Source organism: Pan troglodytes, chromosome 1 (genome assembly GCF_028858775.2).
Source record: "Pan troglodytes isolate AG18354 chromosome 1, NHGRI_mPanTro3-v2.0_pri, whole genome shotgun sequence".
Classification (NCBI taxonomy): Eukaryota; Metazoa; Chordata; class Mammalia; order Primates; family Hominidae; genus Pan; species Pan troglodytes.
In genome coordinates, this window is record NC_072398.2 from 125,716,791 (window position 1) to 125,788,879 (window position 72,089).

The 72,089-nt window shown below is 34.2% G+C and overlaps 1 long non-coding RNA gene across 5 annotated transcripts; it reads left to right on the plus strand.

Annotated features, from left to right (window-relative positions):
- The first annotated feature begins 27,217 nt into the window (after positions 1-27,217).
- LOC104001777 (uncharacterized) lies at positions 27,218-55,669 on the plus strand. Of its 5 annotated transcripts, XR_008548330.1 has the most exons (8): positions 27,218-27,324; positions 38,755-38,821; positions 39,986-40,140; positions 41,797-41,899; positions 42,506-42,788; positions 44,678-44,793; positions 44,884-44,953; positions 55,577-55,669. It is a non-coding gene; the product is annotated as an uncharacterized LOC104001777 (long non-coding RNA). The 5 variants fall into 5 exon arrangements; XR_010152920.1 differs by having other exon boundaries at positions 42,502-42,788; positions 44,678-44,953; XR_008548329.1 differs by having other exon boundaries at positions 44,678-44,953.
- Positions 55,670-72,089: the final 16,420 nt, after the last annotated feature.

A 72,089-nucleotide genomic window follows, 5' to 3' on the forward strand; every position in this document is an offset into this window, starting at 1 on the left:
CACTGTATATTCTTGTTAGCTTTGTCAAAACCAATATTACTGTAGGTGTGTAGATTTGTTTCTGGGTACTCTATTCTGTTCCATTAGTCTGTGGGTCTGTTTTCATGCCAGTATCATGATGTTTGGATTACTATAGCTCTGTAGTATAATTTGCAGTCAGGTAAAATGATTCCTCCAGTTTTGTTCATTTTGTTTAGGATAGTTTTGGGTATTCTGAGTCTTTTGTGGTTCCATATAAATTTTAGGATTTCAAAAATATTTTTGTGAGGAACATCATGAGCATTTTGATAGGGATGGCATTAAATCTGTAAAGTGTTTGGGGTAGTATGGGCATTTTAAGAATATTGATTCTTCCAATCCATGAACGTGAAATAATTTTTCATTTTTAGGTGATTTCTTTCATTGATGTCTTATAGTTTTTATTATAGAAATCTTTGACTTATTTGGGTTATTTCCTAGGAAGTTGATTTTATGTGTGGCTATTGTAAATGGGACCAATTTTGAAATTTCTTTTTCAAATTGCTCACTGTTGGCATATAGAAATGCTGCTGATTTTTGTATGCTGATTTTGTCTCCTGCAACTTTACTGAATTTGTTTATCAATTCTAACAGTTTTCTTGTGATGGACTCTTTACATTTTTCCAAATACAGAATCATATTATCTGCAAACAAAAATAATTTGACTTCTTCGTTTCCAATTCAGATGCCCATTATATCTTTCTTTTTTTTGATTGCTCTATCTACAACTTGCAGTACTGTGTTGAGTAACAGTGGTGACGGTGGGCATCCTTGTCATGTTCCAGATCTCAGAGGAAAGGCTTTCAGTTTTTCCCCATACAGTATGATAGTAACAGTAGCTCTGCCATCTATGGGTTTTAATATATTGAGATATATTCTTTCTGCATGAATTTTGGAATTTTTTTAATCATGAAAGAATGTTGAATTTTATCAAATGCTTCTTCAGCATCAATTGAAATGATTATATGGTTATTTTACATGTTGTTAATATGATGTATCAAATTAATTGATTAACAAATGTTGAACCATTCTTGCACCTCGGGGATAAATCCTACTTAGTCATAATGAATAATCTTTCTAATGTATTGTAGAATTTGGTTTGCTAGTATTTTATTGAGAATTTTTGCATAAGTGTATATCAGAGATATTTATCTATAGTTTTCTTGTTTTGATGCATGTTTGTCTAGTTGGGTATCAGGGTAATGCCGGCCATGTAGAATTCGTCTGGAAGCATTCCTTCTTCCTCTATTTTTTTGGAATAGTTTGAATAGAAGTAGTATCAATTCTTTAAACATTTGGTAGAATTCAGCAGGGAAGCTATCAAGTATTGAGCTTTTCTTTACTGGGAGACTTTTTATTATGGCTTCAATGTCATCACTTGTTATTGGTCTGTTGAGTTGTTGGATTTCTTCCTGGTTCAATCTGTGTAGGTTTTATGTGTCTAGGTATTTGTCCATTTGTTTTCTAGATTTTCCAATTTATCAGCATATAGTTGCATGTAGTGGCCACTAATGATCCTTTGAATTTCTGCAATATCAGTTGTAATGTCCCCCTTTCCATTTTTGATTTCGTTTATTTGGATCTTATGTTTTTTTCTTAGTATGATTAAAGGTTTGTGAATTTTATCACTTTTCCAGAAACCAACTTTTTGTTTAATTGATCATTATATTTTTTCATTTCAAATGGACTTATTTCTATTCTGATCTTCTTTTTGATGTCTTCTGATCTTAGTTTTTTCTTCTATTTAACATTAATGATGGGTTTGGTTTGCTCTTGGTTTTCCAGTTCTTTATAATACATCTTTAGATCGTTCATTTAAAGGTTTTCCTCTTTTTTGATGCAGCAAGTATAGCTATACAATTGCCTTCTTAGTACTGCTTTTTCTGTACCCCATAAGTTTTGGTATGTTATGCTTCCATTATCATTTGTTTCAAGATATTTTTCAATTTTCTTTTTAATTTCTTTATTGATCCACTGGTCATTGAGGTATATACTGTTTAATTTCCATGTATCTGTATAGTTTTCAAAATTCCTCTTGTTATTAATTTCTAGTTTTATTGCGTTGTTGTCAGAGAAGATGCTTGATATTATTTCCATTTTTCTTAATGGTTTAAGACTTGTTTTGTGACCTAGCATGTGTTCTATCTTTAAAGAACAATCAACGTACTGAGGAAAATGATTGCATTCTGCTGCCATTGGATGAAATGTTCTATAAATATCTATTAGATTCATTTGGTCTAGAGTGCAGATTAAATCCACTATTTCTTTGGTGATTTTGTTGTCTGGAATATCTGCCCAATGCTGAAAGTGGGGTGCAGTCTCCAGCTATTTTTGTATTACGGCCTATCTCTCTCTTTAGCTGTAATAATATTTCCGTTATAAATCTGGGTGCTCCAGTGTTAGATGCATATATATTCAAAATGTTATATCCTCTTGGTGAGTTGACCCTTTATCATTATATAGTGACCTTCTTTGCCATTTTTGGTGATTTTTGTCTTGAAAACTGTTTTGACTAATATTAGTATGGCAACTTCTGATCATTTTTGGTTTCTATGTACATGAAATATCTTTTTTCATCCCTTTATTTTCAGCCTACGTGTGTCTTTACAAGTGAAGTGTGTTACTTGTAGAAAACAGGTCAATAGGTCTGTTGTTTTTATCCATTTAGCCAATGTATGTCTTTTGATTGGAGAGTTTAGTCCATTTGTGTTCACTGTTGTTATTGATGAGCAATAACTTACTGCTGTCATTTTGTTACTTGTTTTCAGATTGTTTTGTGATTTTCTCTTCCTTCTTTGTTCCCTTCCTATCTTCCTCTAGTGCAGACTTTTTTTTTCCTTTTTTTTCTGGTAATATGATTTAGTTTCTTGCTTTTTATTTTCTGTGTGTCCATTGTATGTTTTATGTTTGAGGTTACCATGAGGATTGTAAATACTATCTTATAAACCATTATTTTTACCTGATAGCAATATAACTTTATTTACATAAACAAATAGACAAACAAGCAAAAAGAAAACTAATAAAAACCCTATGCCTTAAATTTGTCTGCCTGCTTTTAATTTTTGTTGCTTCTTTTTATATCTTATTGTACTGACTATGTCTTGAAATTTTGTTGTATTTATTATTTTGATTGGTTCATTGTTTAGTCTTTCTACTTAGGATAAAAGTAGTTTACACTCCAGAGTTACAGTTTTATATAATATTTTGTGTTTTACTGTGTACTTAGTATTACCAGTGAGTTTTGTATCTTCAGATAATTATTTATTACACATCAATGTCCTTTTCTTTCTATTTGAAGTGCAACTTTTAGCGTTTTTTGTAGGACAGGTCTGGTGTTGATAAAATTTCTCAGTTTTTGTTTGTCTGGAAAAAACTTTACTTCTTTCTCATTTTTAAAGGATACTTTCCCTGGATATCCGAGGGTATTTTTTTTTCCTTCTGCACTTTAAATATGTAATTCCATTCTCTCCTGGCCTACACAGTTTCCACTGAAGAGTGTCTTGCCAAATGTACTGGCGTTCCATTATATGTTATTTTTTTCTTTTTTGTTGCTGCTTTTAGGATCCTTTCTTTATCTTTGACCTTTGGGAGTTTGACTATTAAATGTCATGAGGTAGTCTTCTTTGAGTTAAATCTTCTTGGTGTTCTATAACCTTTTCATACATGGATATTGATATCTTTCTACAGGTTTGAGATGTTCTCATGTATTATCTCTTTGTATAAATTTTGTACTTCTAACTCTTTGTGTCCTCTTTAAGGCCAATAACTCTTAGATTTTCCCTTTTGAGGCTATTTTCTAGATTCTGTAGGTTTGCTTTACTGTTTTTTCTTTTGTTTCCTCTGACTGTGTATTTTAAAACAGCCTGCCTTCCAGCTCACTACATCTTTCTTCTGCTTGATACATTCTGCTATTAAAGGACTCCAATGCATTCGTGTTTTTCAGCTCCAGAATTTATGCTTGATACTTTTTAATTATTTCAATCTCTTTGTTAAATTTATCTGATAGAATTCTGAATTTCTTCTCTGTGTTATTTTGAATTTCTTTGAGTTTCTTCAACAAAGACATTTTGAATTGTCTGTCTGCAAGGTCATATACCTCTGTTTCTCTAGGATTAATCCTCAGTGGCTTATTTAGTTCATTTGGTGAGGTCGTATTTTCCAGGAGGATGTTGATGCTAGTATATGTTTTTCAGGTTTGAGGCATTGAAGCGTTAGGTGTCTGTTGTAGACTTTGCTGTCTGGTATTATTTGTAGCTGCTCTTCTTGTGAAGACTGCATATGTATGAACAGACTCGAGTATTGTGATCTAAGCTATATCTACTTTAGGGGGCACCCCACGCCTAGTAATACTGTGGTTCTTGTGGACTTGTGTTCGTACCAGTTTGATGGCCATGGACAAGATTCAGAAGAATTATCTGGATTACCAGGCAGATACTCTTGTTCTCTTCCCTTTCTTTCTCCCAAACATACAGAGTCTCCCTTGTTCTGTTCCGAGCCACCTAAAGCTGGGGGTGGAATTACACAAAAGCCCCCGTAGCCACCTCCACTGTGACCGCTCTGGGGTCACACCTGAAGCAAGCACAGTGTTGGGTCTTGCCCAAGGCTTGCTGTAACCACTACCCGGCTAATGCCTATGTTTTCTCAAGGTCGTGGGGCTCTACAGTCAGCAGGTGTCAAAGTCAGCTAGGCCTGGGGACATTCCTTCAGGGCAATGAGTTCCCCCAAGCCCCAGGTGACTACAGAATTGCTGTCTGGGAGTCAGGTCTAGAGTCAAAAACCTTAGAAGTCTATCTGGTGTTCTATTGTATTGTGACTGAGCTGACATTCAAGCCACAAGATGTAGTCCTTTTCTTCCCATTTTCAAAGGCAGAGGAGCCTCATCCTTTAGCCACTGCCACCCCAGGCCATGAAGAGTACTGCCAGACTACGCACCAATGTTGTCTTAAGGCCCAAGGGCTCTTAAGTCAGCTGTGATGAATGCTGCCTGGCCTGAGACTCATCCTTCAGGGCAGTGGGCTCCCCTCTGGCCCAGGGCAGGTCTAGGAATGCTGTCCAAGAGTCAAGTTCTAGAATCTAGAACCAGAAGAGCTCACTTGATTCTTTTCCCCACTCCCCAACTATCTCCCATGGCTGTGCAGGTACCTGATTTTTAGTTCTTATGAAAGTGTTTTATCTGTATAGATATTTGTTAACTTGGTGTCCTTGCAGGGGATGGGGGACAATCAGTGGAGTTTCTATTCTGCCACCTTGCTCTACCTCTCAGCATTTACATATGTTGTTTATGTTTCCTAAAGTATGTATTTTTTGCTTATTTTTCTTCTATGCCCAATTATATATTTTGATGCATGATAAGGTGGCTCCTTCTAAGATTTCTGAACTGGCTTTTAAAAGTGTCACAAGCTCAAGTGCCAATTTACTGGTTGAAAGCATGGACTCAACTATAAAAATTTCTAAACATATAGAAAAATACTATTTACTTCTAGAGCTACAGGAATGAAGTAGCTGACAGTAAAACTCAAAGTTTTTCATTCTGATCGCTGAATTAAAGTATCATAAATTCATATTTTCTACAGACCTTATATGTAAATGTTTGGGAATTATATAGGAGAGATTCAAAGACCCGTAATAAATTAATAAATATAAAAAACTAATTCCATGCAAAACAGCAAGTCTCACTGAGCATTTCTTGAACTTAGAAACAGCATGCTGCCTTATCTCAGGATGCTATAACTCCTTCATCTAAGAAAATTACTTTGCAATTGACTTAGAAAACCAATTCTCCTTGCTCTCTATATTCACAACCCATAATTTCCTACATCTCTATTACTAAAAGTAGATGTCAATGTGGTCATTTGGGAAAAAAATCTTAGATGATTATTTTCTTTCCATGTCTCCCCTTACTGGGACTATTAGGCTCAAGTATTTTGATTTTGGTCAGCAATAGCAAAATGCTCACTGTCATCTAATATCCACATACATTTTTCTCGGCTACTACTAATAAAAAAAGTCCACGGGGCTATACATCTGGTTTAAGAGAGGGCTTGTAATGCAGCAGCAGGAGATATACTAGGAAGGAGGATGGCATGCTAATGCGACTTATGTAGGCTTTCAGGACATGCGTAAATCTAGCCTGAGAAATATCACTTATTTTAGATGGTGAAATTTTGATGAGCATGCCCAAGTATATGGACAGAGATAAGTTAATAAAGGGTAACATAGGTTTTATTGTGTCTAACAGCCAGGCAGTTAGTTTTTATCAGTACAAAGAGCATAATTGTAGTTTCTTCTCAAAAGAAAATTTTACTTCCTGAGGAAGGAATTGCAATGTTCACAATATCCTAGGAGCCACTACTATGACTCTCACTAAGAAATGGGACAAGATTAAGACATTATACAAATATGCTATTGATATTCCAAGAATATTGGGTACAAAGAAACTGTAGGCCTTAGTGATGGAGATGTGTATGTGTGTTTCTTTTTACATATATGCATATAAACAGCATCTGGTAGAATAATATGTGCACAACAGGGGCTAGGGTCTGTATTTATTTATTCTAACAAGAAGATTACATTTGGTGCAGTGCATAGTAATCCTTTGCTGTTCTACTGGACCCACCTATCCATGGCATTGTCCAACAAGAGAATGACAGTGGTTTCACTCATGCATCTTTCAAGGCTTTTGTGATGAGGTTACTATTGGAAGTATCCTGAGGAATATAGCATTCATTTCATTTATTATTTTGTTAGCCAAGCTCTAATGACTACCGTTTGATGGTTCTTATAATATTTTCAAGGGCAAAATGTGGAATTTCTTTCAATGCAAAGGATATATATTTCCACTATCCACTGAAAAACAGGAAAAATCGTAGACAGATGTTAGAATCCATATACAAGCATGTCTGGATTAAAAACTGTACCACCTGATCCTTAAAACTGATACTCTGTAAGGTAATCAATGTTAAATACTGTCTTCATGAAAAAGTTGTAGCTCAGGGCTATTGTTGAGTAATTCCTGCAAGGTATGGATAGCTTTCTTTTTTTAGTCCACAATTACTCTGGTGATTAGTAACTAGTCTGTATGGGGAATGCTAAATGGACAAATGCATAGTAAGTATTGAATTACATTTATTTACGATCCTCCAGGCTTCACTTCATTCAAAGGACTCGGGATAGAAAATAAGCCAAGTACGGGTATTAAATTATTTATTCTACAGGGATCAAATCAAGCCCTATTCTTTAGAGATCAAGTCAACATATCGGAATTGAGGTGTTCATACTATGAAAATTAAGCATGACATTATAGAGTTTTTGTTTATTTTTGTCCCAAGGATCCCATGATTAATTAAATACTGCCAAAGATCCTGGGAATCAGACAGTTTTGTCTATCATGTAGTCAACTATTTTGTCTCTCAGTTATGTGGCTTTTGTTGACTTCTATTCTTACGAGATACTTCCATACTCAACGAACATTTCCATGTCATGGTACCCCACCAGGAAAGTTTGTTTTAAAATGAGATTATGTTATTTTATGTCTTAAATATGTTGAGCAGTTGTATTCATTTTTAAAATTGTTTGTATCAGTTTTGTGCTTGAAATCTAATTACCGAAAACCTAATAGCTTAAAACACCACAAATTTATTATCTTACAGTTCTGTATTTTAGCATCAAAGATGGGTCTCACTAGGCTAAAATCAAGGTATCTGCAGTGCTGTGTTTCTTTCGGGATGTTCTTGGGGGAGAATCTATTCCACTGTCTTTTACAAAGTCTATAAGCTGAGGCTCATGGCCCTCATGTTCATCTTCAAACCCAGAAATTGTTTTCCTTCTGACCTTGTTTCCCATCATCGTATCTCCTTGTCTTACTCTGACTTTTTTTGTCTCACACTTTCTCACTAAGGGCCTTAGTGTTTACACTGGTCCTACCTGAATAATTCAGGATAATCTCCTTGATTTAAGGTTATTTTAGTAGCTGCCTTATTTTCATTTGCTACATTAATTCTCCTTCGTCATGTAACTTAATGTAGTCACAGTTTCCAGGGATTAAGACATGGCCATCTTTCTTGAGATTATTATTCTGCCTCCCACAATAGTGTTAATCAAACACTTACCCACTATTAAATAATTACATAACAATATGTATTTTTAGCCAGATGAATATATTTGTGAACAGTATCAAAGCATTAAACAATACGTGTTGAAGAAATACAAAGAAAAAATTATTGAAAAAAATGTAATGGGTAGCAGAGAATTTCTAAGGTGGGTACATGGTCTGGGCTAGTAGCAGACAAATCTTAGACTGACACCCCGTTTTTATGTCAAAACCATAACTCACTTGGGGCTGTTACGTTTTATTACATATGGAATACCTCCATGAATATTTCATGTGGCTGAATTGCTATTTGTTTTAAAGAAATATTACCCCAAATGTGGGGTAATTTAATTTATGCTCTCCAAAGCTGAGTCAAGGGCCTTCCTTAACCTCTTGCATTTGCTATTAAACTATGAGGATTATAGAGTCTGACTCCTTTACCTCTCCACCTTAGTCTTTCTTTAGTCATTATTAGGCAAAGATCAATAATTCTTATAAGACATACCCAAATTAAATTGGCCATTCTTCTATTATGGCATTAATCCACTGAATCCTATTTTGTCCCCTATATTTCTCCTATTAATTAGTTCTTTGATCTCTAGAATGATGATTCATCCTTCTTGTCATGTAGCCTAATATCACAGTATGAAGTTAGCAATGGCATAGCTTCTGCAAAGGAATCAGTTTCTATATATAATTACTTAATAGTCAACACAAAAGTAGTACCTCAAATTGAGATATATGAAAAATAGAATATTAAATATTGGTTAAATTGATGTGTATGTGCTTACTGTGTTTACCGGGGTTCTTTGAAAATAGGTAAAATATTTTAAAGTAATTGAGAATATGAAAGAGAGCTCTCAGCATGAGTTGTTCTCTGATTTCTATATACCTTCCTAAGGAAATTCTCTGTGACACCTGCCTGCTATTTTCACCTGACATAGGTTAATATCATTTGAGTTGTAGGGTTAATGAATTTGAACCTTTTTTGAGTAAATGTCATTATCCTGCAATATATTTGAAATCTTTTGAGTCAATTTGTATTATCCTGTAATTTGTATAGCGAAGGTTTCACTTACTAATGACAGAGTTGTACTCATTAAAAGGAAGGGAATCACAAAATTGAAATATTATTATTGATTAAATTTACATTGCTATTTCTAACCAATTAACATTGATTACATCCTGGATCAAATTTAAATTTCTCAAATTATTTCACAGTGGCCTCAGAATGTGGTATAATCTATTTAATTGTTGATGGAAAACCACTGATATTTTCTAAATTGTTATCAGTAAGTGATTTGCATTAGCTTTGCATTTCAGACACTTTCTGAGTCCTTAATTATTTAACTTGTCAAATCAATAATTGGTCCTACAAATGGCACTAAGAATTGCTTTTTCCCAAAGGAAAATAAACAATGTTAACCATTTTATGAAAGATTTTAGAAAATGCCTCTAATAACTGAATTCAATTTCCGTCTGCATTATATGTAATATGCAATCCTACACATTCACAGAAACACGATAACTTTTATTGACCTAAAATTAACTATTGCACATCTAGGTTCCTCTCCAGAATGTAGAAAGCTAGAAGGAATTCCTGCTTTTACAACAGCAATAAAAAAGCTGAATTAACTTCATGACTTTGTAAGCTCATTAAAAAGCTATGGTCACCAAGTGAACTGATCCAAATTCTAAAGAAAGACACTGCCTGCAGGAAAGAGGAGGTGCTCACACAGTCAACAGTGTTAGATGCAATCACACACCAGTAAGAAATTGTAGAGACTTTGTGGAACTTTTTTGGGCTGCAGAAATGTGGCAAAGTTTGTACCCTCTTATCTGTCATTTCTCCACAAACCCTACCACACCTCACAGAACAGAACCAAAAAGCCCTGAGCTGTGTCGATTGTGGTGCAGACCTGGAGGAGAGGAACAGTGGCCACATAGAAGGGACAAACAACTCCTCTAAGAACCTACCTTTCTAACTCTACACAAAAAACAATGCGTAGAAGGAAGACTAATGCTGCTAGCAGCTAGACCAAATGCATTGGTGAACCCTCATTTTAGCTGAGGGACAGCAAGGAGGAGGGAGAGATAAAGCTTACATCTGGAAGAGGGTAAGGATTAAGCACTGAGCTCAGAACTTAAAGCAGTAGAAGAAAGGAGAACTGAGAAAGCTATACACATGCACAAGGCCAGAGACATTGTGCATGCCTGAGGCTGAGTCTTAAAGAGAAGAACAGATACTCCATTACCCTCACACTACAACCAAACCAGATTACTTGAGTTACAATGACAGCAGCACACTGTTAGGAGATGGCCAAAAGGGAAAGAACATAAAACAATACTGTCTCTGAGTTACAGCAGAAAGTAAAACCTAAAATTCTGAATCTTATGTTAATAAATTGTGCCCCTCTAAAGTACCAACCACCCTAGATACAAGGTTAAAAATTCCTGAACTAAAGGCTTAAGCAAAAGAAAAGTTGTGATGATTTCGCAGCATGTAATTATTACCTCAGTTTTACTATTATTTATTGCTCTACACAACATGTCAGTTTTTAACAAAAATTTACAAGGGAGCTTAAAAAGGCAAAGAAAAAAGCCACAGCAAAATAAAAACAAACAAACAAAAAACATCTTCAAGAGAAAGAACAATTATTATAACCAGATTCAGATGTGACACAAATGTTGAAACTATGTGACTACCAAGCAGGAAATTTAAAATAATAACACATGTAAAATTCTAAAACCTTCAGAAATAGAAGGATAGTGTTCATGATCCAACTGGTTATTTTAGCAAGCCATTGGAAATCATAAGAATAATTAAATGAAATTTATAGAAATTAAAATACATAATGGGAAAGAACCCCTTCTCTAAGCTCCTCAATATAATCAACACAGCAAAAGAAAGTATCAGTGAACTTAATGCTTATTCAATGGGAAATACCCAAGCTGAAACATAAAGAAAAAAAATCTAGTTAGGGAACAAAAGGAGGATATCCAACAGCTGTGAAACAATAGCAAATGTTCTAACATGTGTAATTGTAATTGGAGGAGCAGAAAGAGAGAAAGAGGGAAAATACATATTTGAAAAAATAATGGCTGAGAATTTGTGAAAATTAACGTTGAGAACTTCAATTTTAGTCCAAACTCTATGATTAGTTTTTCAGGTCTGACCACAGGCAATTAAAGGCTTTCCTGGCAGGTGGGAGGGTAGAGGTTGTCTACCCTACATCAGACTTAGTGCATGGCCAGTGCATTTCAGTCTCTGAAGCGAGTTGCCATCAAAAACTAGTGTTCTCCTACCTGGCCATGCTCCTATGACTACGTGCCCAGACACTTCTCTTTGGAGATCTGCTTATCAGTGAAAGCTTAAGATACTTTTCACAATTTTAAACTATATATGTGTATATATATGTATATATATACATATTTTTTGAGACGGAGTCTTGCTCCATCACGCAGCCTGGAGTGCGGTGGCGCAATCTCGGCTCACTGCAAGCTCCACCTACTGGGTTCACACCATTCTCCTGCCTCAGCCTCCCGAGTAACTGGGACTACAGGTGCCCACCACCACGCCTGGCTAATTTTTTGTATTTTTAGAGAGACAGGGTTTCACAGTGTTAGCCAGGATGGTCTCTATCTCCCTACCTCGTGATCAATCCCCCTCGGCCTCCCAAAGTGCTGGGATTATAGGAGTGAGCCACCACTCATGGCCAACAATATGTATTTTTAATAATATAGTATATATATCCTTCTCTGACATTTTTTTCACTCAGTGTTATATTTGTCAGAATAATACTTGCTTATTCATAAAATTATGTCATTGATTTTTACTTCTGCCAGTTATTGCATGAATGAGTGTACAAAAATTGTCCATTATCCTGTTGATGGTTATTTGAGTTGTTTACATTATTAAACTTACATACATTGTTTTTATGGATATAATTTTACATGTCTCCTTGAGCAAATATGCAAGAATGCATTTAGGGTTTAGGCCTAAAAGGGAGATCCCAGGATCACGAAGTAAGCACAAATTCAATTGTTCTGATAATGCCAAACTGCCTTCTAATGAAGTGTGTCATTACACATCTGATGACGTATACTCACATCATCAAAGTCTGAGCATTCCCACTGATGCATTCTTTTCCTTGACAGTAAGGTTTAACATTTACAATGAAATGTTCTTCATTATTCATAAAATTGGGTGTCTTTTGATATGTGTACAGTCATTTGTGTCTTTTCTTCAGTCTTCTGTTGGTCTTTTAATATTTTCTCTATCTTTAGTATACTGAAGGATCTGCAATCTACTGTGTGCTTGACACTTTTTTATTCACTGCTATTTGAAGATACAGTCATGTGTATAATTTAAAGTTTCCCTGCTCTCATAGAGCATACAATTTGTAACAAGTAAATTAGCAAGCATATAAATAAGACAACTGCAGGTATTTATAAACACTCTCCAGGATTTTTTGTTGTGTGAGAAATTCTGTATCAAGTTTTGTAATAATGTAAGTAGATAAAATATCACATTGTTTTCTATGTAAGTATTATACACAGGAAGTTTCAATACCTAGCATGCATCTCTACCTGGACTCTTCCTTTTTGTCTTTTCGTTTCTTTAGTGTCACAGTGGGCTGTATATGCCACAGGTTGTGTTTTTCACAAGTAGACACTGAGATGGAATTTAGCATGCATAATGTTTATAAGTGATAAGTATTTGTGAAAAAGATGGGGATGAAGGTATGTGGTTGGGCAGACAAAGAAGTTAAACTATGATGCAAGCTCAACAAAGCCTTGGTCAACCTTATATTGTGAGAACTGGAACACAAAAATCCAGTTAGAATAATCCCACATTGGCCAAAATATAAGGATCTTTGTGCCTCCACCTCAATTAGTCATTGAATATGGGCTGCCTTGGTTATCATATGCCATTTTAAGTGGCTCTTTGCAACTAAAGTATGGAACTAAAAACGGGGCTCTTTGCTTGTAGCCCAGCCACTTGACTTCAAAATGCATTTTTTTTTCCTTCTCTTGCATTTAAAGATACAACCTTGAGGCAAAATGCAGAGCCTTTTTTTTAATGAACCTTAAAATAGACTCCATATCCCTCCCCTTGTCATCATGTATACTCCCTTTACATTTATCTAACTGTGTGCTAGTATCTAATTACATGTCTTCTTAAATGTTCCAGGGACTAATCTGGAGACAGGTAGACCAATTCTGCAGACCCAGCTGCAAAGTTCCAGAGATTGCTTCAAGCTGGCTAATTAACAACCCAGCCATTGTTGACATGCTGTCAGCCTGAGGTCCAGGTGCACTGCAACTCAAGATAAGCAGCTGAAGAAGACACACAGCCATTATACTCATCCCCATTCTTACACGCCTTCCTTATCAAGTTTTCCTTTTTAAACCCCTGCCTTTCCCCCCACGCCCCTAAAAAGTCAAAGTAGTTACTTTGGATGGCAATCCAACTGCTTCCCCTTTGCTAGGTTTGGTTAATAAGTTACTTTCTCCCAGACCTCACTCTTGTTAATTGGACTCTGCAGGCAATGAGCATCCGGAACTGATTTGTTCAGTTGGTGACATGCCCTGTGTGCTCCGGGGGCTGAGCCGGAGGGTCTGGTTTCCATCAAACAAACCATGGGGCTGCCTGCTGCCTGTGAAATACAGCTGCTTGTGGCTAGCTGACCCCTTAGCTGGAACGGTGGGGAGTTTCCTTGAGGCTGTCTTAGGGGGATCCTGTCTTTCTTTTCCTGTTGCAGTGTCTGTTGCCTTCAGTGCTTCGTTGGTTCAAACAAAGTGATCTTTAGAGAAGTGGACAAACTTTGAAACTAGAATTTTGGAACTTTGAACTTCAGAACTGAGTGACTCAGTTGGAGTGCACCCGAACACCCTCTGCCCCCTTTGAACTGTTGCTGGGGCTCTACTCTATTTAGACTTGGCCGCTAGTGAAACCATTTGAGCATTTTATGCGTTTGTATTTGTGGCACCTGTGGGGCTTTTCTCGGTTTGGACTTAGTCGCCCGTGGGTAAGGTGGGGAGGGAAGGCGTTTGAATCTGAGGTGAGGGATTTGACACTCTACCCAGCCTCTTAAACGGGAGTTTCTATGGAGGTGCGTCATTTATTTGTACATGTGAGTGTGAATATGTGCCTTTTGTATGTGGACTTTAATTCATTCTGTCTCTCTCTGTATCTCTCTCTTTCCCCCTTTTCCAACTTAGCCAAAAGCTCCCTCTGCCTGAAAACAGTTCACCTTGACAGGTGACTTGCAGAGGTGGGAGAGATTTGTCCCACACAAGGTGTAGCAGGTCTGGAGTGCTGAGGCTCTCCCTGGCAGGAGAAAAATGAGAGTGGTGGGGGAATTAACCCTACAAGGTGCAATGGCTGGAAGGCTCCCATGTCTCCCGTCCTGTCCTTCATTTTCCTCTTCTTTTCTGTAAAGCCTGACTTCTTTTCTCCCTTCCATTCCTTTCTTTTCTTCTGGCCCTTTCTTTACTTCTTTGTATTACAAATAGTTATAATGGCAATTCGATATTTTCATATTTTGGCAAACTTAGCTAATGCGTGCTTTTCATGGTTTCTGTTTTGTTGTTTTGTAATGAGAGGTGACAGCGTGCTGGCAGTCCTCACAGCCCTCGCTCGCTCTCCGCGCCTCCTCTGCCTGGGCTCCCACTTTGGCGGCACTTGAGGAGCCCTTCAGCCCACCGCTGCACTATGGGAGCCCCTTTCTGGGCTGGCCAAGGCCGGAGCCCACTCCCTCAGCTTGCAGGGAGGTGTGGAGGGAGAAGCGCTAGCGGGAACCGGGGCTGCGTGCGGCGCTTGCGGGCCAGCTGGGGTTCCGGGTGGGCGTGGGCTTGGCGGGCCCCGCACTCGGAGCAGCCCGCCAGCCCTGCTGGCCCCGGGCAATGAGGGACTTAGCACCCGGGCCAGCGGCTGCGGAGGGTGTACTGGGTCCCCCAGTAGTGCCAGCCCACCGGCGCTGCGCTCGATCTCTCACCCAGCCTTAGCTGCCTTCCCGCGGGGCAGGGCTCCGGACCTGCAGCCCGCCATGCCTGAGCCTCCCACCCACTCCATGGGCTCCTGTGCGGCCCTAGCCTCCGCGACGAGCACCACCCCCTGCTCCACGGCGCCCAGTGCCATTGACCACCCAATGGCTGAGGAGTGCGAGCTTACGGCGCGGGACTGGCAGGCAGCTCCACCTGCAGCCTCAGTGCGGGATCCACTAGGTGAAGCTAGCTGGGCTCCTGAGTCTGGCGGGGACCTGGAGAGGCTTTATGTCTAGCTCAGGGATTGTAAATACACCAATCAGCACCCTGTGTCTAGCTCAGGGTTTGTGAGTGCACCAGTCGACACTCTGTATCTAGCTGCTCTGGTGGGGCCTTGGAGAACCTTTATGTCCAGCTCAGGGATTGTAAATACACCAATCAGCACTCTGTATCTAGCTCAAGGTTTGTAAACACACCAATCAACACCCTGTGTCTAGCTCAGGGTTTGTGAATGCTCCAATCCACACTCTGTATCTAGCTGCTCTGGTGGGGCCTTGGAGAACCTTTGTATCTAGCTCAGGGATTGTAAACGCACCAATCAGCACCCTATCAAAACAGACCACTCGGCTCTACCAATCAGCAGGATGTGGGTGGGGCCAGATAAGAGAATAAAAGCAGGCTGCCTGAGCCAGCAGTGGCAACCTGCTGGGGTCCCCTTCTACACTGTGGGAGCTTTGCTCTTTTGCTGTTTGCAATAAGTTTTGCTGCTGCTCACTCTTTGGGTCCACGCTGCTTTTATGAGCTGTAACATTCACAGCAAAAGTTATCAGCTTCACTTCTGAAGCCAGCGAGACCACGAGCCCACCGGGAGGCACAAACTCCAGACTTGGCCGCCTTAAGAGCTGTAACACTCACCACCAAGGTCTGCAGCTTCACTCCTGAGCCAGCGAGACCACGGACCCACCAGAAGGAAGAAACTCTGAACACATCCGAACATCAGAAGGAACAAACTCCAGATGCGCCACCTTAAGAGCTGTAACACTCATCGCGAGGGTCTGTGGCTTCCTTCTTGAAGTCAGTGAGACCAAGAACCCACCAATTCCGGACACAATGATAACACGAATAATGTTTTTATAGATATTTAAACATAAATTATTCTGGCTCTTAAAGAGGCATTTTGATGTGTAGACTCCAGTTTATCCTCTATCAAGTAAGTTTTTCTTAATTTCGGAATTATTATTTTTCGTTGTTTACTTGGTTTAGTAAATTGTCTTTATTTTATAGATTTTGCGTCTTCTTAAATTCTCTTTAGTGCAATGAATGAGGCATGATAGTTGGGTGCTTCCATCATAGAAACTATAGGAGGCTTAAAAATTTTGTTTCTAAACTGTTACTTTCATTCTCAAAATACTGGCTTATAATAGAAGAGAATTTACCTCAGTTATTATTATCACTATAAATGAAATTTAATTGGTTGGTTGGAATGGTTAAGAAACAATACTTGTTCTAAAACTGTTGCAATATTTTTTTTTAAAATCTCAATCACATTTGTGGGAACAAAAGTATATACATATGTATATATATATATATATATATGAGAGTGGTTTCATTTATAATTTGATCACTGATTGCCTTCTCAGGTACAGAATTTGCTGATTCAGTTTGGGAACTGGCTTGAACCGTTCCCACCCCAAAAATCCAGAATTTTATACCCAACTAAAAATAACCTTCAAAATAAAAGTCTTAATAAAGATGTTCTTAGACAAACAACAGTTAATAGTATTAGTCTCCTGTAGAGCAACGCTACCAAAATACTATAGGAAATTCTTCTGGATGAATAAAAATTATCTCAGGTAGTCTAAAGAAGGTATAAGAAGAATTAAGATCTTCAAAAAGGTAAATAAATGAGTAAATGTAAAAGACACCTGTTTAAACCAGTGCATCTCAAATTTTGACATGCATCAGAAACATCTTGTTAAAATAGGGCTTGTTAAAATGCAAATTTCTGAGCTCAATTCCAGAATTTCATAATTTCATGTATGTGTATATATGCCCGTGTGTGTGTGTATATATATGTGTGTGTTAATATTGTCTATCTAATGTATTGTAAGAAACCGTCTACATTTATTGCTGCAAATGATAACTGTAGTATAAAGACAGTATTATCTTTACCAAATCCATTTCAGTTGTGAAATTTATATATCTAGAAAAAGAGTGATTCTAATTGTTACTAGAATTATTAGTCAAAGTCAATAGCCTCACAGGCTAAATATTTTTAGTTCAGTTTAAGTAGGTTTACGGAGAGTGGTGTCTAATGTGTGTTCCCTGATCTCTTTGGAGACAACATAATTCTGTTTATAGTTCATAAGTTCTTTTCATACAAGGTATAGGACATAAACATAGTAAAAACATATCCAGGAAACATCATTTTTTGATATTATGCTCATCAGTATGGCATGAAATATCTACTTTCAGGACTTAAATCGCTGCCATTTAGAGCCAATATTTAGCTTTACAGGTTATATTTGATCATACATATATTTCCTCTCAGTTTCTACTTTCTTTAATTTTCATAAAAACAACATGCTTTATGGTTTTTCTGCGAAAGAGGGCTTTAAACAATATTTACAAAATCAAATGTTTGCAATACATTTATATTAAATTGTACTAATTACTTTTTTAATAGGTGCCAATAAACACATAAGACTTGAACAGTTCCTTAAAAAAATTTCTTTATTGCAGTAAAAATAATTCTAATATAGGCACACATATAATCATTGAGACTCATAATCAAAAGAAACTAATGTTGCGATTGGTAGCACTTATTTAATTTTCAAGTTTTGGAGGAATTTTAAATATATTACCAAATTTAATCATTCTATTAATATTATGATGTTAGTATTATTCTAATTCTGTTGATGAAAATTGAACCTTAAAATATTAAGTAAATTCTGTTTGAGCTAGAATTTGGGTGTGTGCTTACATTCATTCTCAAGTAAAAGAAATTATTTACAGTAAATTTCAGGGCCCTCTGAAATGCCGTGTTATCTTTGTGTAATAATTCTTAGAAGTATAATCAGGTATTACTACTTAAAAATACAAAATGAAACAAAATTAAGGAATAGAGATGTGCTAATTTTTGTATAATGGTATTACATTTTGTTTTATCGTTTTCAGAGCCAAGGAACTTACAGAAAATTAAATATATTTTACTTGAATATATCATATTTCTTTCAAGAAAATGCATATATAACTTATTGTAGTGTCTTCTGGGATTGGTGGTTCAAAGCCAAACTGCAGTATAGGATAATGAGGCAGTGAGTATGAAGTCATACCATCTTTTCCTATAAGGAAAGTTCATAACTTTCAATACCTTTTGGGATTGTAAGTAAAGATATCACATAAAATTTCACTAGCAATATTTGAGATTAAAATGAAAGAGAAGTAGTTTTTAAATTAACTTTAAAAATAGTTACTGGTATGAATATTTTATGGAAAGCAGTTCCACCAATTAGCTCCTAGGTGTGCAGAGACCTGATAGCTGGATGCTGCCTAAGGCACATATGACATTAGAAAAATAAATCCGTTTTGAAGAATTCAGAGGACAGGCTGGAACGTGAACATAGATTAAGTCACATGAAAATGAAAGGACTAAAGTTTGAAGTTCTTTAAAAATTTGCAATAAGATTGTAAACTCAATTCTCAGTTGCTCAGTCTGTGTAATTGCTTGGATACATGCATACTAGAAGACTTGAAGCCAGATGTTGATCTTTTATTCTCACCCTATGGATTCTGTCCTCTCTTTGAATTTATTATTGATTCCTTCAAAGTAAATGTTCACTGGGGTTTAGATTAGAGATGAAAACCTGGCACATAATTATGCTTGTGAATCTCACTATCAGAGGATTTGGCAAATGACTGTTTTCTATTTGAGTCTTCTCAAAAATCAGTAGCAGCTTTCATTGGCTTTTGTACCAATTAGCTAGAGAATTGATTTTAAATTAACCCACAGAAGCATTTTATGACTATGGAAATATTTCAGAAGTTTTATGTAACTTGCATTACATTTTAGAAATCATTAGCCCAAGGAAGAGTTGGTTTATGAGATCTGTTTTTGTTTTTTTTCTTCACCATCGCTTTGGAAATTAGAGTTAGCCAGTAAATATTTCTGTTTTATACGTAATTTGTTTTGGTCTGTTAGAATCCTTATGTTTTAAAAATACAGAATTATTCCAGCTTTCCTTACATCTCAAATTACTACTTTTTTATGTCAATACAAATTATAATTTAACATTCTTGGTAGTTTACGTACTGTTCACTCAGTTGCATCATGCTGCCCAACTCTCAAGAGCAACATTAGTCTATGATCTAATGTCAATAGCATCATAAAGTGTAACTACAATAAAGGAGCCTGGCGTGGTTCCTCACACCTGTAATCCCAGCACTTTGGGAGGCTGAGGCGGCGGATCACCTGACATCAGGAGTTCCTGACCAACCTGGCCAACCTGGTGAAACCCTGGCTCTACTAAAAGTACCAAAATTAGCTGGGCATGGTGGTCATGCGCCTGTAATCCCAGCTACTTCAGAGGCTGAGGCTGGAGAATCGCTTGAACACAGAAGGTGGAGGTTGGCAGTGAGCCAAGATTGCTCCACTGCACTCCAGCCTGGGTGACAGAGACAGACAGACCGTCTCTACATAAATAAAAAATAAATAAATAAATAAAAATGCAGTGTAACTACCATAATAGTGTCTTTGTTTTTGTGAATATTGTTGGAAAAGGGCATTATAATACAATTGGAAAAACTATGTAAAATGAAATCTAATTCAATTTATATCATAAATATTTTTGAGAACCATTTATCTATTCAGCAATTATTTACAAAACTCTACCACATAACATTTGTGGTATGTGCTAGAAATTAATTTTGAGAAAATCATACATGATTCTTTCATGGACCTTTATGGAATTAAGTTATAGAATTAAAGAGTTAAATAATCTTAAACATATATAACTTTCTGCTCTAATAATTTCTAAAGAGAAGAATTACAGAAAATGTATGTATAATGGACATTTTAAAAATGATAAATAAATGAAAGCTTCTTTTTATAAAGTGGCAGTTGAGCTGAAAGTTGAATAAATCAGTTAATGGAAACATGCATATGGGGTCGCTTTTGACAAACATTCCATAAATTGTTTATACTGAAATGAGCTTGGAACAATAAGAAATGAAAGTTCACATGAATGTAGCATAGGGAACTAATAAAATTGTAATAACATCATATCACTCTAGAGGTAGAGTAGAACTGAAGTAGGACATACAATCGAATTCAAGATTTAGATAATTACCTGAAGAGTAACGGTAACCAATTGAATTTTTTAACAGAGGGTTGAATAAAGTTTAAAAAGACCAATCTTTCTGGACACTTCATCAGTTTCCTAATATGCCACTTTTTCTTATTTCTCGTGTGACATTTTAGTTTATGTATATTCACTCATCCTGAGCAAGGTCCATATCTGCTAAGATAATTTCTTATTCTGTATCAATTAAAGTTTTTATATTTTCAGAATGAGAGTCACAGCTAACTAGAAGGAGAGCTAATCTTTTAACTGTATTTACAACAAAACATGATTAAATGATAATCTAAAATTTATGTTATTTCAAATTCCACATGTTAAAACATTAAATATTAAAATCAACATTTCATGCTTATAAATGAGTTTATAGTATCAAAATTTTGATGGTGGTAATTATGGTAGGAAAGAATTTCACAGTCAGTTGTTTTTCACAAAAGTAAAAGTGGAGGTCAATCCAGTATGGGCATATCTTCTCTTGCATGATGAATTTAAAAAATGATGACATTGTGGTTAAAATTTTAGTTTTTAGCTTGAAAATCTGTATCAATAACTGACTTTGCCTGTTTTTTTTTTGTTTGTTTGTTTTTGTTTTTGTTTTTGTTTTTGCAATGGAGTCTCGCTCTGTCACCCAGGCTGGAGTGCAGTGGTGCGATCTTGGCTCACTGCAACCTTTGCCTCCTGGGTTCAAACGATTCTCCTGCCTCAGCCTCCCGAATAGCTGAGACCATTTTTAGACATGGTATAATTTATATTTTCCACCAACCCTAGAATATGCTTATTACCCACATTTTTTAGATGAGAAAACCAGATTTGGAGAATTTAAGGTGTTTCCCCAAAGCACAGTGTTAAATAATCTCCGACTGTGTATACCTAAGAATAGATGATCTTGCCATATATTTCCTCCATGTAGGTATAGACTCTGTTAATATTTGTGTAAAAATGGGCAATTTATCTCCTTTTCTGTGCCTCTGTTCTGTGTAGTGATAACGAGTAGTTACAGTATTTATGTAGTGTAAAGCATGAGTGTGAGGTAAGAAATAAAACGGATGTGTAAGATGTTAATACCTAATTATCACAGTTTATTTTCCCTTTTGCAGATATATATTCTGCAAATATGTATCTGCAGAATATATATCTGCAAATATATATCTGAAGAATATATATCTGCAATATATTGTGCAGATGGAGATAGACTATATTCCAAGTATCCCTTGGGGCTAGGTGACCATAATAATAATGTTATAGTCAATGGGATGTGGGCAGAAGTAATATTTGTCTCTCTCTGGCCCAATTCATAAATATATCCAACAAAGTGATACTTTGTATTTTCTCCTCTTTCAGTAACTGGATACCAGTGACAAAGGTGATTTTGGAATTTGTAAATGTTAGACTCTCGTCTCTTTGAACAGAGATAAACTATATTTGAGCTAAAACAATTTTGGAGTCTAAATTTTTCTGTTTTTTTCTTTCATAACATCATGATTCTTTTTTTATGTAAAGTAATTTTCAGCATATCAATGTATATGAAAACCTACAATGATACCAAGAGATTCTTCTGTCATGGCTAGAAAAAACCCTCATTCAGTTAGAACTATGAACACAATGAATATTTATTCAAAGAACATATATTAACATTCACTGGAAAAAGTTAAAAAAAACCAAACTGAATTAAAAATGCATAGTTTTTTTAAAAAAACATTTTTATCATAGGTGGGAATTGAACAATGAGAACACATGGACACAGGAAGGGGAACATCACACTCTGGGGACTGTTGTGGGGTGGGGGGAGAGGGGAGGGATAGCATTGGGAGATATACCTAATGCTAGATGACGAGTTAGTGGGTGCAGCGCACCAGCATGGCACATGTATACATATGTAACTAACCTGCACATTGTGCACATGTACCCTAAAACTTAAAGTATAATAAAAAAATAAAAATTAAAAAATTAAAAAAATAATAAAAAATAAAAAAAATTAAAAAATTAAAAATATTTTTATAAAAAGTGAGTTTTACATTATATATTTTCAAAACAGCATAAAAGTATAGGAGGATTTATTATGATAACTGCCAATTCTATCAATGTAGAAGCATTTGATTTAATAAAGGCTCTTTAGTAAAAGTCTTAAACTCTCTCATTGTCTAACTCATTTTTTTACAACCCCCAACTATATTAATAAAATTTTTTAAAGTACCTGTTTTACATTCATTGGAAACATAAATTACTAAAGTTAAGTCTGATTTTTATCAATTATTAATAGTGCTGTTAATTCTTAGTTATAAAGATATGTAAATATGAAAAATAGAATTTAATATCTGAAAAAATGATATCCAGAAAGATACAAATCATGTTAGCCTAGGTCAGCAAGATGTCAGAACAGAAATTTCCCAGTTCACATTCCCCAATGGAAAGAAAGATTTAGCAGCCATTCACAGTCGAAAGTGCCTTTGCAGGAGCATTGGAGTCCAGATAGGAGATTGTGAATCCTCAGTGGAGTTTAAAACCAAAACATCCACTATAAGAGGGCAGGCTTGTGCCTCAGTGGCAGGCTTACCAACCATAGACCTAGCTTTAGACTAGAGGCAGCCATATACTTCTGGAAGATCAGCTCTTGTCCTGCTTTGCCATGGTTTTCACACCAGCATCATTAGCTCAGGAACCTGGGAGGACTCATGCCCATATCTGCCCCGGGTAAAACGCCCTCTGACATTGAACCTGACTACAGATCCTGCAGCAGCCCTGTAATTTGGCTCCAGCCCCACACTATCACAGTCCAGGGACAGTCTTGCCTGCTCTGGTACCTAATGAGAGATATGCCTCTTTATGCCCATGTTAACAGGCCCACTGACATTGGACTGGACAGTATCCCCTTGAAGAAGCTCAATGGCCCACTCTAGCCCCATGCTATCATGGTCTAGAGGCAGTGTTACCCACTCAAAAACCTGGCAGGAGCCATGCAAATTGTCATTCCCAGTAGAAGCCTGCTGACCTCAGACTTGCCTGTAGACCCTGAAATAGCCTAATGCTCTGGATACAGTCTTGCTCTACTGGGTTCCTGAAGGCAGTCCTGCCCACCCAGGGGTCCACGGGGGACCTTATCAATGAGAGTCTTTTTGGCAGGAGCTGTACCTATATAAGACACTGATTAAAAGGACTGTCATATTCAGACTCAACTGTAGACCCAAAAGTTACCCCACAACCCAACTCTATTCCTGCTCACCTACAGTCACAGATTTAGTCCCACCAGTCTGGGTATCCAGCAGAAGAAGGTCTATATCTGCCAAAATCAGTCTGTAAACACTGATAAAATTATTTGCTCCTTCAAATGTACGGACACTAATGCAAGTCTACAACGATCACCAAGAATCAGAAAAACATGACACCATCAAAAGAAACTAATAAAGGCCTGGTAATTGACTCTAAAAAAATGGAGTTTCATAAACTGCTTGACAGAGAATTCAAAATAATCATCTTAAGGAAACTCAATGAGCTACAAAAAAAAACATGTAGATAATGGAAGAAAAATCAGAAAATCAATACACAAGTAATATTAAATGTGTAACAAACCATACAAAAGAAAGAAATCCTGGAACTAAATAATACAATGACTGGACTTAAAATTTTAACAGGTAGCTTCAACAACAGACTCAATAATTCAGAAGTAAGAATCAGCTAACTATAAAATAGATCATTTGAAATTATCCAATTAGAGAGGGAAAAAAAAGAAAAAAGAAAAAGCAGCAAAAAAAGTATAAAGGATTTATGGGACACCATCAAGAATAACAATGTATTCATTACAAGAATCTGTGAAGGAAAAAAGGGAGAGAAACAGCAGAAAGTATATTTAAAGAAATGGCAGGTGAAAACTTTCCAAATCTAGAAGGAGAAATGAACATCTTGATTCATAAAGCCCAAATTTCCAAATAGATATAATTAAACTGACAAAAGTCAAAGACAATGAGATAATTTTATAAGCAGCAAGAGTAAAAAGACATGCCACATACAATAGAGCCCTCTTAAGATTATCAGTGTGTTTGTCAGCAGAAATTTTGCAGGCCAGGAATGAAATGATACATCCAAAGTACTAGAAAACAAAAGGAAAAACACTTGCCAACAAAGAATACTTTACAGGGTGAGACTGTACATTAAGAATAAAGGAAAGATAAGACTTTCCAAGACAAACAAAAAATAAGAAAGTTTTTTAACCACTAAACCTGTCTTACAAGAAGTGCTAAAGGAAGATTTTCAAGTTTTAAAGTACAGATGCTAAACAACAACATAAAAGTATATAAAAGTAAAAATATAATTTAAAAGATAAACAATGAAACAGAATATTTTAATCCTGTAATAGTAGAACATAAATCATTATTAAAAGCAGTATATAAACTAGAAGACAAAAGTAGTCAGAATAACCATAACCACGGGATTTTTAAAAATATCAATACGTTGTAGAAAGAAAATGTAACATCATTTACATAAACTGCCTATACAAGAAAAAACATAAAGTGTAGAGTATCTGTATGCAATTGAAGTTATGTTATCAGCTTAAAGCAGACTTCTTTATCTAGAAAATGTTCAATGTGTATACAGTAGATACACAAAAGGTAAAAGGGAAAGAACCAAAGCACATCATACAAAAAAATTACCAAACTACAAAAAGAAACACAAGAGAAGATTAAAAAATTACAAAGAGACAGGAAACAATTAATGAAATGGCAAAAGTAATTCCTTACCTATCAATAATTATTTTAAATGTATATGTATTAAATGGGTTACACTTAATGTGATCCATTTAATCTATTATAAATCAAATCAATTTAATAAATTTTAAATGTAAATGAATTAAACTTACCAACCAAATGAAACAGAGTGGCTGAATAAATTTATATATATAAATATTACATATATATATATGTTATCTACAATATATTTTCTAGATTCATGGGACACACATAGGCTGAAAGAGAAAGGATAAATATATTTCATAAAAAATAATCACAAAAAGAGAAGAGGGATAGTTATTCTTATATCATACAAAATAGACTTTAAGTGATAACTTGTCTCAAGAAACAAAGCAGGTCATTATATGATGATAAATTGTCACTTGAATAGGCAGATATAGCAATGATAAATACATGTATACTCAATGTCAAATATATCACAAATTGAATATATTCAGCTTTTCATTTGTCAATCATACTTCAATAAATCTGGGAAAAAATAATTATATAAGAAAGAAATAATTTAGTCTCTGTGAGGTCTTTTCTATGGTGATGTGTCATATTCACTTAATGTTTCCTTTACTGAGGTAGTATTCAACTAGGTATTAATAGGAATACTTAACTAGTGTAACTATGTCCTAAGATTACTAATGATAGAGATTTTTAATTATTCTACTCTTTTATCTTTGATCTTTGCTCACACAAACCTAGAAAATAAATATGTATGGCTATATTTTTTCTGATTGATGCTGTAGAATTTCTCCAGTTATGCTCTATGAATAAGTTCTGGAGGTCTAATATACAGAATGTTGACTATAGGTAATCATTCTGTGTTGTATATTTGAAATTGGTTAAGTGTAGATCTTATGTCTTCTCACCAAAAGTTTAACATGTGAGGTGACAAACAGGTTGACTAGGATGATTGTGGTGACTCACAATATATAGTGTATCAAAAAATCAAATTCTACACTTTAACTGTATAAAATTTATATTTATCAGTATAACCCCAATAAAGCTGAGAATAAAGGAATCAGCTTTTGGGAAACAAAAATGAATGATGTTAGTCCAAGCATTTATATATGCTCATAAACTTATTTTAAATTACTTTATTTGGGACTTAGTCCTCTATGTAGAACATTTGAAAGCTGGTACTGGTATATTTCTTTCTTTATGTTCAATCCTTTTTGACTTCCTCTATTACTCCAGTCTATATATCTAGCAGTCTCCCTTCAAACATCTCTACTCTATACAAATATATTCGCTTAATCCATTCCCAAAATTCCAAAATTGACTTTTCTCTTATAAATTTATGTACATGTTTATTCATATTACATTGTTTCTGGCAGTTACTGGCTCAACAAATGATTTTCATTCAGCTCAATGTTCTAAATATGTCACTCACAACAATAAAGAAGGTTTTAAAATATTCATAATCCTTTTCCAGACTATACATAATTAATTTAGTCCACTCTAGACACAATTCTACACAATAATGAAGAAATGCCCCTTTTCCCATTTTCAGTATCTCTCAAGGGCAATAAGAGATAGTATTGACTAGACTATACTCTTTATGTGAACTGAATGAAGTCAGAAAAAGTAAAGAGCATATCTTTAAAACAAAACAATGCACTTGGCAAACAGTGTAGTAAAAATGGAAAATGTTTTAGCATTTTTCAAGTTATACTCTAGTAGTCAACTGCCTGCATGAAGGTAGGCCCTAGGTACATATATATACACATATATATATACATATATATATGTATATACTAGTTAATGTTAATCATAAAATTGAGGACTTTGCCCATAAAATATCTTAATTACAAATTTTATTGTCATAATACTTCCTGGTTCCCCACATTTAGTGCTGTGTCATAGGATTTATATCTTTTTTTACCCATTTATAATCTTTCGAAAAAGAAAGCAGAATAAGATTAAAAGATGGGCTGTTTCAGACAAGAGATCCAGGGCAGGCATCTTTGATATGGGGCCATTTTATTATTACACTGAATGTGACATCATAGGCATTCAGAATCTGGTGAAAAAATCTTCTAGGAGCAGCTAACAAGAATCCTAATACAGGAGTGTTTATGGTTGGGTTGAGACACATTCAGGAGCTGAGTGATTGACAGCAAGAGGAGCAAGACATGAGGTAGATTTGTATTATATTCTCAGTGAAACGGGATAGCTTTAGAAGCTTTTTAATAAAAAGGATATATGATATAAATTTCCTACTGTAAGTATCATTCTCTGTATAGTAGGGAATGTAAATAGTACAAACAGAGAAATAATGAGAATGCATTTGCTACATTTTATAATAACTCCATTATTTTAGTTTATACTATACAAGTATAAAGGGAACATTGATTATTTTATGATAATTTTGAGAGTTTTTTATTGTAATGAATAGTTTTAGCAGTATCATTAGAGTTCCTTAAGAGTTCCCCAAGAGTCATTATCTTAAATATATTTTATTATGAATATTATAAATTATTTGGCAAAATTGGGGTAATGATATAAAGATTCGTAAGTGGAAGTATTCTATTGATATATAGTCTCTAAACAAAATACCTCAAATACAATATAATAAATATATTTCCAATTATACATGTTCTCAAAATATGTTAGATACATTTTAAGCTAATGTTAGTTTTAACATTATTTTATAGTAAATATTTTATATTTATGTTATTATGCCATTTATGACCCTACTAATAAACCACAAGTAATTTATTCTTGGTTAATTTTAATAGATATATATATATATAGTTTACTAAATTAACAACTTTTATTTAAAAATAGACTCTGAATCACAACTCAAATGTTTTCCCCCATCAATTTTGTTGATTTTTACATTTATTAAGCTCCATTAAAATTATAAATTCAGATGCAGCTTGACTTACAATGGAGTTACAACTCAATAAATCTGTTATAAATTGAAAACATTATAAGTAAAAAAGGCATATAATACACCTAAGATACAGAACATCATAGCTTAGCCTAGCCTAGCTTAAATGTGCTCAGAACACTTACATTAGCCTACAGTTGGGCAAAAGCAAGTAACAAATATTCTATTTTGTACTAAAGTGTTAAATATCTCATGTAATTTATTAAATACTGTAGTGAGAATGAAAAACACAATAGTCGTATAAGTTTTCAAAGTATGATTTTAAATGAATGCATATATTTTTTGCACAGTTATAAAGTCAAAAATATGTTAAATTAAACCATCATTGACGTCAGGGTCCATCTATATATCTTGCAGTATTTACATAAATGGGGCAGAAAAACAGATCCAACTTTTGTATCATTAAAATCAAAGAATAGGGAAGTGAGAATAGAGCTGCAAAATCATTCAATGAAATAATGACTAGAAATGTTCTAAATGTGGTAAAATACATAAATATACAGAGTTAGGAAACTGAGTGAACTGTAAATAGGATAAATTCAAAGAAACCCTACATATAATAAGGACCCCTCAAAACCCAACAAGACATTTCACAGTGAAATTTCTGAACATTGAAGACAAAGCAAAACCTTGAAAATAGCCAGAGAGAAATGATGCATTACCTACCAATACAAATGACAGCATACTTCTCAACTGACATGATGGTGTCTAGAAAAACATTGCACGATATTTTTAAGTGCAGAAATAAGATAACTATTAACTATGAAATCTATATCCAGTGAAATTTTTATCATGAACGAAGGGGATGCAAAGACATTCTATATTAAAGAAGTAGTAAAAGAATTTGGGTAGCAGATCTTGAGGACATCATTGAAAAATGGCAGAAGGAAGTTCTTCATAAAGCAAAGAAATTATAAAAGAACAACTCATGGATCACCGGGAAGGAAATACAACTGAAAGAATAGATATGTGGACACATACAATAGACTACCTTCACAAGTTGGATAATTCATTCATTGTATAATTCATGCAATAGACTATCTTCATGAGTTGTATAATTCATATTGATGATTGAAAATAATGACACCATCAGATAAAAAAGAAAATCATAATTAAAAGTCAGAAAGTAAAATATTTGAATGAAAGTCAGTCTTCTACACTGCACTTGAAACGTTAAAATGTTGATACCATTAGACTGTGCTAAGACACATATGAATAATGTAATACACAGAGCAACCACTAAGAAAAATATACAAAGACATACACTCAAAGCATTATGAAAAAAATTAAGATAGAATTCTAAAAACATGTTCAAGTATCCTAGAAGAAGGCAAAAAAAAAAAAAAAAGAGAGAAACAATGGAATAAGAAGCAGAGGAAGCAAGCAGAAGATAAATAATAAAATGGGAAATGTTTCTCTGATATAGAATTATTTTTTTAATTGTACATGGTTAAACATATAAATTTAAAGAAGCAATTGACAGAGAGGATAAAATACACAGCCTACCCATATCCTGTTTACTGGAAAATTTACTTCAAATTCTACAACATGCATAGATTTAAAGGATGGAAAAAATATACCATCAGTTATTACTTCAAATGTAAATTACTGGACCATGCCTCCAGAGTCTCTGTTTCAGTAGTTCCAGGATGGGATCTGAAACACTGTATTTTTCTTCATTTTTTAACTTTGATTTTAGTTTCAGGGGTATATGTACAAGTTTCTTATAAATTGTGTGTCGCAGGGGTTTGGTGTACAGATTATTTTGTCACCCAGATAATAACCATAGTACCCTATAGGTAGTTTTTCTATCCTCTTCCTCCTCTCACCGTCCACCGTCAAGTACTCCCCTGCATCCATTGTTCCCCTCTTTGTGTCCATGTGTATCCAGGGATTAGCTCCCACTTATAAGTGAGAACATGCAATGTTTGGTTTTCTGTTTCGGCATTAATTTGCTTAGGCTAATGGCCTCCAGCTGCATCCACACTGCTGCGAATGACGTGATTTTTTCTCTCACTATGGCTGCATAGTATTCCATAGTGTATATGGACCACATTTGCTTTATCCATTCCACAGTTGATGGGCATATAGGTTGATTCCATGTCTTTGCTGTGTGAATACTGATGTGATATACATACAGGTGCATCTTTCTTTTGGTAGAATATTCATTTTTCTTCTCGTATGTATTCAGTAGTGTGATTGCTGGGTTGAATGGTAGTTCAACCCTCAGTTCTTTGAGAAATCTCCAAACTGTCCTTCACAGTGGCTGAACTAATTTACGTTCCTACCAACGTGTATAAGCCTCCCCTCTTTTCTGCAATCCCCTTTTTTTCTGCAATCCAGCCAACATCTGTTATTTTTTGACTTTTTAACAAAAGCCATTCTGACTGGTGTGAAATGGTATCTCGTGTTTTGATTTTCATTTCTCTGATGATTAGTGATACTGAGCATTTTTCCATATGTTTCTTGGTCGCTTATATGTCTTCTTTTGCGAAGTGTCTGTTCATGGCCTTTGCCTACTTTTTAATGGGATTGTTTGTTTCTTGATTGATTTGTTTAAATTCCTTGTAGATTCTGACTATTAGGCCTTTGTCAGATGTATAGTTTGTGAATATTTTCTCTCATTTTGTAACTGGTGTGTTTGCTCTGTTCATAGTTTCTCCTGCCTTGCAGGAGCTCTTTAGTTTAACTAGATTAAAACTTTTCAAGTTTTGTTTTTCTTACAAGTGTTTTTGAAGACTTAGTCATAAATTCCTTCCTAGAGTTTGTTCTAGGATTTCCCTGTCTTAATTACATTGGGAAAACATAGTTTCAGCATTAAGTACTTATTCAGACGATTACAAATAATAGAAATTAAGAATATGGAAAATTTTGTTCACTTAAATAAATATAATATTGTGTCTTGTAAGTTGACAATTGTCAGGCTATATATTCATACTCTGCCATCATTCAAGTTTATAGTCTTAAATTAAAAACTAGTTAGCAATTTATGCATATATTTAAAAGTGCATTTAATAGGTATTCCTGTGTTGATGTTAGTTTGTGTTATTTTACTTGTATCATTCAAATTTGGACTTCTTTTTCATAAAATCAGAAGCAAAAAAAAATAGAAAAAAATGTCAATAACTAAAATGGTATACGAATATTCTGCTTTACATGGGAGATGAACTTTACTTATCAAATAGAATCATCATCAATGAAACACTACTATAAAGTGAACATTTGTCCCATAAGACTGCTTTTATAAAATAAAATGTTTAAAAATCAAATATCTATGAGAGCTAGATAATGTTTATACAAAAATTGTTTTAGATATGCTAGGACAACTAATAACAATGTTAAATTAGTGATATAAAGATTTATTAATCCCAGCACTTTGGGAGGCTGAGGCGGGCAGATTATGAGGTCAGGAGATCGAGACTATCCTGGCTAACAGGGTGAAACCCCGTGTCTACTAAAAATACAAAAATTAGCTGGGCGTGGTGGCGGGCGCCTGTGGTCCCAGCTGCTCGGGAGGCTGAGGCAGAAGAATGGCATGAACCCGGGGGGCGGAGCTTGCTGTCAGCCGAAATTGTGCCACTGCACTCCAGCCTGGGCAACAGAGCGAGACTCCGTCTCAAAAAAAAAAAATTATTAAAAATATAGGGATTAAGAAAAAATAAATTATACTTACTCTTTCAAAATATATGTATATATAGTTATAGAATGAGAGGTTAAAATTGTGTGCATTCATTCATAGAAGGTTGAGAAAGCTACAAAACTTTGTGTTTAAATAATATACATTTAAACATTGTCACAATTTCCAAAATTAGAGTTGATAACATGCCCCCTTTTTTTTTCAGAAAAAAGCTTTAAACTGATTATCATAGTATAATGTTGTCTAATAATTTAAAGTTAGTAACATTCCTTCAAAGAATAATTGTGCTAATAATTTTTAAGCAATGTGTAATCATCAAGATTCACACAAAAATTGTAATTATTTTACATTCCTAGACAGTAGAATAAAATAATTTTGAACAAAGTTAAAGTATGTTTTCAAATTTCATCCAAGACAAACTAAAGGGCTAAAAATTGAAAATATTTTATAAATCATTCTGAATAATATTACTGAATCATCAAGAGTATGATCAAGACCAAACATTTTTCTATATAAATAGGCAAAATGAATACAAATTGTTTCTCACACTATGAAGAACTCAACACTTATTGCAAATTCTAAATTCACAGCAATTCTCCAGGTAGAGGTTGATGGTTTTGTGCTGATTAGAAAACAAATGTGAAGAAGGCTATTTTAAAATAGGTTGCCTATACTCAACATAAGACCAAATCTAAAGGAGGTCAAATAATTTGTAAATGCAGTCATACAACAAAGCATCCGTAGTTCAATTGGCAATAACATCTTCTGCTTAGGTTCCTGTCTATAATTTTTACGAATAAGATTACGTAATTCACACGTGTTTTGTGATTAAATGTGTGACCACAAAAGACTGTAGAGAAAATCAAAATCAAATAATTTATTGAAATGAATACAATTAAATATTATATCTAAAATGATATATACATAATTTCAAAACAATATCCATGTTTTAAAATATAATTTTACATTTTTTATTTAAATAGAGTTATATGTTTTATTTAAGTAATAAAGTATGTCAAGGAATATATAAGGAAGATAGTTAATGCCTACGAATGTAATAAAAATATTTTTAATGCTTTCTCAATATGTTTTGATTCATAGTTATTTAAGAAAGTACCTAAGAATGACATAAATTGAAAATGTAGAATAAATAATAAGACATTCATAATTGTAAATCATATAAATTATAATTGTGACATTAATAAATTATTCATGCTTTTTTAGCTAAATCATTTCTGATATCGCAGTTAATTAACAAAAAGTTACTTCAATCTTTCTGAGGAAAACAATTTGAAACTTTATTATAAATGATATTATTTATCCATAGAAAATAATTCCTTACAACTTCTAAGTGAGCTATAATTTGCAAATTGAAAATGTATGCTGGTATTCATCTAAACCATGTACATTTGTTAATATTTTAATGTCTTACAATATATGGGATAAAACAAATTATAAAATGAAACATTCTAAATAAAGTTCTATGACATTCTGCAGGAGCTGGTGACACAGTTATTATGGAAGGATAACTGATAGTCTTAAGTAAGTTGTTGAATATTTTCCCCTGTAAGTCTGTCGTTTTCAAGAACATAGTGAACTTACAAAATTACTCTAAGCTTCCTTCAATTTTATGAGCTCTTTCTAATAAAGAAATAATCTGATTACCATACACTGACAATGGATAATACATATTATTAGAATTAATACACCTTACTTAGTTAAATTTTCACATCAAAATTCAATTTTTATTTTTCTTCTGTGTTATTCTACACCATTTCTGGTTAAATTACACTAAATGTTATCTCTACACATGAACTTAATAAGGATTATTTCCATAGCAACTAGTACAAGTTTTCAGTAAATAATAGCTTTGAAAGTGCTGTGTTGTTGGGATTATGTTTTGAGTTATTCTATTAACCCTAAGGGACTTTTATATTTATTTTTTCTTGGAAGGACTTAATTTGAAGAACAAAAGTAAAGATCAGATTTAAGTTAGAATAGGTGTTTCTCTTTTTTTTCTCTCTGAGAAATATCGACAGAGACACAGAGACTTGCTTGCACCCTGTGTTACATAATTGATAATTTAAAACTAAATTAAACCAATTATTTCCAGATATAATTGATATTTCGAAGACATTGTTTCCATTGGTAAAATATATTCATTCACATTTGCTTTCACAATTATTTATTCCTTAGGGATTATACCTATTTTGTTTACAGCCAGAAAATCACATGGGATTTACCCTACAGAGGCTATAGATTATTTAATTTTAATACAATTTAATTTTTATTCTTATTTATTTATAAATATAATTTGATAATAAATAATGGGTAACAATTATTTTAGTTTTTATTTTCTCAATGAACATTTATTAAGTTTTCTAACATGGTAATTATCCAGAAAGACATTGAACATAGACTAGTAAGCAAGCAGACATTGGCCCTGATCCCATGAAGGAAGCATTTAATTAGGTAACATTACAATTTCATATAAGCATAATTTTATCTTCTTATATGAATGCAGAAGACTAAGATAAGTGATAAGACAAAACAGAGTTACACACATTAAAGTAGTAAACATCCATGAATCTACCAAGGTTTAAAGTGCTTCAAACACGTCTTAGGGATAATCCACAGTATATAAAACCAGCATATAAAATGCTACCTTAGTTGAGAGAACAACCTTGAACAACAGAAAATGAACAGTTCTTTTAAGTATTTCTACGTTTCTGGGCCTTTTGATCCTTATTTTCCTGACATCACGTTGCAGGTCTGGAATAAGCCTTTTAGTTCTTCTTTTCCATGTGTTTTAGACATTTGTGGTTATTTTTCCAGCTTCTTCATTGATGGATTACATACTGTCCTTTTTTTTTATTTTCCATTTTCTCTAGAGAGCACAGCATCTATATTTATCTGTGTATAGACTGCACTTTGTCATACATTAATTTGATTTTTTTTTTAAGATGGAGTCTCATCCTGTCACCCAGGCTGAAGTGCAGTGGAACAATCTCAGCTCACTGCAATCTCCGCCTCCCGAGTTCAAGCTATTCTCCTGCCTCAGCCTCCCGAGCAGCTGGGATTACAGGCGCCCGCCACCACGCCCAGCTAATTTTTGTGTTTTTAGTAGAGATGGGGTTTCACCATGTTGGTCAGGCCGGTCTCAAATTCCAGACCTCATTTATTTCCACAAAGCCCCCCAGCTCTGTGGATCTTGTAAACAAATCATTGCCTTTTAAAAAAATGTTTCCTTAACTTGGAACAACACTGCTACAGAAACCACTAGCATCAACAAAGACGCTCAGCACACAAAATGCTTAATTGCATCCTTGGAAGCCCTTTATAATCCTAATTTTTGAACCCAAATATATCATTTCATATGTATACAAACACACAGAGAAAAAGTGTATAATGCTAGCATAAAAATAGCACATAACTTGTGTTTCTTATTCATGAAGACTTAGAAATCGATTATACAGAGTAAACATGGATTCGTTTCATTGGACTGACTTGCAACCAAAACAAGTGGTATATAAGATAGAATTACGATATAAGTTACTTTTGAAATCTAGCAAGAGCCAGGTTTAAAAAATAAATTAAATTCAGGGAGTAGATTACTATTAAATAACAATATGAAAATGTTGAACCTTAATTGTGATAAAGAAAATGCAAAAAATTACTACATAAATATAATTTTATAGCCACTATGTTAATGAAACTTATAGTTTGAAAGTACCAAAAATTAGCAAGTAAAATATACTGGGAAGTTGTGAAATACTAATATTTAAGAGTTTAAATTTCTTAGCCACATTGGAAAATAATCATGCTTTATCTTGGAAAAATGGATATGTTTACTCAATAACTCCTTGTTCCAGTTTTATGTATATTCATTAGAGATACTCACATGCACGCCAAAAATGTTTAAAGTTGCTCATATTAACAACGTTTATAGCAGCAAAAACTTAGAAACCTATCAAATATCTATCAATGTGGGAAATGTAAATTTTAGTAATAGAACACTTAGGATCTCAAAGGGAAAGGTAGAAAGAAAGCAAAATTTACAGATATATGTAGCAGTTGTTTGTGGTGAGGAAAAATAAAAAAGTTATAACTATGAGATATTTGAATTAAAATATTATATATTATATTTCTAATTATAGTCACTTGTACGGAGGTTAGATTTTTAGATAAAACATTTGTGCTTGTGAATTTAGATAAATTAGTAAACAAGTTTACCAATGAAATAAGTAGCTAATTTATATATTAGTATGAATTGTAAATTTAATATTGGCAATCAATCAATTCCCACTGGATTAAGGGAGTCTTAAGTTATTTGTTTATTCTGCTTCTTGGACTTTTATTCTTGATCTGCTTTATACTTCAAGATTATAATAGAGCAATTTAGATAAGTCGTATTCACTCTCTTGACAGTTTACTTGATATTCAGTCTTACACATTTTCTGTCCCTCAAAAAAGTGTTGCTATTGCAGGAAAGATTTTATAGGAGTAGGGAGGAGAGATAGGAATAAGAAAAAGATCATGTTGGATGTAATTACCAGTTTATTACTGGAAGAGTTTTCCAGACAAAGTTGAGAAGTGGGAAATAGGAAGAAGATGTGCAATGGCTGCTTTACTTGGTTGCTTATTCATATCTCCAGTTTTTACAATAATCATTAGAGATTACCAGCATCCCAAAGCTACTGAATTTCTGAACTGCAGATTGATTCTGGTGATTTTTTTTTCTCCATCCTTCTTTTTGTCTAGACTTGAAGATCATTTTGTGAAAAATTTGTGAAGGGTCATTTTTATAAGACTTCATCAAATTTAATATAAATCAGTACTGGTAAATATTAAGCAAGCCTAAAAACCAAACAAAAGGAAAAAATAAGTTTTTAAACTCAGAAAAGGAACCACTATGAAATGTCAGAGCTTTCATCATTATATATATTCTTAACATATTTTGTAAAAGAAGAATAAAATAGTGTTAGTAAGTATCTGATAACTCTTCTCAGGATTTAAGTAGACACTGCTATTATGGCGTTAACATAAGCAAACTTTTCTATGACGTTTTTTACACATGCTATTTGCGAATCTTCATCAGCCACCCATTCCTTAACACACTTCAAGGGGCTGCCTGAATAATTCTTCCAGAACTTACCTGGAGTAAGTTTATTAAAGACCTCATATCATGAATGCAATGAACATACCTTAATCCTAATTTGCCTTGCCCTGACTTTAGTACCCTATAAGGTTGGCCTTGTTTTTCTCTAAAAATATTATCTTGAATTTTCTATTTCCATAAAATGCCATTTTAACATTTTCCTGCTATTTTTCTGGACATTCTTTTGTAGTCTCTTGTCAGCTTCTCTTCATGTATACATTCATTAATGATTAAAGTTTTTCTGAAATTTATAGTGGACGTTTAAAAAATTTTAGTGTGCATCTACTCTCATTATTTCAGTTGCAATCTCTTTGTGAGGCTCTCATATTCATGTATCCAGTAGGGGTTGCTCTAGGGCCTAAATATGGAGCTTCTTATTGACATCCACTTTGAACTGTCTCAACAGCACTACCTATTTAACACAAATCTCCTCTCCAAACTTATGTATTTTCTGTGTTCCCTAAATCAGAAAATTACACCATGGTTTACATAATGGTTTTCCCTCAGCCCCAAATCTGGAATTATTCTTGATTCTCTTGTCATCAATTATATTACAAATCCAATTTATTCTATATCATACATACCTCTGAAACCCACCCACCATTTTGTTCCTCATTGTCAAGTGGCCATCATTTCTTCTCTGGATTATTGTAATATTCTCTTAAGTGATGTTTCAAAATTAACTCTTCCTACTTTGTTATTTGTTCTTCATTCTTTAAGATCTCCTTTTGTAAATGTAAAACTGATGGCCATCTGATGTATAGAACAATTCAAGGCCTTCCTAGTGATATTTGAACAAACCCAAAATCTAGCCAATAATACCATCCAGGGGTTTCTTTCTGTCTAACTTTCTAGGATCTTTTCATGTATCTATTCCCTTAATTCTCCATACCTTAGCTATATTGACTTTCATTTGGTTCCCTTATTTGTCATGGTTACTTCAAGCTCTAGGTCAGTTTTTCTGTACCTGAAAAGACATTTAACTCTTACTATTCCTTTATATGGGTATTTGCATGAGAACACAAACCTGTATAGATTCTTCTGTTAATTCTTCACATAGAATGCTGAAATTCAATTCTTTATTATAATTGAAATTTATTACATGATAAATATATGTTTGATATGATATTGAAGCTTTCCATTAGCACAGCACTTGTGTTAGTCTTGTTCATCATTATAGTCTAAGTATAGAGCTTGATAAATTGTAGGCATTAAACAAAAAGATATTTGAATAAAAATGAATAAATCAAAAACCTCTATATAAAGAGAATAATTAAAAGTATTTCAATAAAGAAAAAACACAGAGGCCACATTTAATTTAAAAATTTACTAAACCTTAAAAGCAAAAAATGCATTATATTTTATTATTCTGAAATTAAATCTAGTGCAGGTGAGCCAGGGCCCACAGCCAGTGAGGTAAGAATTTTAAAAATCTTGAAGAAATTCAAAATGAAGCAATAATGTTCCCTAGAGTTTAGAAGACTAGTGTTTTTCAGGTGTACACATTTTTGAAATTTTATTTTTGTACTTTTAAAATTATTATTCAGATTTTATTGTACCAAATCAGCTGTATTTATATATTTTTAAGTCTATGCATATAGGCAAATATCTATAAAATTTCTCTTCTAATAAAAATACTTATATATACACATTTAGATATTTTGTGTGTTTATCCAGTAAGTGTATTAATTCTAATCTTATGTTTAGCAGTTATTAATATTCCTTTTGCACAACATCACAGGTGTCATAGACAGGCAGGTCCGGAACTAGGAATCCTATACTGGAAACGCTGTATACTGCCTTACACCGATTATACTTTAATATATTTAAGCAATTTGTTGAATTCTTACTCACTGAATGTTCTTTTCCCATCTTCTAGCCTGGCTCAGTGGGTCATGCCAGTAATCCCAGCACTTTGGGAGGCCAAGGCAGGCGGATCATTTGAGGTCAGTTGTTTGAGAGCAGCTTGGCCAACATGGTGAAACTCTGTCTTTAATAAAAATACAAAATTAGTCGGCGTGGTGGCACACACCTGTAATCCCACCTATTCAGGTGGCTGAGACAGGAGAATCATTTGAACACAGGAGGCGAAGTTTACATTGAGATAAGATCAGGCCACTGCACTCCAGCCTGCGCGACAGAGAGACTGTCTCAAAATAAATAAATAAAAATATAAAAGTAAATACATTTCCCATCTTCTAGTAAATTCCTGTTTTCAGAATTTATCATAAATCTATACTTTCTGGGCTTTTATCCTTTTAAACATCTTAGCCAATAACTTCTGTACTCCATTTTGTCTAATATAGTCATTGATGAAATGGGCAGTGATTCTCATAATGCTGAATATCTTATTATAATAACTTAGTGTGTTGATCTTACTGCCTGAAATATACTTTTAATCTTCGACTTTCTTGTATGAATTTAAAACATACTTATTGTATTAGTATGACTCTTTTAACATTCTAATATTGTTACATTTTACTCCTCTGATTAATACTGAGTAGGCTACAAAATACATTGTACTTTACACTAACATTTTACATGCAGAATAAACATTTTATATACTTCTTTAGAACAAGTTACTAACATTTCTAGAAGCAATACAGTTGAAAGAATATAATGAAGTCCTTAAGTGCAAACTACTTGATTTTAGATGTATTCAATGTTTCATAAAACATTCAATAAAAATGGCATTAATGTATTTTTAAAAGATATTAATACAAAGCCTGGAAATTTACATAGATTAATACATGAGAAGTAACTCACTTTTTGTTTGTAAAAAGAAAAATTATTTTTAAAGAGATAGTTTGGTCCTAAGTTGTGTCTTTTGGCTCATTTCATTGAAATGGTAAGCTTGATTTGCTCTTAAATTAATATTTTTTCAAAGAAGACGTTATATAGACACAACAATAACCAAATACTCTTTTATTTATATATGTTAAAAGTCAAGTAAACAAGGTATACTCCAGCTAAACTGTAATACCTTCAGCGAAACATTGTCCAATAAAACACTTTGGGTGAAAAGTTTGCTATTTTTTCCAAGTGCCATAACCAAGATTCATTTAATTAATGAAACTTTTAATGTAATTTCACCTTCTTTTCCTTTTTAGGTTAATAATTATCAAATATATGGCAATGCTGGACTTTAGCTGATGATCGTGCTTCTGGAAAACAACAAAAATTGAGATATCTTTTCACCACTTTGTGTGTCCAAGGACCACCTACTTTTTACATGTGACAAGAACTACCCACCTCCACTCTTCAGGTAAGACTTACTGTCACTCTGCCCCATGACTCCCCCACATCTTGGGGATGACTCCCTTGTACCTGAAGCTATACTACTCTAAGCCTCCTTTCTTTTTTTAAGATGTTTGTCATTAATGAATGTTTGCTGTATTGCAATAGCCTGAATAAAATCATCTTCTCAATTGTTCAGTACATATTGTGTGTCACAAAAGAAAGACAGGCATGTACTGATAATTTTAGTCTTTCTATTTATGAATTAGTCTATCTTTCCAAATGCATAATAAAATGCAATTTTTCTTTTTATTTCGAGACGGACTCTTGCTCTGTTGCCCAGGCTGGAGTGCAGTGACATGATCTTGGTTCACTGCAAACTCCACCTCTGGAGTTCAAGCAATTCTCCTGCCTCAACCTCCCGAGTAGCTTGGATTACAGGCGCCCACTACCACAACTGGCTAATTTTTGTATTTTTAGTAAAGATGAGGTTTCACCATGTTGGCTAGGCTGGTCTCGAGCTCCTGACCTCGTAAGCTGCCCATCTTAGCCTCCCAAAGTGCTGGAATTACAGGCGTGAACCACCGCACCTGGCTGTAAAATGTAATTTTATATAAAGTTACAGACATAAGTTTAAATGGTTATAGATATATATATGTGTGTGTGTGTATGGACATGCAACTATACTGTATTAGTCTGTTCTCATGCTGCTAATAAAGACATACCTAAGACTGAGTAATTTATAAAGGAAACAGGTTTAATTGACTCACAGTTCCACATGGCTAGGGAAGCTTCACAATCATGGCAGAAGGTAAACGGGAAGAAAGACACATCTTATACAGCAGCAGGCAAGAAAGCTTGTGTAGGGGAACCCCCTTTGTAAAACCATCAGATGTTGTCAGACTTATTCACTATCCCAAGAACTGAATGGGAAAGACCTGCCCGCACGATTCAATTACTTCTCACCAGGTCCCTCACACAACACGTGGGAATTATGGGAGCTACAATTCAAGATGAGATTTGGGTGGGGACACAGACAAACCATATTATACACACACATTATTCACCTGAATTAAATAAAAGCAAGTAATAGAAAGAAGAGAAATACTAAAGTAATATGGAATAATTTTCATAAACTACATATATGTACACATTTGCAAACGTACACAAACATAGTACATGGTGGCTGCATAAAAAGATTACGTAGAAATAGGTAATTTAAATTTCTTCAACTAAATATAACCATTTAAAAATCCAAAATAGGTTCTTGAAATCTTTATATGTTTTTATTTGGGTTCAGCAAAATCCTTTGACTTTAAAATGTTAGCACCACAAAGCACCTCAGTAAGGGGATAATGAAAAACTTAAAGGTAATAAGTTCAGAAATCTCTCTCCATTTAAAAAGTTATTTATTTATAAAAATTTTATTTTCCTGCCAATAGAATACAGAAATAAAACTCAAATTTTGCTTAGTGACATAGTGAATCCATATTCATGGTATGGATTTTTTACCCTACCAAAGAGGTAATAATGAAGACATGTAGGTTTCCTATTCAGCCTTTGTACTCAAAGTTTAAATTCAAAAAAAGAGAGACCCTGTATCTTAGAATACCTTCCCCTCTCCTAGCAACCGCATTATTGAAATTCAAACTGCTAACATTCTAAAATCCCCTTTTTAAATAAGGATAGAACATGCTGAAGAAAAGAGTTGCAATGAGAAAATATATGGGAACAAAATACCTGTGCAATGCAGAGGTCTGCATAACTGAACCACTCAGAGGAAAAAAGTAAGTTTCCAAAGATCCAATAAAGTCAATTTTTAAAAATGTATAAATCAGTTCCTACGTTTTTGATCAAGTTAAATTTTCTCTGTCCTTAATCATATATTAAGATAATCTAAGATAAATTATCTTATATTTTGCAAAGCAGCCATAAGTATAAAAAATATTGTAAGAATAATCAGCATATTAAATTCATGAAGAATTTTTAGAACATGAAGAATTTTTAGAAACTATATCTTCAAATAGAGTGTACAAAACATTTTCTCATAATTGTTGCTTGAAACTAAATATTTAAAAATTAATTTTTTAAAATTATAATGGACGCATACTAAAGAATATACCTAAATAAATGTAGAAAACAGTTCATTGTTTTCTACTATCAAAAATAAATGTGTTTATATATTTATTCTAAAACATTGAAATTATATTAAATATGACAAAAATAATAGCCACAGGAGGCAGTTTTTGTAATTTTTAACGTTTAAGTGAGAACAAAATATTAAATAATAAATTTATTTGGTGAAAAATATATTAAATAGTCTATTGCAGCAGGGTGGGGCACCATTAAAGCCTCAAGTTTAATTTTTTTTTTTTTTTTTTTTTTTGAGACAGTTTCCCTCCCAGGCTGGAGTACAATGGCGCGACCTCGGCTCACTGCAACTTCCATCTCCCAGGTTCAAGCAATTCTCCCACCTCAGCCTCCTTACTAGCTGGGATTACAAGCGCCTGACACCAGGCCCAGCTATTTTTGTATTTTTAGTAGAGACGGGGTTTCACCATTTTGACCAGGCTGGTCTCAAACTCCTGACCTCAGTCCATCGGTCCACCTCGGCCTCCCAAAGTGCTGGGATTGCAGGCATGAGCCACCGCTCCTGGCCTCAAGTTTAATTCTTAAGTGAGTCAATCAGTTATAGTCCTGTTCAAAGCTTTCAGTGCACCTAAAATTTCATCCAACATCTATTATCTTTCATCATATGCTAAAACAGCTTGAAGATGTATATGATTTTATAAAAATAATCTATAAAACAAAACAACCAAATTAAGGGTTTACATTTTAAAGCACCAATATTCACCTATAGTTGGTGAATGTACAGTTAGAATGAAAAAAATAGAATTTTGGTGAATTCTGAAATGGTTCCACCCTATCCAAACAAGTTGTATTAATGCATGTATACATTTCTTAACAGATAAAGTACTCGAATTGCTACAAATACAGAAGCTTACAAGTTTCCAGTGAGAATAGGCTCTGTCAAAAACTTTGCTGTGTATTGATTAATTTTGTTACTATAAAACAAAAAGATATCTTTCAATTGAAAAATATCAAATGCAAAGTTTTGAATTATAAAAGCAGCTTCAAGCAAATAATAATTTTTACCCAGCATCAAAATTTACATATTTAAAGGGCATAAGAAAGCATTGGGCACAGATAAAGCATTCTTTTCCTGGAGGATCCCAAAACCAACAGACGGAGCAACAAAAACTCATTTTCCTCCTATATTAACATGTATTTCAATTTTGGATTAAGAAGTTTTGACAATGTGTGCAGAAACACAATTCACAAAAGGAAACTATTATGGTTTTGGAGATTTTTTCTTTTATATACTGTTGATTGCATTGAGAAAAAAATTATTTATGGGCTTCTCCCTATTTTCAAGCCAGCCAGCTATCCTAAATTCATATGTTTTATTTTAAATTATAACAAATCAAGACCATGATATTATCGTCTGCTCCAAACAACAGCCTTTCCCTAGTTTATACCATTAACATTTTATTAATGGTATTTATATTTGGTATTAGTAGGAGGTCATTATAATTTTACAGGAATGTCTAATTGAGATAATTAATTCACTCTTTTATGTTAATACTTTTCTACCTAGCATCACATAAGATAATGGAGGTGTGATTTTTTTCAGTAATTTTTGCTAGTTTAATAAATGACTTAACCTCCTCATCCATATTCATTTTGAAATTATACTTAGTATTTTAATATAAAAGAGTAAGATAGCATAATACTGAATCTACTATGCATTACATTTCATGATTCTTTAATATTGTTTTGATCAGAGAATAAAGAAAAATATCTTCGACTAGTTTTGATATCCTGAAAGTTTATCATGTTTTTTTCCTTGCCTAGACTGAATAACCTCTGATTTGGGGAAGTCCTTAATACTTTTACTTTAATCATAAAATTGATCGTAGATTATCTCTTCATATATATATGTGTTTGTGTGTATGCATGTGTGTGTAGTAAATCAAAATAAGTTGAAAAACAATATTCTCTGATAACCTCTAGATATTACAAACTAATTTTTCTCTGGATAATTTATAGAATTTATATTTTCAAATAAATTGTATTTTTCAATTGGCTATACCACCACTGGCAAGCTCAAAATCTCCCCATAAACTCTTCATGGGCCTGTGTGCAATGGAAGATGATATAGAGGCCAATATTTTCCCCTTTGACTGTTGGTAATGGATAGGCAAGAGGCTTGCCAAAAAAAAAAAATCAGATATTATTCCTCAGATCCCAAATCCCATAAATAAACAGATGCTGTCCCAAATATCAATAGGTTGAAATTGAAATCTGAAAAGCCTTTGTGATAAGATGTCTCTAAATTTGTTCCTACATATCTCTATTTCTGGTATTTGTACCTTGTGAAATGTTCTCTTTTTGAGTGTGTCCTGGACTCTTTGAGATGCTAATAAGTAATAAAATACTGCATATATAATGAGACATTACTTGGAAGACTACTTTACAAAATTGACTGTTGACTTTCATCTAAGGTGCTCTTCTTCACTCTCTGGCTTGCTCACTTTCTGGGAAGACATTTGTCATACTGTGAGATACCCTATGAAAAGTCTAAAATTGCAAGAAGTGAGAGGCTCCAGACAACAGCCAGGTAGAAACTGAGGCTGTTCATCCAACATCTTTGAGGACCTAAATATTGCCACGAACCAAATAAATGAACTTGACATTCCACCCTCCCCAGGTTGTCCTTCAGATAAAACTCCAGCCCTGGACAACAGCGTGATTGAAAAAACAAGAAACTTTAGCCAGAGGTATTCAGCTGAGCCACATTCAGCATTCTGTCATTAGAAACTTTTGTTTTAAGGTGATCAATTTGGAGTAAATTGTTATGTAGCAACAGATAACTGATATAATCTTCTACCCATTTTTAGGATATATGGAGCTTAAGGGAAAAAAATGCAATTTTATAGAGATACAGTGAGAAAGTGCAGAACGGCATGCACAGGTGGAAAGTAATTAGGGAATTGGGGCCTGTGAATATAGTTAAACTGTTTGAGTCTTTTAAGTACATATTTGCTTTAATGAGATAAATACATTTTAAAAGTCCAGGATGGCAGAGACATTTATATTTTTTATTCAATTATCTCATATTTTATTTCAGTGTTAACTACCCATCTATGGCAAATTAATTATGCTCATTGGATTATTTTACTTTTATTCAAATTTTGTTATCTGGTACTTATTATATGGAATATGCAAATCGAAGTCCTGTCCTTCAGCAATCAATAAGGTAAAGGAGAGGAAAGACAAAAACGAGTAGAATTTTATGATAATTTAAGATACAAACAGACTTCACTTTGCATGAGAGTGTGAGACCATAAAAATTTCTATGAAAGCTGAAACTGTGCCAATAAACCTTAATAATCAATGGGGAAAATTATGATTGTTCCATGACCTATAAAATATTTGTTAAAAATTTTAAAATGCTCTTACTGTGGGTGATAAAATATATAGGGAAATAAAAAATAGTAAAACTAATATTTATTTAGTACACTGTAATTTTTAAAATTAAAAAATTGTTTTCTTTGTAAAAATAATCTTATCAAGAATATTTTGAACATTGATTGCCTTGTGGTTGTATAACTTACACCACTAAGCAAGCATCTTTTTGTATGTCTTGGAGAATTGTTATATTCCTTTCTAAATTTGGATCAGCCCCCAATATTTTATTCTTTACACTTTCAACATTAAGAAATATCTTGGAGAGTTATAGGAATGTGAAGTTTTGTGTTGTTTTTACTTCCTGTATGTCATCTCTAGCCTTTTACCGTAATCAGCTTCTTTATTTACATTGATAAGTTCAACTTCACTAAATTACTCTGGCTGCTTATTTAGAGCCTTTCAAGCAGTGGCAGTGTCAACTTTGCCACAATCTGTCATTTCACCTGTAAAATCTATATAGTGTTATACAAATATTATATGTTATATAGAGATTACATATAATATTATAATATATTATATATGTGAAAGGAAAATAAACCTCAGGACCCGCAAATCACTAAGCCAAAGGAAAAGTCAAGCTGGGAACTATGTCAGACAAACACACTTTCCATTATATTTCTAAATATGATTGCTAAAATATAAAAAGCTACATATCTTTCTCACAATTTGCCCACAAGGAAATTCCTTTTGGGCAAAGGACAGACAGAACTCAAAGTCATCCCTCTGAGGCTCACCTGAGACAAATGCATATCTGATTACTTCCTCTACCCTATTGTTTATGTAAAAATGCAGATTCACTGAGCCAGACTAAATTGTGTGTTCATTGGAAGGCCGATCAAGAGCTCAAATTGTGTATTCAGTGGAAGGCTAATCAAGGACTGAAAATAATGCAACCTTTTGACTCTCATCTACTTCTAACTTGGAAGCCCCCACTTAGAGTTGTCCCACATTACTGGACCAAAAGAATGTATATCTTACACATATTGATTAATGTCCCTTGTCTCCCTAAAATGTATAAAAGCAAGCTGTATCCCCCCACCTTGGGCACATGTCATCAGGACCTCCTGCAGCTGTGTCACAGGCATGTCCTTAACCTTGGCGAAATATTAAATAAACGTTCTAAATTGATTGAGACTTTTCTCAGATACTTTTTTGTTTACATAGGCAATACTGTATATAATACAATAATGGTATTATACAACGAATATACACTATACTCTATTAAAATACTATATTATATTAATATATAATGGTATTATGGATACAATATATGGTTTCATTTTTATAAGATGTCATGTAAACTTATCACTAGGAGAAAAGGAAACAACACTACACATTTGTTATCTGTGTGTAAACTGAATCACAAGAAAAGCCGTGATTAGTCATTGATCAGGACATGACTCTGTTGCAAACATGGTAATTTGTGGGCTGCAGAACCAGCAGCAAAGTTTATACTTTATGCAATTACAGTTTACATTTTGTGGTAACTAAAAATTTCACTTCGTTGTTTGGGGAATGGTGTTATTTTCTCTAAATCATGGAAACTGAAATTTGCACATATCAGTTCCATGAAGAGTGAGGTTTTATTTATTTAAAACCTGTACTTTGAGAACATCAACGCCTAAAAAAAATAGTAGCTCCTTCTATTTAAACTTAATTTTCTGGAGGAAATGGTTAAATCAGCATGTGCAGGTTGCTCAAACTCTACATATTCAGAAAAACAGAGTAGTTTGACAGCTTAGGAAGAAAGATAATCTCTGAGACCTTAGAATATTTTGTTTGTTTGATAAGTGAGTTTATGTATCCCTAAAGCTTTGGTCCTGAAGGACCAGTGTGATCAGGTAGCTTATGCTTACACTGTGATTTATGGTATCTGAATGTATTCATCCTAAGGGACTGGAACCTGAGTAGCTGAAGTCAGTCATGCAGGGACTAGATGCCTATGTGGTAGGCCCCTATATTAGTCCATTCTTATGCTGCTAATAAAGACATACCCAAAACTGGGTAATTTGTAAAGAAAAGATCTTTAATTTACTCACAGTTTAGCATGGCTGGAGAAGCCTCAGGAAACTTACAATCATGGCAAAAGGAGAAGCAAACACATCCTTCTTCACATAGCAACAGCAAGGAGAAGTGAAGAGCAAAGAGAAAAAAGCCCCTTATAAAACCATTAGATCTCATGAGAACTCACTCACTATCAGAAGAACAGAAGCATGAGGGTAACCATCCCCATGATTCATTTACCTCTCACTTGTCCCTCCCTCCACACATGGGATTATGGGACTACAATTTAAGATGAGATTTGGGTGAGGATACAGCCAAGCCATACCATTTTGTCCCTGGCTCCTCCCAAATCTCATATCCTCATAATTTAAAACACAATTGTGCCTTCCCAACAGTCCCCCAAAGTAATAACTCATTCCAGCATTAACTCAAAAGTCCAAGTCCAAAATGTCATCTGAGACATGGCAAGTCTCTTCCAACTATGAGACTGTAAAACCAAAGCAAGTTCATCACTTCCTAGATACAATGAGTTACAGGCATTGGGTAAATATACCCATTTCAAATGGAAGAAATTGGCCAAAACAAAGAGGCTACAGGGCCCAAGCAAGTTTGAAATCCAATAGGGCAGTCATTAAACCTTAAAGTTCCAAAATAATCTTCTTTGATTCCACATCTCATACCCAGGTCTGGTGAATGCTAGAGGTGGGCTCCCATCGCCTTGAGCTTTGGCTCCCTTGTGGCTTTGCAGGGTACAGCCCCACTCCCAGTTACTTTCACAAGCTGGCATTGAGTACCTGAGGATTTTCCAGGTGCACAGTTCCAGCTGTTGATGGATCTACCGTTCCGGGTTCTGGAGGATGATGTCTCTCTTCTCACAGCTCCACAAGGCCATGCGAGCAGGGAGTCTGTCAGGGATTATCACCTAACTCTGTCTGGGGTTATGACCCCACATTTTCTTTCTCCACTGCTGTCACAGAAGTTCTCCATGAGGGCTTCATCCTGTAGCAAACATCTGCATTGACATCCAGGCATTTCCATACATCCTCTGAAATCTAGGTAGACATTCCCAAACATCAATTCTTGACTTCTGTGTATCTGCATGCTCAACATCATGTGGAAGCTGCCAAGGCTTGGGACTTGAACCCTCTAAAGCCACAGCCTGAGTTGTACCTCTACCCCTTTTAGCCGTGGCTGGAGTGGCTGGGACATGGGGCACCAAGTCTCTAGGTTGCACACAGCAGGGGGGCCCTGTGCCCAGCCCAGGAAACCATTTTTTCCTCATAGGCCTCTGAGCCTATGATGGAAGGGGCTACTGTGAAGGTATCTGATATGCCCTGGGGACATTTTTCCCATTGTCTTGGTGATTAACATTCAGCTCCTTGTTACTTATGCAAATTTCTGCAGCAGTTTTGAATTTCTTCCCAGAAAGTGGGTTTTCTTTTCTATCCCATTGTCAGGCTGCAAATTTTTCAAACTTTTATGCTACTCTTGAATGCTTTGCCACTTAGAAATTTCTTCTGCCAAATCCCCTAAATTATCTCAAGTTCAAAGTGCCACAGATAGCTAGGGCAGGAATACAATGCCACCAGTCTCTTCACATAGTAAGAATGACCTTTACTTAAATTCCCAACAAATTCCTCATATCTGTCTGAGACCACCTCAGTTTGGACTTCATTGTCCATATCAGTATCAGCATTGTGGTCCAAGCTATTCACTAAGCTTCTAGGAAGTTCCAAACTTTTCCACATTTTTCTGTCTTCTTCTGAGCCCTCTAAACTCTTCCAACCTCTGCCTGTTACCCAAGTCCAAAGTTGCTTCCAAATTTTGGGGTAACCTTATAAAAGCACCCCACTCTCTATCACAAGAAGAGCAGCATGGAGGTAACTGCCCCCACGATTCAATTACCTCAGACTGGATCCCTCCCACGATATGTGGGGATTATGGGAATTACAATTCAAGATGAGATTTGGGTGGGAACACAGTCAAAACATGTCAGCCTCCAATTTAGATTTTGGACACCCAAAGCTGCATGAGTTTCTTTGATTGATAACACTTTAGCTTTCCATGTGTTGTCACAAGTTGTTGCTGGGAGATCTAAACAGGTCATTGAAACTCTACCAACAGAAGACACCTAGAAGCTTGAGTCTGGTTTTACTTGGACCTTGTCCCACAGACCTGTTCCTTTTGCTGATTGTAATCTGTATTCTTTCACTCTTAAAAATGTAAGCATGAGTATAACAACTTTCCTGAGTACCTCTAGTGAATCATTGAGCCTGAAGGTGATCTTGGAGACCCTTGACATACCTGTTTATCTTCTGTCTTATGGCATTCCATCCTCTTCTTAAGCATTCTTTATTTTATATGAGAATAAATATATATATATATACACTTTATGTATATATATGAAAATATATCTGTATATATAATAAAATATATATACATAAGACTTAAGACATATATATATACATAAATATATACATAAATACACATATACACATATATATACATAAAATATATACATACACATAAGACTTAAGACATATATATACATAAATATATACATAAATACACATATACACATATATATACATAAAATATATACATACACATAAGACTTAAGACTATATATGTAGTCATATATATTTTATGTATATATAAATATATATACATAAGACTTAAGACTATATATAGTCATATATATTTTATGTATATATAAATATATATACATAAGACTTAAGAAGACTGTAAATATATATTGTATGTATATATATACATACATAAAATATATACATATTTTTTCTTTTTCAACTTTTATTGTAGGTTCTAAGGGTATATACGCAGGTATGCATGTTTGTTACATGGGTAAATTGCATTTCTCTGGGGTTTGGTGCACAAATGACTTCATCACCCATGTAGTGAGCATTGTACCTGATAGGAGAGTTTTTAACTCTCATTCTCTTCCCACCCTGCAAACTCAAGTAGGTTCTGGCATCTATTGTTCTTCTCTTTCTCTTTGTGTCCAAACATATGCAAGTTTAGCTGTCACTTATAAGAAAAGAAAACCAAATACTGCATGTTCTCTCTTATAAGTGAATTAGGATAATGGCCACCAATTTTTTTTTTCTTTTTTTTTTTTGAGACGGAGTTTTGTTCTTGTTGCCCAGGCGGGAGTGCAATGGTGCAATCTCGGCTCACCACAACCTCTGCCTCCTGGGTTCGAGTGATTCTCCTGCCTCAGCCTACCGAGTAGCTGGGATTGCAGACATGAGCAACCACACCCGACTAATTTTTGTATTTTTAGAAGAGACGGAGTTTCTCCATATTGGTCAGGGTGGCCTCGAACTCCCGACCTCAGGTGATCCGCCCGGCTTGGCCTCCCAAAGTGCTGGGATTACAGGCATAAGCCACCATGCCCGGCCTCTACCAAATTTTTTTTATAGAAAAATGCAACAGTCATGATCCTTACCCACATGAAGCCTGATGAGAAAACAGAAAATTGGGGTAAACAATCACATTAACAAAAATGTGGTATTATTTTCAACTGGGTTAGTGCTGGCTGAGAAAAATAGAAGTTGATGCAATTTTAGGTAGGGAGGAAACATTTAGGAAAGTATCATGTGAACAGGTACTAGGATAAATTATGGGGACAGTAGGACGTAAGAACAATAACTGAAACAACTCTGAGATGAGGATATTGAAAAAGCCATTGTGGCTTAAGCAGATTTAGTAAGAATCAGATTTGTAGAAAATATGTTTAGAGAGGTAGGTATAGGCCAATCATGGAGGACTTAGCTGAGTAGAAAAGCCATTCTTTGTTTTATATGTATGATGAAAGTAACAAAAGTTAATTTACATGTTAAATATATGATTATGGCTTCTCTGTATAGGATAAAATAAGAGAACTGGTTAGCAGTATGGAGATTAAAAAGACAACAAAATTTAAGTGAAGATATCCAGCTACAGTTACAGCTACAACTTGCAAGACTCCGTAATTTCACATATGTCAGTAGAGATGTATATGTGGGAATACTTACCATATAATTATATTAAAATGCATAAGATTATTTTTAAAAAGCATCCAGAATAATTGTGGAGCATGTTCAGTAATAAGAAGTGAAGTTCTTCAACATTTTAAAGGCAAGAAACATATTTAAGTGGAGTTTCCAAAGTGGTAGGAAAGAAACCTTGATTATATGGAGAAATATTTCCAAGTAGAAGGCAAGGCTAACTGTGTCAAAAGCTCTGTGGTGAAAAACATGTCGAAGATTGAAAAGCAGCCATTAAATCACTCTCTGCAGATAACCTTCCCTCTCAGGTTCATATTCATTCACCCACTCAACGATTATTTCCTGAGCTCCTGTCCTGTGTAGAACCCTGTTCTAGGCACTTAGGCTATATCACTGAATAAAGTATCTTGTTATAAAAGATAACTATATAAGTAAAAGAAAGAAGTACAACTACATGAATAAAAGAAAGAGTAATATAAATCAGAAGTATAAGTAAAGAGTAACATCCCTAATGTGATTAGTTATAACCTTCAATGAAAGAGTAACATGTGAGTAAAGACTTGAAAGAGATGAAGAAGTTATTCATGAAAATATAAAATCTAAGTGTGTTCCAGGAATATTTCTAGTGCATGCATCATAAGGTGAAAGTGTGCCTAGAGTATTGGGGGAGGAGTAAGGATACCAATGTGCTCAGAACAGAGTGAAAGGGGAAATTACCAAGATAGGTCTCAGAGAAGACAATTACAAGATCTGGTATTTACTCTGCATGACACGAAAAAACATTGCAACATTTTGAGCGGAATGACAGTATCACATTTTATTTTTCAAAGACTATCTGCAATAGAATCAAGTTTTCTGGGGTAAGAATTAAAACAAAGAGCATTAACTAATTGGCAGCTTATTACAGTAATCCAAGTAATAATTCATGGTGGGTTGTCCCAGGATTATAGCAGTGGAAGAGATAAAGAAGGGTCATATTTTGTTTATGTTCTTAAAAACAGACTCAATACAATTTCCTGATGGACTGAACATGGATTGCAAAGGGAGTCAAGAATGACTCCATTGTTCTTAATCTATACAACTGTAAAGGCAGTTTTAGTAAACTGAAGTGGGGGCTGTGGATGGAGCAGGTTTGGGGGTGATGGTCAAAAAGTCAGCTTTTGATTTACTAATATTTAGGTAATAAAACAGCCATTCAAATAGCAAAGTTAATAATGTAGTTGAATATAACAGTCTAGATTTTGGTAGAGAGATTTGAGTTTGAGAAAATAGCATGAATAAGCAGGAACAATATAATTCCATGTTATCATCATTTACTGGCAGTAACATCCATCCTTTTCTTTTCTTCTGTAATGAATGGCATGACCCTTCCCTGAATATAGCCTATTCTTTCCAATATACCCAGCATTCTATCCCCAATCTTCAGAATAATTATTGTGCCATTTTTTCCACCTACTTTTTCTCATGTATTAAAAGGATTTCTCTGGCAGAGATTAAAGCTTCTGGTTAAAAAAAATAATAATCAGTTGTTTTACGTCTGTTCCTTGAATCCACTGACAACAACAAAGCCAACAAGAAAATGGAGGAGAAATGTTTCTCCTTCTTTGCAGTTAGGAAAAATGTCATAACTCCAATCATGATCCATGAAGCATAGCTGATAAATAATTTGAAACACCATGCAAAAGAGGAAAGATACTTAGAGCCAACATATATTTTCCTGGGAATACATTCTTGTATCTTGAGCAAGGCAAGTTTTTTTTTTTTTTTTTTTTTTTAAGTAAAAACATTTGTTCTTAAATGCCCATCTGTGTCTCAATGTTAGCAGTATGTCTTTTTGGTAGGAAATAACCAGAACATTGCAGGATGTTTAGCTCCTTTGAGTTCACATCCTAAATGTCAATAGTATCAACTTACATTGTCACAAACAAATCTGGCTCTAAGTATTCCTAAACTCATTTGGAGAGCTGTACTCTGTACTGTTCTAAATGTTAAATGGTATTATTTACAGTTACTTGTTTTAGGCTCGTAATTGGCATGTCAAAATGGAAAATGAGCTCAGGTTCAAGTTCAATAAGTGGCAGGCTTACTGATAGCAGAGGAAAAACTGTGTAGAAATACCACCCTTATTGTCTATGACATAGGCTTCTAATTATAAAACACTAGAGACATTGACATCTACTTAAAAAAGGAAGATACGATCACAGAAAAGCTATCACATAAAAGGTCTACAGTATAAAATACATCAACAGTTACGAAAAAACAATGACAGAAAACATGCAAATGTTTACGTTAGTTATTTATAAATAAATGGCATTATAGGACAGTTTAATTTCTCTCTTTATACTTTTACATTTCCAAAATTTCACAGTGTGTGCGTATGTATATGTATTATAAAAAAATAAATTTAGCAAAGTATCTTGTAAATTTAGTGATGAGAATATGTTATTAGAGTCTTTCAGAAGCAACTAATGTTAGTATAATTTATATTGTTTAAAATACATCGGTAGATTAAATATATTTGTAATTATAAAATAGAAACATAATGCACACCTTAACCTTAATAACTATAATGTCATCTAAAGAGAAGATCAAGTAAATGTGTTATTGGAATAAATTATTTGATAATTTAGTGAATAAAATGATAGAATTTGCATTTGCAGTTTTTCTGGAACTTAAAACAGTTTAATTAACAGGCTAGCCTTGACACAAGAGTATATAGAAAAATAAGTCAAGTAACATTGTAGTAATTAAAGCCAAAAACATTTAAAAAATTAAGTTAATATTCATCACAATATTTTTATTATAAATATGGTACAACTGTGCACTATATAAGAATGTTTCAGTCAATGATGGACTGCATATATGACTGTGGTTTCATAAAGTTATAATATTATATTTTTATTGGAACTTTTCTATGCTTATATACACAATGGTAAGTACCATTGTCTTACTACAACTGCCCACAGTAGTCAATACAGTAACGTAATGTACAGGGTTACAAACTAGGAGAAGTAGGCTATTCATATACCTTAGGAGTGCAGTAGGCTACACCACCTAGGTTTGTGTAAGTACATCCTATGATGTTCACACAGTGACAAAAATCTCTTAACAATGAATTTCTTAGAACATATTCCTATCCTCAAGCACAGGATTTTAAAATGACTGCATTTAAAAAATGTTCTAAGTAGTATTTCAACACCAGAAATTATGATCAGGAAGGTTGATAAGGAATAAGAAAACAGGTAATAGATTTAAGCAGTCTAATTTTTAATCTCAATCAATACATATGTTGTATAAATCATCTAAGTCACAGAGGTAATCAAATATTCATATTTCATGGGAAGTATGAATAATAACTATTATTTTATATATTCTTATTTATGCTCTAAATTTATTTGTAAGGAATAAAGATATTGTCAGAATAAAAACATCATTTCAATATGCTTAAAATTCAATTAACTCTCTTTTGGCAGAATCAATGAGACAATAATTGTAAGACACGAGCATACAATAAGCCAATTCTTGAGAAGTGGATTTTATTCTTCTTCAGTCAATACGGAATCAGGATGATTGACAGTGTATTGAAATTTCATTTTTATCACACTTTTAAAACTGTCATTTCTGGAATGGTAGAATTAAAGATCTGCAATAAAATAAAAAAACTACTGTTTACAGCAATCAGAGAAGTAGCATGTATTTTAATCTTAGTACTGTGAAATGCTCTGAGAGCTCATTCACCCATTGCCATTTACAATTTGTGAATCAATTTGTAAACAATAGTGCCTGCCTATATAGTTAGTTGGTTCTGTGAAATTTTACTTCAAGAACATTTTATGGGGTATTTAGGAGATCATACATCCCTTTATTAATTTTGGTCACCATTTTCAAACTTCTATGTTTTTACCCTTCCATTTTCTGCAGATTGCCATTTCAGGACACCTCCTACATCTGAAGAAATATGCATTGATCTTGCAGAACTTTTCTCCTCCAAATAAAAGTCAGTATGATAACAACTACACTATCAGAAGTGAGTTTATGGGTAGCGTTAACCACCTTGTTTATCATCCAAACTGGGACACTTACGGTACTTCATTGCAGCAGGCATAAATTGAGACTTTTCCGGGCAAACTGAAGTGTTTGTTCACTACATTTATAGCACATTTTAAAAACTGAAAAACAATTACACTGCTTTTTGCCTCCATGTGTCATAAGAGACAATTGACTTGAATCCCAAGGGTTGAGCAACAGCCGACAAATTTGACTTATATTTAGTTATAAAGTTTATGTAACAGGTCATTGGATATTCAAACACGTATTCTAGAACTGGAGAAGAAACTCCACCTTCGTAGATGACATTGAATGCAGCTACTAATTATGGAATCTCTAGCTTGGTTTTAAGAGAATAGTTGGGACTATAAATTGCCTCTCATGGTACATATAGCGAACATATTACATCAACTTATCCTGAAAAAAGGTGTTGTTCAATATCGACGTATTAAGCAATATTGTCCCTTTGTGTTGTTAAAATGTGAAAGGCACCTCAAATTCACATTATTCTGATTATGCCTACACAGTGCTTATGGGCTCTGAGATTCTTCATGTGAAAAATAGTAATAACTTTTAAGGCAGCTACTAGGCAGTAAAATAAGGCAAATACTGATAATTACTACTAAAGCAGCTACTAAGCAGTAAGATAAGGTACTTGTGCAGCTATGCACATTTTATAGTGCCATTTGTGAAGATTAAACAAATTTCAAGCATGTAGAATGTTGAGTGAGAAGTAGTAACAATTGAACTATGGTATGTTAAAAAATATTATATCCATAATTTAAATATTTGTTTTGCTTTTATCAAATGACACAAATTGGCTTTTTCTTTGTATGCTACAGTTATGAGTGTAACAGTTCTTAGAGATAAAAAATTGTTTAAATTATTGCATAAAGGGGCCATTCACATTAGACACACATGGGTAGATATTTTCTAAATTTGGGATCATTTATTACAGACAAAGTTGTTACTAAGCTTGTTTTAAGTCAATCTCCAGTGATAATTGAAAATGAGGAGATACACAAAAATTTAAACATTTTTTGCCTAGAAATTAAAATAAATTTAATTAACATTTTGGATTATTTCCAAGTCCACATTTCTAATAAGTAAGAAAACATTAGGCTGGGCGCTGTGACTCACACCTGTAATCCCAGCGCTTTGGGAGGCCGAGGTGGGCAGATCACGAGGTCAGGAGATAGAGACCATCTTGGCTAACACGGTGAAACCCCGTCTCTACTAAAAATACAAAAAATCAGCCGGGCGAGGTGGCGGGTACCTGTAGTCCCAGCTACTTGGGAGGCTGAGGCAGGAAAATGGTGTGAACCTGGGAGGCGGAGCTTGCGGTGAGCTGAGATTGCACCACTGCACTCCAGCCTGGGTGACAGAGTGAGACTCTGCCTTAAAAAATAAAAAAAAAGAAAACATTTAATGCAGTGACCTTCTAAGTGTTTTTCCAGTATCTTTTAAAGTGTGGACCCAAAAAAGCAAACGCATATAGTGTTTTTCATACATAACACACTGTTTGACTTTATTTTTTAAGTATTATAAGATTATGTTTACACAGAAAGAAAGTTTTCTATACACTTAATATTAAGCATTTGTGACTAATTCTCAAAGGATATTATTGACTTTTCTTATGCTTAAGAAATAGTAAATGTAAAATGGAGGAGCAATTTTAAATAACTGGGAGGTTTCATATAATAGGAATACATTTTAGTGGTCTTATAATTTATTTACTGATTTATCTTTGAAGAATTGAAAATAGTAATGTTTTTATTTTACATATTTGTCTTTCATTTCTCAGGTCTAAGCCAAAGGACACTTCAGTTATCCAATCTTGCAACAAATACATTTAAGCACTTAATATGGGCTACTGTTGGTACTAGGGGCATTGAGAACTTCAGATTTGATTAACACCCAAGAGCTGCTACCATAAAATAAACTAGGCAGCTACTAGGCAATAAGATGAGGCACATGTGTAAAACTTCTGCTTTTAGCTTGGTGAAGAGTGGTTACACAGCCATTATTACAAAAATTACATTTTTCCACAAATAAAGACATCACTTTTCTAGAGAGTATATGCTGCCATTTGCTTTTGTCATTTAAGAAGTGCTCAGTAGAGAATTTAATATAAACTTTTATTAAAGAGCAACTGTGATTTACTATCAAAGGCAATACAGACACGTCATTGAAAAAAAGGAAGATTCTTAAACCTCCTTAGGGACCGTCCAGATGCATTATACTCTTTCATAGTTCATTCTTTCTTTTCCAGGCCTTTCTTCATTTACCACCCTTCCCCTACTGGTAGGAGAGAGATTAGAGGCATTATTTTTTTCCTCCACAGTCAGATAATGTTGTTATTGTTGCAGTAACTTTTATTTGTCTTCTCAAATCTCACTAAGATTTTTTTCAACCTTTTTCAAAGATAAATCAATTATCTGCAACCTTCCAAATATTTTATTTAAACCTATCACATTTATTAATTTGTTTGTTTCTAGCTATTCTGAAACACAGATTATGTTAGTATTTCCGTAACAATTTCTTATACAAAATGTAATACAAAAAAATACATATTTAACACATAAAAGGAACTTCTTAATAACTATTAAGACTTCAGTTAATTCTAAACTTTATGTAAACGTTAAAATGAGCTCAAGATGTGTAGACGTATTATGTTTTCTTAGGCTACTTTTTTTTGCAACATTTAGCAAATGAATAGGATAGTACAGGGCTTTTTCATACTTCTTAAGAATTCTATGTCATTGGCCTTACTTTTCTGGTAACTTGTTTTCTAGTATATTCATTAGCAACCTCCTGGTACAACATATCTGAAAACGCTTGACAATTAAAATAACAATAACAACTTTTTATATGAATTCATAAACAGAAAAGTACGAAGAAAAGTCAGAGTCCAGAAACTATGGGAAATCATAAATTAAAAATGATTTTCAAACATTAGAGTTGATGCTGCCTCCGGGTCATCTGTCAGTCTCCAAATTACCTACAGCTTACAAATAGAAGACAAAATTTGAGACCATGCAGAATAGTAGATCTTATCAGAGAGTATGCATAAAACCAGGATTAACAAATATAAGGAAAATATACTTCTTCTACAGAAGAAAATAAAATTTCTACTCATTTTTTCTTTAAATTCTAAGTGTGTGTGTCGTACACACACACACACACAAAATTCTAATAGCAATCTTACCTTCATGTGAATTTGAGGACCTAATTTACACTATCACCATGTTCTAAACAGCTCCACAATGGCTATATAATTTAAATTTTAAAATTACTGCTTTGTCATCATTCAGAAAACTAGCAAACAAAAAATTTAAAAATATTTTAGAGAAAATTATTTTTAAAAATTTAATAATTTTATTTAGAATTAAATTTCCTAAACATCAGTCTCTGAAGCGTAAAGAAACAAAGTACCATGAATGATAGTAAAAATGAACATAGCAGAATCAGACCCACATGAACAGCAGATACAAAAATAAAATAAAAGCAACATGTCTTCAGGTTCCCAGGAGAAACAGATCTATATTTATACACACATATATACAGAAAGAAATGTATTGTAGGATATTAGCTCATGTAGTTATGGAGGCTGAGAAGTCTCAAGATGTGGAGTCAGAAAGCTGCAGAGCCAAAAAAAACAAACAGCATAGTTTTATCTGGGTCTGATGCCCTGAGATTAAGGAGCACTGAAGGCTTAAGTTCCAGTCTGAGTCTTAGTCCAAAGGCAAGAGAAGACTCTTATCTCAAGGACAGTCAGGCAAAGGAGGGAATTCTTCCTTACTCATCCTATTGTTGAGGCCATCAATAGATTAAATGAGGCCTGCCCATGTTGGGAAGGCAATCTGCTTTACTGTCTTTTGATTCAAATATTATTCTCATTAAGAAACACCTTCACAGATACAGCCAGAATAACGTCTCATCACATCTCTGGGCACCCCATGTCCCAGTCCAATTTACACATAAAATTAAATATCACACAATATTTAATAGAAATAAAGAAATAAAGTAGGAATTGAAAAATGTGATAGGAAAAAATTAGGGTATAAAATATAAAAATGAGGCTATAGGGTAGATTCGATTGAAAATTCAAATCAATAAATAAGAGAAATTTGTAAATTCTGTAGGGGGCATGTGAAATCAATGTGATCACACATCTTGATAAAGTATTTTACATGTGAAAAAAAACACTCATTCAACATAATGTAAATTTGTAAAATAGAAACAATAGATAAAATAACTTGGAACTAATATTCTAGGTAATATCAACATAAGGGAAGATGAAGGGCAATGATACAAGACTGAAACATATATTTGCTTTTTCTATGAGCAGTTAATTAGAAATATGTCCTTTTTCAAAAGTGAAGAAGAGAAAAATTGAAACACTGAAAAAACTTAGAGATTTAAAACATACATGTTGTTAAGAAAATGATTATATTCTGAACAGTATAAACATAAAGGACTAAAAATTAGACCAATAAAATTAAAATCATGTTATCTAAAAATGAGAGCAACTTAAAAGCATCAAAAAGATAAGATAGATCACTTAAAGAATAATAAATAGACTTACAGAATACTTCACAAAAGCAGCAATGAAAGTTTAAAAAAGAGAAGGAATATTCTCAACATGCTTTGACAAATACATGTTAATATTGAATTCTATATCCATCAAAACTACCAATTCAAGGGGGAGACAAAAAATTATATTACTTTCCAACTGAGAGTCACTAGGGGAATTTTTAAAAGGTATAGTTCTGAGATTAAAGAATGGATTGTGAAAAATATGTTTCTGGTTACAATGAGATAACGGGGACAATATTTGGCCTCCCATTTGAAACAACCAAATATGGAAAAAAGAAAATAAATGTCAGTTCTCAAGAAATAGAATTTGAGACAACAAAGGAGAGAAATCTTTAAAGTATGGGAGCAAAGGACTTGAGCCTTATCAACTCACTACATTGACCCAGTTTCCAAGCCATGATGGTAGATTCAAGCAAGTCTGCCAAACTGCCTGAGTTAAAGAGAGAGAGCTGAGCATCCAGGTAGACCAAGACTGCTAGTATTTACTAGCTGGAAAATGCCAGAATATTTTAAAAGAATGATATATCAGGTGATACATGGGTTTATCTGAATAGTGTGAGATTGGTTTATCATTACAAAATTACGATGTGCTTCATTATATAAAAATCTAAAAAAAAACCCTATTTATCTTAATGTATATAATTATTACATAGTATCCAGAATACATTTCTAATAAAAATCTTAGCAAATTAATAGTAGAAGAGCATGTCTTGATCTGATGATGAACATGTAAGAAAGGCCTACAGATAAAAATATGCTTAAGAATAAAAAATAAAATATTTTCTTCCTAACATCAGAATTAAGACAAGGATTCTAGCTTCTCAGCATTTCTATTCAGCTTTGTAGTAGAGTACTAGCTAGTGTAATAATCAAGAAAATAAGTAGCAGGCATCAAGTGTAAAAGGTAGAAATAACATTGTTTTTATTTGTGGATTGAAAAAATGTGATACAGCATCAAAAACCAAGAAAACTAACAACTGTGTTTATCAAGGTTACAATAGACAATACTCAATTGTATCTTTACATATTGTATATACTACCAAAAAGACTAGAAATTGAAACTGAAAAGTAATACTAATTAAATTACCATCAACAATATAAAATACTTAAGAATAAATCTCTTTCAAATGTGAAAGACCACATCTACTCACGGTTTAAAAAAGAAAAAAAAAACTCTTAATGAACTAGGAACTAAAAGGAAGTTCCTTAACTTGATAAAGAAATCTGTCAGTAAAATAGAAAAATTAAAACATTAAACTAATATTAACCTCATACTTAATTGTGAGAAACTAGAAGTTTTTGCACCAAGACCAGAAAAAAGGCAAGAATGCCCTCTCTCACCACTCCTTTTCAACACTGTACTTAAAGAAATACCTAATGCAATGCAAGAAAAATAAACAAAAGCCATACATTGGGAATGAAGAAATAAAGCTGCCTTCATTCATAGATGACATGATCATCTATGTAGAATATAAAAGAATCAACAAAAACCTCAAAAAATTATAAAATGATTATAGTGAGATTGCAGGATGCAAAGTTTGTCGCTGTCTTACACGACATCACTCTCTCTTATGTACTAGTGATGACCAATTGGAATTTACAAGTAGAAGCACAATACCCTTTATATTAGCACCCCAAAGATGAAATCCTTAGGTATAAATTTAATAAGCCAAAAGGCTCTTGCAATTGATAAATGATTTCAGTAATGTTTCAGAATACAAAGTAGATATACATAAATACTCATGCTGAGAACAAAATTAAAAACATAATCCCATTTATGATATCAACAAAACACTAAAATACCTAGGAATACATTTAACCAAGGTGGTGAAAGATCTCTACAGGTATGACAAAACTCTACTAAAGGAAATCATAGATGATAGAAACAAATGGAAAAATATTTCATGCTCATGGATTGGAAGAATCAATAATGTTAAAATGGCCATATCTCCCAAAGCAATCTGTAGAATCAACACTATTTTTATCACTTTCCACAGAATTAGAAAAAACTATAGTAAAATTCATATCAAAGTCCAAAATAGCCAGAATAGCTACAAAAATAATTGAAGCATCACATTACACAACTTCAAACTCTACTATAAGGCTACAGTAGCAAAAAACACTATGGTACTTGTGGTACGAGAACAGATACATAGACCAATGGAACAGAATAGAGAACCCATAAATAAAGCTACACACCTATAGCCATCTGATCTTTGACCAAGTCAACAAAAGTAGGGAATGGAGAAATGACTATCTATTCAATAATTGAGGCTGAGATAGCAGCTAGCCACAAGGAGAATAAAAATAGACCCCCACTTTTCATTACATACAAAAATCAACTCAAGATGGATTAAAGATTTAAATGTAAGACTCCAAACTATAAAAATCCTAGAAGAAAACCTAGGAAACATCATTATATACATTGGCCATGGGAAAGCATATATGACTAAGGCCTCAAAAGCAATTCAAAGGAAAACAAAAATTGACAAGTAGGACCTAGTTAAAGCAAAGATCTTCGGCACAGCAACGCAAACTATCAAAAGAGAAAACATACAGCCTACAGTATAGGGAAACTATTTGCAAACTAGGCCTTCAGAAAAGATTTAATATCCAGAATCGATGAGGAAATTAAACAATTGAACAGGTAAAAAAACCAAATAACTCCATTAAATAATGGGAAAGAGACATGAACAAACACTTCTTAAAAGAATGCATACGCGCTGCCAACAAATCTATCAATAAGTGCTCCACATCTCTATTCATCAGAGAAATGCAAATAGAAACCACAATGAGATACTAAATGGCTATTATTAAATGTCAAAAAATAACAGATGCTGGTGAGGCTGTGGAGAAAAGAGGACACTTACATGTTATTGGTGGGAATGAAAGTAAGTTCAGCCACTGAGGAAAGAAATTTGGAGATTGTTCAAAGAACTTAGTATTACTATGTGACTCAGCAATCCATTACCAGGTATATACTCCCCCCATAATATATATATATATATATATATATATATATATCATACCGACAGATTGTTCTTTTCTTTTTAAATTATTGAATATTTTGTTTTATGGGTGTTCAACAATAGACTCATTAATGGGTCAATGGTTGAATTTATGGATTATGGATTTATTATCATGGATTTATAATTTATAATTTATTATTATGGATTTATCCAGATTTTGGCAATAATGAGCAATGCTGATATAATTATTCATACGCAAGTTTTTGCATGAATGTTACTTACCTCTGTAGGATTAATGTCCACAACGTGCACTGGCATGTTCATCACAGCACTATTCTCAATAGTAAAGACAAAGAATTGGCCAGGCGCGGTGGCTCACACCTGTAATCCCAGCACTTTGTGAGGCCGATGCAAGCAGATCACCTGAGGTCAGGAGTTCAAGACCAGCCTCGCCAACATGGCAAAACCCTGTCTCTACTGAAAATACAAAAAAGTAGCTGGGCATGGTGGCACACACCTGTATTCCCAGCTACTCAGGAGGCTGAGGAAGGAAAATTGCTTAAACCCAGGGTTTAGAGCCTGGTTTAGAGGTTGCAGTGAACAGAGATCTCACCACTGTATTCCAGCCTGGTGACACAGTGAGACGCCATCTCAAAAAAAAAAATAATAATAATAATAATTACTAAATGAATAAATAAATAAATAAATAATACAGGGAATCAACCTAGATGTCCATCAGTGATGGATTGGATAAAGAAAATTTGGTACGTATACACTATGGACTAATATGCAGACATGAAAAAGAACAAACTCATGTTCATTTGTAGCAACATGGTTGCATCTGGATGACATAATCATAAACAATTTAACACAGAAAACTAAGTATACATTAACATAGAGAACCATATATTACATGTTCTCACTTATAAGTGGGAGTTAAACATTGGGTACTCCTGAACATAAAGATAGCAACAATAGAAACTGGACACTACTAGAAGGAGAAGGGAGGGAGGGGGGCAAGGGTAGAAAAACTATCTATTTGGGTGACAGGATCATTCATATCCCAAACCTGTAATGTAATATACACAGGTAAGAAACCTGCATATGTAGTGCCTGAATCCAAAATAAAAGTTGAAGAAAATACAAAATAAATAAATAAAAGAAATAAACAGATTCCTCCAAAAGTTAAACTTTTTAACATAGAAACAGAGATTCACATGCAGTTTTAAAAATAAAAAAAAAATTGTCATATACCCATTACTTATTTTTCCCCAATGGTTACATCTTGAAATGTATAATACAACCTCATAAACAAGATAATGACATTGATACTGTCAAGAGCTGAGCCAGCACCACAGGATCCCTCATGATGTCTTTTTATAGTAACACCTATTCCTCCACTCTAAAATGCTGGAAACCACTGATTTGTTCTTTATTTCTGTAATTTTGCCATTTCAAGTTGTGAATGGATTCATGTAGTATGTAACTTTTCAGAATTAACTTTTATGATTCTGTATAATTCCCCAAGATTCATCCAGATTGTTGTGTGTGTCAATAGATTATTATTTTCTTTTCTTTTTAAATTGCTGAGTAGTTTTGTGCTTGTTTGAGACAGAGTATTGCTCTGTCTCCCAGGCTGGAGTGCAGTGGCGCGATCTCGGCTCACTGCAAGCTCCACCTCCCGGGTTCACGCCATTCTCCTGCCTCAGCCTCCCGAGTAGCTGGGACTACAGGCGCCCGCCACCGTGCCCGGCTAATTTTTTGTATTTTTAGTAGAGACGGGGTTTCACCATGTTAGCCAGGATGGTCTCGATCTTCTGACCTCGTGATCTGCCCACCTCGGCCTCCCAAAGTGCTGGGATTTACAGGCATGAGCCATCTCGCCCGGCCCGAGTAGTATTTTGTTTTATGAATGTTTGACCACAGACCCATTAATGAACATCTGGACTTATCCAGATTTTGGCAGTAATGAGTAATGCTGTTATAATTATTCATACACAAGTTTTTCATGAACATTACTTATTACTTCTGATATTAATGTTCAGGAGTACAGTTGCTAGATTGTATAGTGGTTGCATGTTTACTTTTAAGACTCTGCCATCCAAACTGTTTTCAATAAAAGTTGTAGCATTTTACATTCCTATTAGCAATATATGAGTGATCCGGTTTCTCCACATCTTTCCTAGCATTTGATATTGGCACTTGCTCTCATTTTAGCCAGTGTGATACGTAGGTAATGACATGTCATTGTGATTTTAATTTGCATTTCCCTAAGGGCTAATAATAAAGAACATATTTTTGTGAGTTTATTTGCTAACTATAGATTCTCTGGTGAAATAGCTATTTTGTTTTATTTTTGCCCATTTTCTAATGAGACGGTTTTCTTACTGTTATCAGTATTCTTTATATATTCTAGACATTGGTTCTTTACTGAATACTTTTAAAATACTTTCTCTCTTTAGCGTGTCTTTTCATTCTCTCTTAAAAATGTCCTTGGTGGAACAAATTTTTAAAATTTTGATGAATTTCACTTTAAACATTTCTTTGTTGTGCTTCGTTGTTTAGTGTAAGAACTCTCTGCCAAACTGTAGAGTCCAAACTTTGCCTAACCATAGATCCCCCAAATTTTCTTTTTCTTTTTTATTTTATTTTATTATTATTATACTTTAAGTTTTAGGGTACATGTGCACAATGTGTAGGTTAGTTACATATGTATACATGTACCATGCTGGTGTGCTGCACCCATTAACTCGTCATTTAGCATTAGGTATATCTCCTAACGCTATCTCTACCCCCTCCCCCCACCCCACAACAGTCCCCAGAGTGTGATGTTCCCCTTCCTGTGTCCATGTGTTCTCATTGTTCAATTCCCACCTATGAGTGAGAATATGCGGTGTTTGGTTTATTGTTCTTGTGATAGTTTACTGAGAATGATGATTTCCAATTTCATCCATGTCCCTACAAAGGACATGAACTCATCATTTTTTATGGCTGCATAGTATTCCATGGTGTATATGTGCCACATTTTCTTAATCCAGTCTATCATTGATGGACATTTGGGTTGGTTCCAAGTCTTTGCTATTGTGAATAGTGCCAAAATAAACATACGTGTGCATGCGTCTTTAGAGCAGCATGATTTACAGTCCTTTGGCTACATACCCAGTAATGGGATGGCGGGGTCAAATGGTATTTCTAGTTCTAGATCCCTGAGGAATGGCCACACTAACTTCCACAATGGTTGAACTAGTTTACAGTCCCACCAACAGTGTAAAAGTGTTCCTATTTCTGCACATCCTCTCCAGCACCTGTTGTTTCCTGACTTTTTAATGATTGCCATTCTAACTGGTGTGAGATGGTATCTCATTGTGGTTTTGATTTGCATTTCTCTGATGGCCAGTGATGGTGAGCATTTTTTCATGTGTTTTTTGGCTGCATAAATGTCTTCTTTTGAGAAGCGTCTGTTCATGTCCTTCACCCACTTTTTGATAGGGTTGTTTGTTTTTTTCTTGTAAATTTTTTTGAGTTCATTGTAGATTCTGGATATTAGCCCTTTGTCAGATGAGTAGGTTGTGAAAATTTTCTCCCATTTTGTAGGTTGCCTGTTCACTCTGATGGTAGTTTCTTTTGCTGTGCAGAAGCTCTTTAGTTTGATTAGATCCCATTTGTCAGTTTTGGCTTTTGTTGCCTTTGCTTTTGGTGCTTTTGGTGTTTTAGACATGAAGTCCTTGCCCATGCCTATGTCCTGAATGGTAATGCCTAGGTTTTCTTCTAGGGTTTTTATGGTTTTAGGTCTGACGTTTAAGTCTTTAATCCATCTTGAATTAATTTTTGTATAAGGTATAAGGAAGGGATCCAGTTTCAGCTTTCTACATATGACTAGCCAGTTTTCCCAGCACCATTTATTAAATAGGGAATCCTTTCCCCATTGCTTGTTTTTCTCAGGTTTGTCATAGATCAGATAGTTGTAGATAAGCGGCATTACTTCTGAGGGCTCTGTTCTCTTCCATTGATCTATATCTCTGTTTTGGTACCAGTACCATGCTGTTTTGGTTACTGTAGCCTTGTAGTATAGTTTGAAGTCAGGTAGCATGATGCCTCCAGCTTTGTTCTTTTGGCTTAGGATTGACTTGGCGATGTGGGCTCTTTTTTGGTGCCATATTAACTTTAAAGCAGTTTTTTCCAATTCTGTGAAGAAAGTCATTGGTAGTTTGATGGGAATGGCATTGAATCTATAAATTACCTTGGGCTGTATGGCCATTTTCATGATATTGATTCTTCCTACCCATGAGCATGGAATGTTCTTCCATTTGTTTGTATCCTCTTTTATTTCATTGAGCAGTGGTTTGTAGTTCTCCTTGAAGAGGTCCTTCGCATCCCTTGTAAGTTGGATTCCTAGGTATTTTATTCTCTTTGAAGCAATTGTGAATGGGAGTTCACTCATGATTTGGCTCTCTGTTTGTCTGTTATTGGTGTATAAGAATGCTTGTGATTTTTGTACATTGATTTTGTACCTGAGACTTTGCTGAACTTGCTTATCAGCTTAAGGAGATTTTGGGCTGAGACAATGGGGTTTTCTAGATATACAGTCATGTCGTCTTTAACAGGGACAATTTGACTTCCTCTTTTCCTAATTGAATAACCTTTATTTCCTTCTCCTGCCTAATTGCCCTGGCCAGAACTTCCAACACTATGTTGAATAGGAGTGGTGAGAGAGGGCATCCCTGTCTTGTGCCAGTTTTCAAAGGGAATGCTTCCAGTTTTTGCCCATTCAGTATGATATTGGCTGTGGGTTTGTCAAATATAGCTCTTATTATTTTGAGATATGTCCCATCAATACCTAATTTATTGAGAGTTTTAACATGAAGGGTTGTTAATTTTGTCAAAGGCCTTTTCTGCATCTATTGAGATGATCATGTAGTTTTTGTCTTTGGTTCTGTTTATATGCTGGATTACATTTTTGATTTGCATATATTGAACCAGCCTTGCATCCCAGGGATGAAGCCCACTTGATCATGGTGGATAAGCTTTTTGATGTGCTGCTGGATTCGGTTTGCCAGTATTTTATTGAGGATTTTTGCATCAATGTTCATCAAGGATATTGGTCTAAAATTCTCTTTTTTGGTTGTGTCTCTGCCAGGCTTTGGTATCAGGATGATGCTGGCCTCATAAAATGAGTTGGGGAGGATTCCCTCTTTTTCTATTGATTGGAATAGTTTCAGAAGGAATGGTACCAGTTCCTCCTTGTACCTCTGGTAGAATTCGGCTGTGAATCCATCTGGGCCTGGACTCTTTTTTGTTGTTAAGCTATTGATTATTGCCAGAATTTCAGAGCCTGTTATTGGTCTATTCAGAGATTCAACTTCTTCCTGGTTTAGTCTTGGGAGGGTGTATGTGTCCAGTAATTTATCCATTTCTTCTAGATTTTCTAGTTTATTTGCGTAGAGGTATTTGTAGTGTTCTCTGATGGTAGTTTGTATTTCTGTGGGATTGGTGGTGATATCCCCTTTATCATTTTTTATTGCGTCTGTTTGATTCTTCTCTCTTTTTTTCTTTATTTGTCTTGCTAGCGGTCTATCAATTTTGTTGATCCTTTCAAAAAACCAGCTCCTGGATTCATTAATTTTTTGAAGGGTTTTTTGTGTCTCTATTTCCTTCAGTTCCGCTCTGATTTTAGTTATTTCTTGCCTTCTGCTAGCTTTTGAATGTGTTTGCTCTTGCTTTTCTAGTTCTTTTAATTGTGATGTTAGGGTGTCAATTTTGGATCTTTCCTGCTTTCTCTTGTGGGCATTTAGTGCTATAAATTTCCCTCTACCCACTGCTTTGAATGTGTCCCAGAGATTCAGGTATGTTGTGTCTTTGTTCTCATTGGTTTCAAAGAACATCTTCATTTCTGCCTTCATTTCATTATGTACCCAGTAGTCATTCAGGAGCAGGTTGTCCAGTTTCCATGTAGTTGAGCAGTATTGAGTGAGTTTCTTAATCCTGAGTTCTAGTTTGATTGCACTGTGGACTGATAAACAGTTTGTTATAATTTCTCTTCTTTTACATTTGCTGAGGAGTGTTTTACTTCCAAGTATGTGGTCAACTTTTGGAATAGGTGTGGTGTGGTGCTGAAAAAAATGTATATTCTGTTGATTTGGGGTGGGGAGTTCTGTAGATGTCTATTAGGTCCACTTGGTGCAGAGCAGAGTTCAATTCCTGGGTATCCTTGTTAACTTTCTGTCTCGTTGATCTGTCTAATGTTGACAGTGGGGTGTTAAAGTCTCCCACTATTATTGTGTGGGAGTATAAGTCTCTTTATAGGTCACTCAGGACTTGCTGTATGAATCTGGGTGCCCCTGTATTGGGTGTATATATATTTAGGATAGTTAGCTCTTCTTGTTGAATTGATCCCTTTATCATTATGTAATGGCCTTCTTTGTCTCTTTTGATCTTTGTTGGTTTAAAGTCTGTTTTATCAGAGACTAGGATTGCAACCCCTGCCTTTTTTTGTTTTCCATTTGCTTGGTAGATCTTCCTCCATCCTTTTATTTTGAGCCTATATGTGTCTCTGCATGTGAGATGGGTTTCCTGAATACAGCACACTGATGGGTCTTGACTCTTTAGTCAATTTGCCAGTCTGTGTCTTTTAATTGGAGCATTTAGTCCATTTACATTGAAAGTTAATATTGTTATGTGTGAATTTGATCCCGTCATTATGATGTTAGCTGGTTATTTTGTTCGTTAGTTGATGCAGTTTCTTCCTAGTCTCGATGGTCTTTACATTTTGGCATGATTTTGCAGTGGTTGGTACCAGTTGTTCCTTTCCATGTTTAGTGCTTCCTTCAGGAGCTCTTTTAGGGGGGGCCTGGTGGTGACAAAATCTCTCAGCATTTGCTTGTCTGAAAAGTATTTTATTTCTCCTTCACTTATGAAGCTTAGTTTGGCTGGATATGAAATTCTGGGTTGAAAATTCTTTTCTTTAAGAATGTTGAATATTGGCCCCCACACTCTTCTGGCTTATAGAGTTTCTGCCAAGAGATCCGCTGTTAGTCTGATGGGCTTCCCTCTGAGGGTAACCCGACCTTTCTCTCTGGCTGCCCTTAACATTTTTTCCTTCATTTCAACTTTGGTGAATCTGACAATTATTTGTTTTGGAGTTGCTAATTTTCTATCTTCTTAAAGGTTTTATAGTTTTGTGTTTTACATTTAAGCCCATGAACCATTTTGAGTTAATTTTTGTGTAAGACATGAAGCTTAGGTTATATGAATTATATTCCATGCTCGCCATTAAAATTATTTGTAACAAGGTGTATAACTCCCAAATCTGATGAGAATAATCATAGATTAAGGTTTAAAAAATCATTACATTAAGTAAGGCAAGAGAAAGAGAAATTGTTGAAAAGAATATATAACAAAAGAAAATGTTTAAAAAGTAAATTAAAATAATTCCAATTATAACTATTCACAATAACATAACATAAAAAACTTGCTAAACACTAGCAATGTGCCACACACATGGTTTCCATTAGAATTCTAATTAAGCCACATTAATAGATTAAAATGTATGATATATATTATTAGAGATAAAAATGGTCACAACCTATTTATAAAGTTTTAATTCAAAGAAAACCATAGAAATTAAATTTTCATACTCCCACTCATGGATTAATGGGTTATTGGATTAATAGTTTATCAAGGGAATGAAACAGGTGGCTTTACAAGAAGAGTAAGAGAGACCAGACCTAGCAGACAGCCTTGTTACCGTGTGATGCCCTGTGTCAACTCAGGACTCTGTGAAGATTCCCTGCTACCAAGAAGGCCCTCATAAGATGCATCCCCTTGTACTTAGACTTCCCAGTCTACATAATTGTAGGAAATAAATTCATTTTCTGTATAAATTATCCAGTTTTGGGTACTCTTTTGAAGATTGTTGTAAGAACAGGCTGTTTAGGGGCTTGATGCACCTAATTTAAGTACAAGATGACTTGTGGTAGCACTATATAAATTTATTGTTGCTGCAAGGCAGTATTTAGGTGGAAATATTCTATACTAAGCAACAGAAAACAGAGTAAGACAAGGTTATTCTTGAATCTTCACCATGAGAACCTGATAGGATTCTTGAAGGTAAGTCACAAAAGTGAAGGGTCCCCTATAATATTATGAATTCCAGCTGTTTCCTTAGCCTTCAGCTACTCATCAAAATTAGTATTTAAGTGTTCATATCAGTTTATGACTTGGTGGCCTGGGCTGCAAGTAAGCAAAGTTCAGCTAGAACTCATATGAACCTGTCGCTCCAAATTTCTGAATTACAATTTACTCTGAAACCACAGTTGTCTGATGGGTACACTAAAATTAATTAATTTTAAAGTTGTCCAAACTTTTCTGGTGGTATGATATTGTGTGCTTATTTGGAAGTTTTGTACATGCCGGAAATGAACTGAAAGCCCAAGATAAGCCTTTCACCCAACAAAGGAAGATATTATCTAAGGTCTTATTCTCTAGATCTAACTCATTTCCTAGGGAAAACATGTTAAACAAAGGCCAAGAGAGAATACTCAGGCTCTCAGTAACTTATAATTGTTGACAAAAAATAGGCTTTTCCTTTATTTAGACTATTTTAATATCAGGAATTTCAGGTGAATGAATTGTTTACTCAGAGGCTCTATATTCTTCAACGAGGCTACATAACTTTCTAATTTTCATATAATTTTGTCTTAAGATGCAATTACTTTATGTTAACATTCATGATTAGCAATTATTGCAAGATTCGGAAAGAATATGACATGTTTCAAAAAATTTACATACCAAATCATGAAATACAAGACATTTAATGGCAT